Source organism: Amblyomma mixtum, chromosome 7 (genome assembly GCF_055824585.1).
Source record: "Amblyomma mixtum isolate Tamu chromosome 7, ASM5582458v1, whole genome shotgun sequence".
NCBI classification, from domain to species: Eukaryota; Metazoa; Arthropoda; class Arachnida; order Ixodida; family Ixodidae; genus Amblyomma; species Amblyomma mixtum.
In genome coordinates, this window is record NC_143018.1 from 93,660,501 (window position 1) to 93,721,448 (window position 60,948).

The window sequence follows — 60,948 nt, forward strand, 5'->3', positions numbered from 1 at the left end:
ATGCTGAAAACAAAAATCATGTTACGCCCATTGCAAGTTTATCATGGGTGAATGCTTGCAAGCGCTTTATTTTTACTAATCTTTCATAGAGTTCTACGGTTCGCTGTGCGACCACAGGGCGAACTTTGTCTTTACTGCTCTTTGCTCGGACGCCTTCAACGGGACATTTGCTTGGATGCATCATTTAGCGCAAACTGCGCATGCGCTTGCTCAGTGCTTGTTTAGTTCTTGCAATGACAATGGAGGGCGCCGTTCCGACTTAACAGTGTTTTCTTGATCATTAGGCGCATGCGGCTCTCATTAGGAGCACGGGTCTCGCGGCGCTGACCAGGTCAGCCAGCAGCGATTCTGCGCGGATTCTGGCAGACTGCATCCTGCGATGTGCTCGTGTAAACATGCCGCAGTCGTCTTCAGCGAAGGTAGTGGGCTACCGCGATTGCCGCCGAGATGCATTTCGTGTAGGAGGTAGAGGAGGACGTGTTACCATCGGCGCGATTTCAAGGGTAGATCATATATCTGAAGAGCTGGCTACAAAGCTTGGATCGGATATCACGGGTGAGCAAGAGTTCCTTGTCCAGGTGTCTTGAAAATTGAGGTTAACAAAAGAGTAGGTTTGGTTTGGTTTATGGGGTTTAACGTCCCAAAGCGACTCAGGCTATGAGAGACGCCGTAGTGGAGGGCTCCGGAAATTTCGACCACCTGGGGTTCTTTAACGTACACTGACATCGCGCAGTACACGGGCCTCGAATTTATCCTCCAAAGAAATTCAGCCGCCGTGGCCGGGATCGTACCCGCGTCTTTCGGGCCAGCAGCCGAGCACCATAGCCACTGAGCCACCGCGGCGCACAAAAGAGTAGAGTGGCGTTCATTCTTTAAAATACTTTTACGGGGCTCGCGTCGCGCAGGCATTTCAATTTCTATCGCACTCGTTTCGGAAGTCAGGTGGGGTAATTTGTAGGCGCGTTTTCTGGGATGTGTATGCGCTGTCCGAGCTCCAACCGACGGCGTAAAGCATCAGCATAGCTACCGCTGGAGCAGCCGCACAGGGAAGTTATTCCTCCTAAGTGCTTACAGTAAGCGTACTGGCGCTAAAAGAGGGAGACGCCACACACAAGACTCGATTCCTGTCCTGGTGCCACTGGTGACAACCACTGGTGACAACGACGAAGAAGGAGAGGAGTATGAAATTCTACTCCCCCCATCAAAAAACTTGCGATGTGCGTCAAGCAGTCGCCCAGCGTAGCTCTCTGGGTCCTTGGAAGCTGCCTGTTAAGGAAGGAGTAAGGACCCGAAATATCTGGATGCTTTTTATTTTCTTTGAAAGGGTGCAATGAACTTTGCTATGCATAGGTGACGTCGTGGAACCTGCCTGCGGCTCGTGAGTAGCTACAATTCGGAATTTGTTGTTTCAATTTAGGTTTCAACCGAACGATGGCAGTGACATAACAGACGAGACTAGAGAATGTTTAGGTCACGTGAGGCGCAGGAGATCAGCCGTAAAAATGCTACTTTGACAATTTAATTGAATCCAACACTAACGCCAGCCTAGTTCAAGAGCTGTAACGAGAAGCTACAAAGAGCTAATTAGCAGCAAGTTCTGCACTTCTGGTGTTAGCAAACGTTATCTGTACACGTCCGCCACGATACAGCCACAATTCCGCTATTGAAAGCGAACCCTAAATACAAATAAAAATATTTTACGATGTTGTCCGGCCTCAGACATATTTCATGTGAAGACGCGTGTTCACTAGTGCCTTGTGCATCGCTTGAAAGAAAACACACAACCAAAATTCGCTGTACCAGGACAGCTGAGCGGACTGCGCAGCTTCAGGAGATAGCCACACCATGGCATAGAAACCATTCATATCGAGCATCAAAGGGGCAAGCATTTTGAAGAACTGGTGCACATGTTCAATGAGAATGAAAAAGACATGCGCCAAGATTAACTTCTCGCTCTATCACGTGATAGAAGAACCTTACCGCATTGCACTGCCACAGGCAAAAACTATGGCTAGATTACAGGTTATATAGCAAAATAGATAGAAGTGTGAACGGACACTTCAATGTCGCCGCTTGTCAGCGCCTCTGAAAAACTATGCGGCAGGAAGGGAGCGCCGCAGTGGCAGGGAAAACATTTCTTGCGCACGTCCAAGCAAATGCACGCAACCTAAACCAAATATAACGAGGTATTTTGTTGTCGGATTAAAAGAATTTCATGAGAGAACGTTCTGTCTTTGTGATCGCCGTTTTGGTTGACCGAAATCGCCTTGTCTGATTCTTGTAGTGCATCAGTTAAGCGGAATATACAAAGCGGACCACTCTTAGGGGGAACACACGAGTGTCTTGCCGCGCTCTGCGGAGTGGCAGTATGTTCGATACGCCCACACATGGAAGGACCGTGGCGCAGGTGCTGCGCAACGTCTGCCTTGATGCGCGCTCAAGATGGACGCACTGGCGCAAGGTGCGCGACCTCACATCCGGGTATTCACACTAAGAATGGAGCGCCGTGTAAAGGTGTGCAGTTTCCAGTAACCAGCAAAGACCTATAGCCGGTGGCAGCAGTGACGCAGTAACCAGGCGTTATCACCCTTCCCTTTACGAATAAAGCTTAACGACCATACCTTTACAGTGACGAAAAGCTTGCAAAAAAAAAGGCCGAAGGTGCTCTCACAGAATAAAACGGAGGAACACGAAACAAGTCAGCGCAGGTCTCAAATAGAACAAATAACTGCAGTACAATGAATCACACTGCGTCGCAAAGTTTTAAACTTGCCGGCACGACTGCCTTCATAGCCAACAGCCCATCACAGACAGCGCATTTGAGCTTCTTTGCAAAGGTTGTTTGCCAGAAGCAACCTATGACCTACGCAGTTCATCCTGCCACCGCATATCCTAAAAATGAGCTCGGATTAGCCTATTAAATCGGTTCCCCGCAGAAGCAGCAGCGTTCAGAGACACGTGCACAAAGCCGGGTGCCCGACATCTCGACCATCTGAACAGCGTGGAATTTCTCCGACTAGATATACTCGGCTTCCTAAACGGGACAAAAAAAGAAAAAAACAGCATTCTTCCAAAGCGTCACAAATAAAAGGACAAGGCAGCTGCCCGCAGACCACTGTGTCCTTTCTCGGCATTGCTAATTGCAGCTGCAGAAATTCACATGCGCAAACGTAAGCACGGCAAAATTAAATGACTTACTCGTCCGTTGTGGACATGTCTGGCCTAGGTGTAGACCAGCGGAGCGCCGCAGTCCAGCCAGGAGTGCAGTAGGAGACTGTATTCGTTCTTCGAGATAGCCGGACGAGGGAAACAGTGTCACCTTCGTCGGTGCCACGAAACCGTCTGCAAAAAATTCTTCGGCTACGCCGTACGTTTCTTTCAAGCGTAGCGTCGCTGGCTGCAGAAGTGGTAAACAATCAGCGGTCACAGCGCGCGGGATGTCCCGCACGGACTTTGGCGCCGGGTCGGCGCGAACACCGCTCGTCAAAATGCTAACCGCGCCACACCACACACCAGCCACGACACGTGCGCGCACGCACTAAGCTAGATTGCGTTTGCCCGCTGATAAATGCTTTGGGGGGATCAGGCTGGTTTTCGAGCATGCGCAGCACGCAAGCTAGCTGATTGAATCTCTTTCAAGCTACGCGCGAAATGTCCTATGCTGTGTAACAAGGCTAGAGTCATAAGAAAATGCAAACGAGAAGTAAGGAAGGTATTTTTTGGGTTACTGTAAAACGGTAAAACTTTATAACCTAACATGATTGCTATTGAAGTGATGATGATAGAAAACATTCAGTTCCATTTCTTCTTTCAATAGTCAGATTCGTTCACATTGGCAACCGGTGAGGCGCATTTGTGAGTAGTGCATAATAGATAATTTTACCACTGCGCGATCGCTTATAGCTATCGTCTCATACAGCCAGCCGCCATCTGCGCATGCGCGCATCTTACCGCGCTTAATCTGGATGCCGCGATCGGTTTGGTTTATTAGGGTTAACGTCCCAAAGCTACTCGGGCTATGAGGGACGCCGTAGTGAAGGACTTCGGGAGTTTCGACGACCTGTTGTTCTTTAACGTGCGCTGACATCGCACATTACACGGACCTCTTGAATTTCGCCTCCATCGATATTCGGCCGTCGCGGCCGGAATCGAACCTGCGCCTTTCAGGCGAGCAGCCGAGCCCCGTAACCACTGAGCCATCGCCACGGGGTCCGTTTTAGAACTATTATTTCGGAAAAAACCGCGTGGCAAAGGTACTCGTCACTATATTTAGAAAGTAAGATTAAACTGCTTAACATAGATGGCCCTTTTCTAGTGAAAAATTGTAATCATGTTCTGTTTTCGTGCAGTCTGGCACGAAATTTATGTAAAACTTCACCTACTGTAGAGGGGTAAGTGATGGTCTCCTGCTTTGTTAAAAGTACTAAAAAATCATCTACATATCTAAAAACCTTTAAAACTGTCCCTCCCCCCCCCCCCCCCCCCCCGCCTTAAAATTCTCGTCCGGCGGGTTATCTACCTTAGCTAAACAAATGTCGCATAGAATGGGAGCTACACATGACCCTATGCAAATGCCATTTCGCTGCAAAAAAGCCTGGTCGTTAAAAACAATAAAAGTAACATTCAAGTAAAACTGCAATAAGGCTAAAAAATTATCTGCAGACAATCTTGCTAAGTTCTGGAATTACACGTCGCCGTTTTCCTCAATGCATTCCTGAACAGACATTAAAATCTGAACTTTGGGCACGGAATGAAAAATGTCTAGAATATCTATTGAAAAGCCAAAGCCAATGCCATCGTTAGACTTAATAAACTGTTCGACATCGATTGACTTTTTGGTGAGAAAGGGATCGTCCAAGACAAGGCTTTTAAACTTCTGTGACAAGAATTGGCTGACGCTTATCTGCGACGATCCTTGCTCGCTTACAAAGAATAGGTTGTAGCAACCGAAAAGGAAATGAAAATAATATGCCCCTGCCTGCACCACGTACGTACAACAGGCTTTTGCTCACTGACAATGCTCCTAGAGGGAATTTCTGGTTTGTGCGTCTTAGCTGTGAAAAAAGGGTTAGGCTGTTACCCCTGCTATTAGTGATGTCCGCGGCTGGTGCATTGAGGTTTAACCTTTTGCAACATTCCGTTTAGGACCATTGTCAGCGAGCAAGGATCGTGGCAGATAAAAGTCAACCAGTTCGTGTTACAGGAGCTTAAAAGCCTTGTCTTGGACGATCCCTTTCTCACCAAAAAGTCAATCGATGTCACACAGTTTATTAAGTTTAACGATGGCATTGGCCTTGGCTTTTCAATAGATATTGAAGACATTTTTTATTCCGTGCCCAAAGATCAGATTTTACTGTCTGTTAAGGAATGCGTTGAGGAAAATGGCGACGTGTCATTCCAGAACTTACAAGGATTGTCTGTAGATAATTTTTTAGCCTTATTGCAGTTTTACTTGAATGTTAATTTTATTGTTTTCAACGAACAGCATTTTTTGCAGCGAAATGGCATTTGCATAGGGTCATGTGTAGCCCCATTCTTTGCGCCATTTTTTAGCTAAGGTAGATAGGTGGGTGGACGAGAATTTTAAGGCGGGAGGGACAGTTTTAAAGGTTTTTAGATATGTAGATGATTTTTTAGTACTTTTAACAAAGCAGGAGACCACCACCTGCCACTCTAGAGTAGGTGAAGTTTAGATAATTTTAACAAACATGGTCTTGGTTTGACTTTTATCCATGAACTGGCCGAAGTTTCGGTTTTACAGTTTTTAGACCTTAAATTGACGTTCTGTGAAGGACACGTCTGCTAGTGTTATTACCCACGAGCAAAGAAGGGGTTGTTGCCGTATGACTCGGCCCAATCCAAGACTATCAAGAGAGGATTAGCGTCGCTGTGCTCAGAATCTTCTCTCCAAAAATCGTGCCCACATCAGATGTTTCAGAGCCTTAATTATCAGATAAGCCGGCTTGTGGCTGCAGGGTTTCCCTGGTCGGTGCTGACAGGAGTCTCTGAGGCCATCCTTCGGAAGTTCAAACGTTGTCGAAAAGCGGCTGTGCTCTTTAAAAAGCCCCTAGGCCATAGGTTGTGCCCTACCTCCACAAAATCTCATACAACCTAAAAAAAGTTGCTAGCAGGCATGGTGTACCTGTTTTGTTCTAGGCACCCAAGAAGTTGGGAAAGCTCTTCCCGCGCATTTGCAATGCAAAAAAGCGCGAGTGCCTGAAAAAGCATCAGAAGCCGTTCGTAAGGTGTTCCACTGGAGTGGTTTATTCCATTCCCTTGTCTTGTGGAAAGTTTTATCTAGGCAAAAATGTACGCTGTGTCAATGACCGTCTAGGAGTGCACGCCCTAAATTTAGGAAAGAAAGACGATAAATACAAGCATCTTGTTGCACATGTAAGTAAATGTGGAGCACGTGGGGTCCGGTTTGAGGAGACAAAGGTTCTTGGTAAGAGTAAGGACAGGACAGCACGGATAAGCCTAGTAGCCTACCACATACAGAAACTTGGCATCGAGTGCATCAGCGAACCTTCTTTATCTCTGTTCTAGGCTGAGATTGATTTTTTTAATGAAGCTACCTGTTAATTCGGTGGGAAGATAAAGGGAAGTGTGATGCCCTTGCCTACCCGCGCATGCGCTCGCGATTTGATGGCTCTGTCACAACGCTTGTTTTTTGTTATCTTTTCCGCCCTGATCTTCGGCCTAGAAAAGGTGTGGCTTTCGACGAATAAATCCAGTTGACAGTTAGGGCCTGTGTGTGTGTGTTTCGTCTTTCTTGTCCTTGTTTTTGTTTGCGCTATAAACCCTTCTACATCAAATAAAACATGTGAGCATATCGCATAGGAATTGTTTGAAGTTAATGTAGAGTAAATTCATAAATAAGTGGCGGTCTGTATGAGAAAAGGCGATAAACAAGAAACTGAATTCTGTAAAGCCCACTTAAGAAAATAGAAATCATGTGGACGTCAAGAAACTATTACAGAGGTTATTTTATGTCGACTACGCATTGGACACACACACATCTTACACACGAACTTCTTACTGACAAATGAAAACAAACCTCTCTGCGAAATATTTGGTTCTGGACTCACGATAAACGGCATTTTAATTTTATGCGCAAACTTGAATAACAGAGAAAAAGTATCAGACAACTTTCAACAATGCACACATCTTATAGACGCCATGTTGCGTTTAGGTGATCAAGCACTTGCTGATTTTTCATGTATTTTTAAACTTATCAAGGAAGCCTGCGTTTTAAACAAGCTACAACTGTCAAAAGCTTCAGCTTTAACTATAGGCACTCTAACCTTGCGTTTCGCGCTTTATAGCCTTAGTTGCTTTTGCGCCATGAAACTTCATACAACTAACAAATCTGCCAGACAAGGACGTCAGAAAAGGGCAGTGGAGCATGCCACACGAGCCCTCATGACTTTTATGTCGATATCCGCACGACAGGCCCACTCAATAGAAACACGCCCTTTAACGTCCGGTCTACGACTGTTTTCGGGATGATCCCACCATGGATTTCATACGGACGTCAACGTCCAATTTGCAATTGTTCTCGGGATATTGTCAGCAAGGATTCACTGCTGACGTCCCAAAGACGTCCAGTTATATTTGTGGGACGTGCGCCCATTTTTGGCACGTCCTACGGATGTTTGGCGTTCTCTGGTTACATCTTGCAGCAGATACCCCCTTTAAAAGTACTGTTCCGGATCTGATTTAAAATAGGCAAGTGGTACGAAACGCTCTCATAGACCTTGATAGCAAGCTCTAAAGCATCAGTTTCACATTCTGCTTAGTTTAGCGAGTTGCGTCTTCCCGCAAAAAGCAGGCGAGAAGGAGGTCGACCGACTCCTTCACAGATCGCGGCGCAAAGCTCCTTCCTCTCTTTGCATTTAGTGCAGCTACGACGTCCGCCCACCTTGCGCCGTTCCGAAATGGGTTTTCGCAAAACCACCTCATTTAAGGCAGAAGCCTTTAATGCCTCATCGTTGTAAGCAGGAGTTGTCGACAGAAATGTCAAGCTTTTCAATTGGTCGATATTGCAACGTACTTGTTGACGAAGGGGGCTTTAATACCAAGTGCGAAGACAGACAAGGCCACGCAAGCTGGGGAAGAAAAGGCGACAGATTCCACACGGCGCTAGCCGTACTTCGTCGTCGTCAGCTATGCGCCACCTGGCAATGCTAGGTGGCGTTATTCCCCCCTTATGAAAAAGAACAGCGCTGTCGACGTAACAAAAAATAAACAAAAAACGAGCAAATTTCCGCAACTAAAGCGTTCCAAGACATCAACACGTCTGCGTCAACGAGTATAGTACGGCTTAAGGCCCACAACGTGCAGAATGTCAGAGCTGGGCTATCGGCGTCGGGGTTGCGCAACACCGTCCGGAACCACTTCACAGTTAACGGCACTCACACGCCGGATCACTCTGTAAGGGCCAAATTAGCCGCGGAGCAGTGTCTCGCAGAAGCCTTGGCGACGGAGAGGAGCCCATACCCAGACTTGGTCACCGGGTTTGTAGTCAACCTGTCGGTGGCGAAGGTTGTAACGTCGCGCATCGGTGCTCTGCTGTTGCCCGAAGTGCACGCGGGTCAGCTGACGGGCTCCTTCAGCACGTTGGGCAAATTGTTGAGCGTCTGGGTCGAGTTGGTCATCCTCTGGGCACGGGAGCATGGCATCAAGCATGCTCTGGGCTTCACGTCCGTACACAAGGCAGAACGGTGTAAAGCGCGTATTTCCTGCAGGGCGGTGTTATAGGCGAAGGGGACATACGGCTGGACCTCATCCCAAGTTTTGTGTTGGACATCTACGTACATGGACAATATGTCCGAAAGAGTCCTGTTGAATCGTTCGCTCAAGCCATTGCTCTGCGGATGGTAGGCCGTGGTCTTGCGGTGCGTTGTGCAGCTCAGCCGAAAGATGTGGTCGATTAGCTGCGCTGTAAACGCCGTCCCTCTGTCTGTAATGACGTGCGAAGGGGCGCCATGTCGCAAGACGATGTTGTGCATGAAAAACTCCTCGACTTCGGACGCTGTGCCACGAGGGATCGCCTTGGTCTCGGCGTAGCGAGGCAAATAGTCGGTAGGAACTATGATCAACTTATTGCCGCCCTACGACAAAAGGAAAGGGCCGAGGAGGTCTACGCCGATCTGGTCGAACGGAACGCGAGGGGCTGTAACGGGCTTGAGAAAACCCGCCGGCTAAAGTGGTGGCGTTTTCCGGCGCTGGCATTCTCGGCAGCTTTTAACGTAGTGTTTGACATCAGCAGAAAGTCCAGGCCAGTAGTACATGTTGCGCACTCTGGCGAGCGTACGTGAAAATCCCAAGTGGCCAGATGTGGGCTCATCGTGGCAGGCGAAAAGAACGTCAGCTCGGAGATCGGCTGGAATGACCAGAAGGTAAGGTCTATCGTTGCCTCTCGAGTTCTTGTACAAGAGACCTTGCCGCAAACAGAAGGAGCCAAGACGTCGAGAGAAGTGGCGAGGTATAGCCGTATCGACCTTCAAGGGCGTCAATGAGAGGGCGAAGTGCCGAGTCCGCCCTCTGCCGGCTCAGTAGGTCGGAGGCGGTGAGCGTACCAAGGAAGCCGCTGTCGGCAACTGGTGCACGCGACAGTGTGTCGGCGTCTTCGTGTCTGCGGCCGGACTTGTAGACAACAGTAATGTCAAATTCCTGGAGCCGTAAGCTCCAGCGTGCCAGGCGTCTAGATGGGGTTCGCAAATTTGCCAGCCAGCATAGGCAGTTGGGATCAGTTACGACTTTGAATGGGCGGCCGTATAGATAAGGGCGAAACTTCATGGTGGCCCACACGACCGCAAGACATTCTTTTTCAGACGTGGAGTAATTGCTCTCGGCGCGGGAGACAGTACGGCTAGCATAGGCGATAACCCTCTCTAGGCCCTCTTGGTGTTGAACAAGGACAGCGCCAAGACCGATGTTACTGGCGTCGGTGTCGACCTCGGTATCGGAATCTTCGTCGATGTGCGCAAGAACGGGAGGTGTTTGAAGGCGCTGGCGGAGCGTAGAGAAAGCGGTCTGTTGCTCAGTGGTCCAGACAAAGGAGGTGGTATTTCTGGTGAGACGCGTCAACGGCTCGGCAAACGTGGAAAAGTCCGCAACAAAGCGCCGATAGTACGCACATAGTCCCACGAAGCGCTGGACAGGTTTCTTGTCGGTTGGAACGGGAAAGCGGTCCGGCCGCACTCCCTCAGCGCTCACAACGTGACCCCGAAATTTGAGCTCTTCGTAACCGAAATGAAACTTCTGGGGCTTCAGGGTAAGGTCAGCCGAGCGGAGAACGTCGAGGACAGCCCGCCGGCGCTGGAGATGTTGATCAGACGTTTCCGAAAAAACGGCGACGTCGTGCTAGTAAACAAGATAGCTTTGCCACTTGAGGCCTGTGAGGACGGTGTCCATCATCCTTTGAAACGTAGCCGGGGCGGAGCACAAACCGAAAGATAGCGCTTTGAATTCATTGAGGCCATCTGGAGTCACAAAAGCGGTTTTTTCGCGGTGCCGTTCATATACATCAATTTGCCAATAGCCGCTCTTCAAGTCAATAGATGAGAAGTACTTAGCGCGCCGTAATCTATCGAGCGAATCATCAACGCGCGGAAACGGGTAGACGTCCTTTTTGGTCACACTGTTCGGTTTCCGATAATCGACACAAAACCGGACAGTGCCGTGCTTCTTCCTAACGAGGACGACAGGCGAAGACCACGGGCTTTAGGAAGTTTGAACAACGCCATCATCAAGCATTTTCTGAACCTGAGTTTGAATAACTGCCCGTTCTTTAGCAGAAACACGGTAAGGGTGCTCTCGTGTAGGCCGAGCGTCGTCATTGGTGATGATGCGGTGCTGCGTGATGGGTGTTTGACGAACCTTCTAGGAGGAAGCGAAGCACGGCTTGTATTCCTTCAGCAGCTGCTCCAAAGACAGTCGTTGTTCCCGAGGCAGGTGGCAGTTTATGTCGACGTTTCCAAGGGAGGGTTTCGTCAGTGCCGGCTGCCGCGGACGCAAAACAAACAGGAATATCGATAACAGGTTCGGCAGAAGCAATAGCAGTTCCTGCAAAAAGTCGCCGGTATTCATTTGAAAAATTTGTAACCAGGATCACAGACCGGCCACCACGAAGCGTCAGTGGACTGCGAGCGGCACAGATGCCTTGAGTAAGCAGGAGTGAATAGTTAGCCTCGGCGACTGCTTCTGCGTCATGCAAGTCGTTGCAGGTGACTTCAACCAGAACACTGCTCCGTGGCGGCAACGTGACACGAAGGGCGGCACTGCGGTAATGAGATCGTGGGAGCAATTGCACAGAACTACACAGCTGTTGACGAATGTAGATCCGTGAATCTGAACGCCAGCCGTGCAAATGCCCTTTGGGGTAACGAGATGACCACCGGCTGTACGAAGATGCACCACCGAACAAGCCGTTAGCACTTTTTTCAGAAGAGTTGCCAGTGTATTACTCATGACTGAGTAGTCGGCCCCGGTGTCCACTAGAGCACTGACCCTGTGACCGTCGAGAAGAACAGGTAGGTCCAAAGAAACGGGGCTATCTAGGTCGGATCACGGTGCCATCTGCTCACGGTCGGAGCGTAGCGGCGGCGACGGGAGGTCTTAAGCGCAGCGACTCCCAGCGACCTCGCCCCCGAAGGTCGCAGGTCTCAGTTTTCCCGGCGAGGGCTGGGCGAGCTACCCTGTGCTGCTCGCGAGGAGCTGTGCTGGTTCGGGGAAGAGCGCCTCGGAGACGATGAGCGCGGCTTATGCGGCGCGCGGGCTTAAATTGGCTGTTCCGCTGGGAAGTCTTCAATGGCAGGGGGCACGATGGCCAAACCGGGGTCTGGGCGAATCGGCTCGAAAGCCCTGCAGACCGAGGCGCCGATAAGAGCAATGACTATAGAGATGTCGTGGTTCTCCGCAGTGAAAATAGAGTGGCCGGTTAGCTGGTGTGCGCCAGACATTGGCCTTCCGCAAGGGCGCTCGGCGATCGTCGAAATACTGCACTGGTGGCATAGAGGACCGCGGCTCAGGAGGTCTTACCGGAAACGGTGGTGACGAAACCGCAGCCGGGCGCCTCGCATTTTCAGCATAGGTGGGGCGGTGGAAGTCTCCTGGTAGAGGAGGTGTTTCGACAGCCGGAGCTCTGAACGCCTGTTGCACCTCCTCACGAACAAGAGCAGAAATCGAAACTAGCGCTGGCTGCGAAGGGCTGCAAAATTTCAGGACCTCTTCACGCGCTATGGTGCGAATCAGTTCGCGCAGATCGTCAGGGTGGCTCCCGGGGATAGCAAACGATGCGGTGACAGCAGCAGCATGCACAAGCCGGTTGTAGGTCGCAGAACGTTGTTGCAGCACCTTTTCCATATTTGTGGCCTCTGTAAGGAATGCAGGAAAGGTCGACGGTGGGTTGCGCACGAAGCCTGCGAAAAGCTGCTCTTTGACGCCACGCATCAAATGTCGGAGTTTCTTTTCTTCCGGCATGGCCGGGTCAGCTCTTCTGAAGAGGCGCGTCATGTCCTCGACGTACATCCGAACACTTTCGTTCGGCAGCTGGATGCGAGTTTGTAGTGCACGCTCAGCTCGTTCGCGACGATCCACGCTTGTGTAGGCCTCCAGCACCCGACAACGGAACTCATGCCACGAGATTAAAACATCCTCTTGGTTTTCAAACCAGGTGCGAGTACAATCCTCGAGGCTGAAGTAAACGTTCCGGAGTTTGGCTGAGTCGTCCCATTGGTTAAACACAGATATGCGGTCAAAATGAAGGAGCCAGTCCTCCACATCCTCAAAAAGTTAATCCTGGGAATCCGCGGAGTCTGCAAGGTGTAGTGGGATGGCACGGCAGCCGCGGTTTGCGGAGGAAGAGGAGCGGCTGTCTCCATGGCGCCGCTCTCTACTAGTCCTACCTCCGAAGGCAGCCCCTGGATACTCCGTCTGAAGCGATGTACCGGGGTGTCAAGCGGTACAGCGCTGGCGCGACGGCTGCCTGGAGGGGTTTCTTGCATGGGCTCACGGGTACCCAGCACCTCCACCAGACTGTAACGTACTTGTTGACGACGGGGGCTTTAATACCAAGTGCGAAGACAGACAAGGCCACGCCAGCTGGGGCAGCAAAGGCGACAGATTCCACACGGCGCGAGCCCTACTTCGTCGTCATCAGCTATGCGCCACCTGGCAATGCTAGGTGGCAATATGGTCGTGACGTCACAGCGCGAATTTCAAGCGGGGAAAATTTTACTTTGGTTAGTAACCATGCAAGCAATTGCAGGAATGGTATAGTGATGTTCCAAGTGGGAGGGAGTTTAGTTAATTAGTTGATTAACCAATTAGTCTAATTAACCTTTCTAGTCAGCCCAGATATATAAATAAACAGGGTAGGAAATTGGTTGAGTTGGGAACCGAACCAGGGTCTCCAGAGTGCGAGACGAACACGCTAACCACTCCGCCATGCCAGCTCGATGATTTAGATTAAATAAAGGCGCGTGTAGTGAATAAGGTGTCTTCGTTCACTCCCATCTTCTTTCCTTCTCTTACGGCGAGGTACAGGTGTTCACCGAGATATGCGAGACAGATAAATTTTCTTTCCTCAAAAACCAATCTACAGACGAGCAAGGCGTAGAGCCGAACGGGCGATGGCGTTCTGTGGACTCCCTGGCAGCGTATGTATGTATGGTTCTGTGGACTCCCTGATGTATGGTTAAGCATAACGTCTTAACCATACATCAGTGACACAAGCATCAACACCGGGCTTAAGGCTTCCACCTCACCGCACTGTAGGTCAACAAAGTGCCCCCCCCCCCCCCCCCCCCTGAATTTTTAGGAGGGAAATGTACTTTCACTTTCGCACTTTCGATTTGGATTGTCTCGACCCGCTATTCGGGTTTCGAGTCGCGGTTATCGCGGTTGTCGATCGCGGTAGCGGATGTTCTAGGCACTATAGTAGGCACTATATAGTATCTAGATTCAGAGGGGTAAGATCCGCGCATGAGGAGTTGGCGGCTCGCAGTAGCTAGGCGCTGGACAGTATGACTTATGCTATTTTGATATAGCGCGACGGCCACCGCATGCGCAGGTCGACCGGATTACACCAGATGGCGCCAGGTTCTCGTCAACATGGTGGAAATTTCCCTCGTGAGGACCAATGGGCGCCTGCGCAGTTGCGCTCACGATACACAGTAAGCGGTAGCAGCTATGTGCAAGTAACAACCCTGAAGTAGAGATTGCCTATTATGCGTACCACAATAATCAGAAAGTCACTTCACCACTTGGCAATGTGTACGAAGTGTCGTAAAAAGAAGAAAATGAATTGTGCCGGAGTGAACCTTAGAAAGAGTAGAGGGAACTAAATGTTTGATGTCATCATCACTTGAAATCCAGTCATGTTAGGTTGCAAAGTTGTACCATTCTACAGTAACGCCCCAGAATACCTATCTTACCGGTCCTTTGCATTTTGTTATCACTTTAACGCTGTTAAACATCATGCGACATATCGCATTTCGCTAGCGTGGGCGTGGGCACCCTAGGTCACGTGCTGTTAATGCGTGAATACCAGCCTTATCCCCCCAACGTAGTCACCACCGCGCGCATGCAATCTAGCTTAGTGCGTGTTGGCACTCGTCGTTGCTGGCGTGAGGTGTGGCGCGGTTACCATTTTGACGAGCGGTGTTCGCGCCGACCCGGCGCCAAAGCCCATGCCGTACATCCCACGTGCTGTGACCCTGATTCTTCACCATGTCTCTAACCAATGCAGCCACGCTTGAAAGTAGAATTGGACGTTGGTGAAGGATTTTTTGAAAACGGTTTTACTTCAGAGACGAAGGTGACACTGTTTCGCTCGCTCCGCTGCCTCGAAGAACGAATACAGTCTCCTACTGCACTCCTGGCTGGACTGCGGCGCTCCTTCGGTCTGCACCTCGGCAAGACATGTCCACAACATACGAGTAAGTTTTTTATTTTGCCGTGCTTACGTTTGCTGATGTGAATTTATGCAGCGGCCAGCAGCAGTGGCAGGAAAGAACATAGTGATCCGCGGGTAGCTGACGCCTCGTTTTGTCTGTGATGCTTTGGAGGACTGCTGTACTTTTTTTCTTCGCAGGCGCTGCGATTCTCGTTTGTCCTGTTTGGGAAACCGAATATTGGTTTATAGTCGCAGAAATGCAAGGCTGCTGACATTGTCGACATTCCTGACACCCGTCTTTGTACACGCGTCTTTGAACACCGCTACTGCGGATAAGCGATTAAAGGCGATACTCTGAGCTCACTTATATGATATGCGGTGGCAGGATAAACTGCGTGGGCAATGTTTCTTTTGGTCAATAATCTTGCTGAGAAGCTTGAATGTGCCGTCTGTCATCGGCTGTTGTCACTAAAGCCAGACGTAGAAACATGTTTGAAACATTGGGTTGCAGCATGATCCATTGTAGCGCCCTTAATTGTTCTAGTTAACAGCAGCACTGTCTTGTTTCGTGTTGTTGCGTTTTATTCTTTGAGTTCCAACAACCTTTTTTGAAGCTGGCTGTCACCGTACAGGCATGGTCGTTAAGCTTTGTTCCTGAAGGAAAGGGTGGTAATGCCTGGTTACAGGGTCACTGCTGGTACCAGCTACAGGTGTTTGCTGGTTACTGGAAGCAGCACAACAGAAAATGAGGCAAGTTGGCTCTACGAGGCGGTCCAACAACACATGCCGTCGGTGGGATCCGAATCCACAACCTCCGAATTTCGCGTCCGGTGCTCCACCAACTAAGCTGCGGCGCGGCTGTCCAATCTTTGTGGCTTTACAACCGCTAGACCTCGCGCGGGTAATTAAAACACCCCAGAACGATTGAAAGAAAAGCGGTCGAGCCGGGACTTGAAACGCAGTCCCGGGGTCCTCCTCGACGACTGAGGAGCGTTCATAGAAGGCACTCTGTGTCCTGCGGTAAATGAAAGAAAATATACAATAAAATAAAGAACAGTGCCCGTGTATGAGAAGCGAGACGCAAAGAAGACCCAGAGCCGCAGAAGGGATTGGCAGAATTGCATTGTCGTTCGAATTCTGTTTCGTTCGAATGTCGGCAGCGCTACCAAACACAGATAGTTATTTCCCATTCGTATTATTTTCGGTCCTTTGACTACTCGATTGATATTCGATTTCGTTTTAGCACCACTATTCGTAATCGATTTGTTTCTGAAAAAGTGGTATTTGTGCCCCCCTAAATAAAAACTGTTGCAATACATTTTCTTAAGAAACATATAGCTAATATGTGCAAATTAACACATTTTCGTGTCTAAGAAGGGTAAAACTGCATAAATACTCAGGTGCGGACAATAAATCAATAAAGCAATCCGACTGCTCAATCATCTGCAGGCGCAGCACTGCTATCATGGAGATTTTTCTAACTTTTGCTATCGGCTAACTGCTGTTTGTGATTGGTAGGTCAGTAGCATTAATCGCGGTACTTGCGGTGTACTCTTCTAGGAAAGTAAACACTGGAGCTAAATAGCAGTTTGCCGAATGGGCAACATTTCTACGATAGGAGCTGTTCTTTTGAGTGGAAGGTAGTTCGTAACGGGTGAAAAGAGACTTTTACTCTGTTAAAATATGGCTTCCTGGAGACGGTGTCGTCTCTTCGGTGATACCATACTTTCGTAACATTTAACCCAATTAATAATTCTTTGAGGATTTAAGATTTCAGATTCACCACAGCCAACAGTGAATTAGGTTCCTTCAGTTTATTCTGTCTGAGTAACTTCAGTGGGGGAGAAATTCGCACAGTATGTGGGCCTATGTGGCTTATCATTGCGGCATGACTTTTTTCGAAATTGCGTTTTTCGTAAAGAATGCGCCAGTGGCGTCATTTCTACGTCTGGTGCGCCAATGGTTGCCTGGAAAAAAACGCTGCAGTGGTGATGGGCAGCTACGTTTTTATCTCTACACAAGATAGCATAACAAAGAAATGATTATCACACTAACTTGGAGCCGGCAATTATGGTAACATGTTGTCCCCTTCTGTAAGGACCGGCACCTTGAGCTGGTTCTGTTCCGCATACTTTCGGCTGTTTTCTGTTTCGGTATACTTGATAAAAGCCAGGCTTGCAGCTGCGCAGGTAGATGATTCTGCAACTCTGTAAACTTTGTGTCCGTTCCATCAATCTCAAATCACGTAGCAATCGCAGCCTAAGCACACTCACGTAGTTGGAGAGGAAGGTGGCACTGCTTTCCATTATTAATGCGGTTAGTTGTATCTTGTGCAGCAACGTCCCTTCGTCATATATTTTTCGGAGATTTAGGTTGCTCACTAAGACAGGTCTCATCGCAGTTGATTGACTGCTGCTGTTAAGCTTGAGATAAGGCGTCTTTTCGGGATTAATAATCAGGCTTTTTTTTATTGTCTGATGCTGAAAACATAAGCTCATGTATAGGCTGAATAAAGATTTGCTTTTTTTTTGTTTCTAGTGGTGACAAGGACACAGACGAACCTCCCTCCAGAGGAGAGGAGGAATTCTACGCTTTTCTCCGAAGTTTTCCCTGCGTCAGCCTGTCTGATCTGCAGGGTCTCATCGGGCAGTTCAGAGGTGAATGGAAAGAAAGTGTCGGCTTGGATATCTCCCATCCCTGTTCCCACTCCAGCAGCAGCCCGACTGCTGGATTCTTTGCTGCCTGTCACCGCTAAATAATTACCTACACCAAGCAAGTGTTGACGTTGCAGAGTATGTACCGGCCTACTTGAAACTCAGCTCCATCGACACCGGCAAAAAATATCGACACGAAACAGATTATCTTGTCGGCTCCTTCGTGGCACTTTTTCTGGTGAAGACGCATCGATGTGTGCAGTATCTCGAGTTTGACAGCACAGCACTTGTGTTCCACTATTCGGACGCTCTGGCCTCGTCGATAGCTGAAGCACCCGGTCTGAGATACATTAGAGTGAACCCAGATCTAGATTTGCTGGAGTTCAGCTTTCTTTCTGTCATAGCTGCACTGAGGCAGAGAAGGGAGTTAGAACATCTTGATCTATCTGGGTTCGTGCTTGACAGCCGCAACTCAAGTGAATTAGCACAAATACTGCCGAATAGCAGCATTCGCGAGCTCTTCCTGACGGACATGTCTTCTACGGCGGCTAAGAAGGTCCTAAGTGCAATCAACAGTTGTGCTTCTTTAAGGACACTCTGTGTACACTACCGGCTTTCCACGTCAAACAAAGTGTCAAAAGTTCTGGCGAGTGCATTAGCAAAGAACAAGACTCTGACAAGTCTATCGGTGACGGGCGTCACGTCCCACAGAGCGGACAGAATCCTGCGGGCATTGAAAACTTGTGCTCTTAAAAACTTGGTATTGCTTGGTCTGTTCGGTATGCAGGGGTTCCTGTCGAGGAACGCGCTCCGGCATACAGCCGCGCGACTGACGTCCCTGCAGTTGTCACTCCCAGTAATTGGTAGCCCATGTGCTACTTTTCTTGCCAAAGCACTCCGAGCGAGCTTGTGTGTACTTGAGAAGCTTGATCTTTCTTACAGCAGTGTTGGCGACCGGGGTGCAGTACGCCTGGCTCAAGCTCTGCTCGTAAACAGCACACTGAACGAACTTAATCTCGAGGGGTGCTGACTGACTGCGCTAGCTGTAGAACCATTTGTGGCATCCCTGGCGCAGAACTCCACTATAGAGTGTATCCGGCTTGGTGCTCTGCCCGTGGACGAGACCCGGTCGTTTAGCCCCGTGGAGAGAACGGTCGGGAGACTGGTCACCTCGTGGAATACGTGTGGCTCTCGAGAACTCGGCCGTGTGCTGCGCAGCGAGGATTGCACCGTCACCTCACTTGAATTGGCTTGGACAAGAGGTGTGGCGATCAGCTGTGTTTTGGACGTTTTTCAAGCCTTGTGCGGGAACAAGAACATCATTGAACTGCACGTGCGGTATACTGAGGGACTAAATTTCACCTCAGACCTCGTGTCTTTACTGCAGAGCACGCAGTCACTAAGGCGGCTGATAGTCCTGAGCGTATTCAGAGCCGCTGATCTTGTTGAAAGGGTTTTGTACGCACTGTCTGAAAATGAGACTGTCACGGAAGCTAAGTTCCCCGACCTTGCATTGTTCTCGGACGAAGCTGTTAGTGCTCTGGAATCTGTGCTGAGACTGAACAAGCAGGTCATCTCGCTGACCTTTAAGAGGTACTACCTTGACGCGAGCACTCTAAGGCTCTTGGCACAAGCTATGTTGGACAACCACGTGATAACAAAACTGAGCTTTATTGACCCCATGATTCACACTGAAAGTTATGCTCTCATTGCTGACATACTAAATAGGAACCTGAGCCTAATGAACCGCGCTACGCAGTTCCTGAGGTTTGAAGTGTTGGACTATCTTGATGCCTTTCGAAAAATTTGTGATAGCCATGCGTTTGCAGCTAAGTACGCCGCGGCTGAAAACATTCCTGTGCAGGCAGCGAGAGTCGCCATCGCAAAAGCATTGGATTTGTATGGTCGTGGCACAGAAGGTGACCACGTCCCCTAAGCAGTCCACTATTTGCCAAACTACAGGCATATGCACGGTGTGATTCCTAGTTTAGGTTCATCTTTTAGGTCGCTAATATCTTGAGGACTGTTTTTAGCTGTGTTTTATGTGAGACATGTCAAGTAAAGTGATGGATTTTACTGTTTCTGTGATTGTTTGCATGATCCGTGTAAACTCACGGTGAAGCACGACGATAACAGCTTTTGGGTCTATGACGAGGTTCGCGCAAGCGTTCTCCGTACTCAAAAAAGAACACGGATATGTTTTGAACGATGCCGTATTGGTAGGAAGCCCACTAGGGCAGACTGAAAGGTACTGAAGTGCCCACCACAAACCGTGCGAGCAACCAAGCCTCTACACCTCGTCCGACGAGGCCCCAATTCCGTACACCCTCCTCGCGGGCCTCCAGCGCCTCGAGCGAAGTGATGGATGCAAGCCCCAGTAGTTCTGCGCTGCAGGGGCGGCACAACTCCCTGGAGCGTGTCTAGACAAAACCAGAGTAACAGGTCCGAAACAGAAAACTTTTTCATTGAAATCGTAAAAACTTACATATGGCTTTTCTAGTTGAATGGAACTGCCGAGGGGTCTTTATTACCCATAGCGTTATGTCTCTAAGAAACCAGTCGAGGTTCACAAAACAAGAATACCCTGAAGAAATACAAAACCTTCCATCGAGACCTAGAGAAAGCTCACCTTTCAGGTGGCGTCACAATCAATACACAAAGCGACGTTCCAGCACAAGAAATAGAACTAAAAGCTAAATTCGAGGCTGTTTCGGTCACTCGTCAGCCACAAAGCAGCAATACGCTCTATGTACATCCCAGAAAACCTGATAGCATCAATATAAGAACTAGAAAACCTTTTCGAACAACTACCACAACCACACCTTGTACTCAGCCGCTGCGGTGGCTTAGTGGCTGTGGTGCTCGGCTGCTGTTCCTAAAGACGCGGGTTCGATCCCGTCCGCGGCGGCTGAATTTCTTTGGAGGAGAAATTCCAGGCCCGTGTACTGTGCTATGGCAGTGCACGCTAAAGAACCCCAGGTGGTCGAAATTTCCGGAGCCCTCCACTACGGCGTCTCTCATAGCCTTAGTCGCTTTGGGACGTTAAACCCCATAAGACCAAACACCTTGTACTCGGGGACTTCAATGCTTGTTCTCCTTTTTGGGGAAGCGAGTGGATCGGCAGCAGAGGACAAAACGTTGAAGATTTTGTATTCCACCAAAACGTGCTCATTGAAGATAGGAAAGGCCCAAGCTCTAGAAAAAGAGCTGTCGTGATTTATTATTCACAACTGCTTCAGTTTTAATGTTTTTATGGGATATTTTAGACGACCCCTGAGGAAGTGATCATCTGCCTGCAGTTATAAAGTTACCCTCCTCATCAGCGCCTATCATCCTAACCAGAAGACGACGCTAGGAATTCGATTTAGTCGATCGATCGCAGTTTGCAACCCATGCCACATTAGGCAGTGTTCTGTGAGGAGCTCAGCACAGATGAAATAAATGAAAAACTCACACTTGAATATTCTCTGCTGCAACAAAAGCTATCCCTCAAACTTCAGGGTTTGTGCCAAGAACAGAAGGTATAGTGGACTCAGTGATGCACAGCTGGAAACAAGAAACAAAGGAAAGCATGGGGTGTATTTCGGAGGTATCCTATGGCCGAGAACATACTCAGTTTAAAAGAAAATGTTTGGGACAAAGCGCCCCACATTCGTCTAAACGATTGAAAAGCTCACGGCAGGAATGTTTCTGGGATCAATAGTTTGAGGTGTTGAAAGATATTATGGGAGCAGGCCGATAAAAAATGGGCCCGCATGTCCCCGACATTGAAAACTGGCCGCTGTCTGTTTTGCTGGCCGAAGTCGTCGGGTTTAGTGGAGCGGCTCTTCTGTTTCAGGAGCCCTCCAAGGAGCCAGCATAGTATGCCTGCTGGCCAAAGCAACTGAGCAGCTTTTCCTGGTGTCCGAGGCGATACTAAACAACACGAAGCTACATAGTCAGAAGCATGGGAAGCGAATATGCATTGAGATTAGAGTTTGCTAGAGATTCCTTTAATATGTGGGAGAGAGTGATTCAAGCCGCTCCGAGTTCAGTTGAATACAGCAATGACTAATTTCCAATCAGTCGCCGACATCAGTGGCTAGAAGTTTTCCGTGTTATTTGCAATACGAGTGTCAGCTGAACGACTTATTGAGCGAATAAATGGTTCACTGGAAGTCATTGTTGTCTTCATGTCTCTTGCTCTATTTCGTTCAGGGTCAACCATCTGGAGTGACATCCATCTAGCTCATTTGATTTTGTTACTTCACTGAAGCTAGGAGCGTCTGGCTAAGGAGCAAGGCTGATGTTCGCTTTTCGTCGGCTACGGTATGGCGCAAGAGAATAGAAAGAAAAATCGCACTTAGTTTAAGACTCGCTCGTCACGGTTTCCTTATGCCAGTTAAGCCTGCTGGTCAAGGTAAAAAATATTGTTTCATGGGTGACATATATGTAACATCTAGTTAGTTCTCGCATAGCCGAGAAGGTTTTCAAAGTTTACTTAAAATACAAAAAAGGGTTACAAACACAGGAAAGCTATATGCTGTAAGTGCAGATAGTGTGGCATCATTACTAGCCAGGCCTGGCTATAGCGGGGATGCTTCTCACAAATAAAATCATGACGCGATAACTCATGGGGTATGAATTCAGGAATCATACCCGGAACACATGCACAAACAACCTGCATGGTCCGGTCCCAAGGAGCAGCTAACCTGAGAGGCATGCAGGGGCCGCTCACAGAACGTCAAGGTGAAACATGCTTACACCACTGCATGTGTTCTGCAACCTATTAATAAACAGCAAATGAAGAACTACATCAACCGCAATGCAGCAAGCCGCAGCTACTATTCAAATAGACAAGCTTTGTGACTAAAACACTTTCCTCGCGTTTTAGTTCTACAGCTGCTACATATTCATCTCCACTATAAGGAAACTCGCGTTCCCGAAGAGGTTGCCATGTTAAGAACGTCATAAAACTCGTGCCTAATCAGCATGAGGAGCTCACTCTGGATCATGTGATTATTTAACCTCAGATCATAGACTTCTTTGATTCGATAGGCGCTCACTCGACCGCACTCATAAGGACTCGAATCATGATCGGAATGTGAGCCTGGGCTCAAGATTCACATCTGAACGTGAGCTCAAACTGACGATCCGAATCGTGATTTGAACATGAGTCCGCATTCACTGACGTTTGGAATCGTGATCTGAATGTTACTCCGGACTCACGACTCGGATCATATCTGAGCGGGCCTGAGTGAGTGGTCTCATAAGTCCGCCCACCTGAGAAAGCAACAGTTTAAGTGGCTGCTGACTTTACGTGTGTGTCGTAACGAGCCCCACAATCCGCTGTACTCCTTTACTAAATAGCTTAACGGGGGGCTCGATTCAGGCAGTCTTGATGCCATATCAAGTATACAAGGGTTCTTGTACAACTTCCTTCGTCACCTTTCGTGCCCCTCTTAAGGTGGATGCTGGTGTTACTCCACCGCATGCTTATTGACTTCGCATACTGACTTCATTTTCCTGCTCCTTGAACTTTATATCAACTCATTCCTTTCCTACAATGCAGGGTTGCGAACTGGTTTGTTGTTCCGGTTAACTTCCCTGCCTTTCCTTCTCTTCGACCTCCTCCTGCTACGGCCGGCGCTCTAGTCGAGGGTGGCGCTGCTGAACACACTGTCTGAATTGCCAGCCGCGCGGTGCGGGTGCAAGAGTGGGTGCGTTTAGTTATGCACTTGGTGACCGGGACGCGACGGACTGACGCTAGCTGGAACGACGTGACAGCGTCAGTAAATGAGTTCTTTTGTTTAATAATTTAGTAGTTACGTGTATTTAAGTGCAGCTAGGGACAGAACACCGAATGTCAAGAGCGCAAGTTTTTTGGGGCACAACGGAAAGCTTTCTCTCTCAGGTAATCAGGAAGAGTTTTCGGAAACGCAGTGGTGGTGGTGGTGGAACTTTATTTCCAGCGGATATAGAGGAGCGACCCGAAGTCGGCCCCCGCTTAAACGGCGACCGCTATCCCTTGGGCAGCGGCGGCGTCTTCAGCCAGCTGGAGGAGCTTGATCTGTGTCCCCGGGTCGGGGCTGAGCAATAGAGCCTCCCAATGATCAGAGTCGGTAATGAAGCGACTCGCGGGTAGGGACTGCGGGCAGTTCCAGATCATATGATTTAGATCGGCTTTGGCATCACAATTTTTTCATTTGTCTGAGTAGAGTCCATCCGAATAGAAGCTACACAATTGGGGATTTGGATAGGTTTTAGTTTGAAGTTTACGCCAGGCTTTGGCCTGTTGCTTGGAAAGCGTTTTATCTGCTGGGGGAAATCTGAGTCTTGCAAGCCTGTAGTGCTGCAGGATTTCTCTGTAAGAACACAACCTGTCCTTGCCGGAGTATAGGGCGGGTGGACTGCACGACCCAGCTCGGCGGGACAGTTCTCGAGCTAGGTTATGAGCCGCCTCATTACCTGCAAGGGAGGCATGAGCAGGCGTCCAGATTAGGCGAATGCGCCGCGTGGGCTGATAATTTAGCAGAATCCGTGCTGCTTGTGGAGAGATTCTTCCAAACGTGTAGTTACGTATTGCCAATTTTGAGACGATGACAATGGTTTCTGCCGAGGATCCCGCTGTTGCGGAAACGCAGTAGGAAATTTTTGCAGAGAACTTTTAAATCAGGGCATACCCCTTTGCAGCCAAGAGTGCTGTAACGAAAAGTTATATACATCTCACCTGCCAGAGAGTGATGATATTTTAAGCATGAAATGCTTTTAGCCCCCGTTGTCGGCAGTGTGGCGACGTCACGCCGAGACCGAGAGCCATCATCCGGGCACTGAAACGAGAACATCCGGGCACCGTACGAGACTTGACGAGATTTAACGAGACTCTCTAAGCCCTCCTACGCGACCGGCATGCAAGCGCCGGTTGGTCTCCAAAGGAGTCACAAAAAATAACTGCTGCCAGTGCCTTCTCAATGTTTATCAAGATATCAGTCGCTGTGCGTTTGATAATGCACGGAATTATAAGTTCCGATTTCTAATAACGCGTGCAAAAAGCACATAAATGCCACGATACACTTCGTTGTCATACGTGATCTCTTAGGGGCTTCGCGCATCGAAATAAAGCAGCGCAGGCGCACAGGGGAACGGGGGACAAGCGCTGCGTTCAAAAGGCAAGGCATCGCGCCGAACGGGTGGTGGCGTTCCTCCCTTCCATTACGGTGTGGTTCGGGTGTCCACCGAGATGGCAGAGAATTACTGCGCCATTTCCTTTCCTCAAAAAACCTTGCGTTAAAATGGAAAGGCATCGCGCTGAACTGGTGGTGGCGTTCCTCCCTTCCTGTACGGTGCGGTTCGGGTGTCCACCGAGATGACATTAGGCCCGTAAACATTTCATGCTTACTCTACTCTCGGTTACGGGAGAGGCACAGATTTTTGGTTCACAGTTCGACTCTCGACCTGTTTATGATGCAAGTTTCGACTAGCAATTCTGTTCTAGATCATCTTCCGATTCGAACGCGACCAGTAGGGCACTCCTCGGATAATTTTTTAGTATATGGAATAGCGTCCATTTCATTTTCTATACAAAAGGTGTTGCGGCACAGTGATTCACGCCTCGTGGACGAAAGTTTTAGTATGGACCGTTTACAGCGCGCACTTCTTCCGTTTCAGAACAGATGGCGCCACAGGCGCGCTCGGGACCTGGTTCCATTACGGGCCTCGCAAGTCGCCGGTGTGAAAGCAGTGACGTAGCAATAGAAATCATGGCGCCGAACCGGAACCGAACGCGAATTTTCTCCCGGAACTGGAACCGAAGCGAACGAATTTTTTTCGCCAACTTGGATCTGAACCCGAACCGGAATGAGCTGTTCCGAAACGGTTCGGGACTCGGTTAAGCCCCACTTTTTTTTTCAACGCGGCATACTTTTTTTTGCAGGCCAAATGAGATCGTCTTGCGCATAGGCTTACCCATCCGGAGGTGTCCGCGCTGGAAAGTGGAAAAATGGCACCCGGTTTGTGCGATAAAATAAAATTAAAATCTCGTGTCTGGGAAGAAACCTAATTGACGCTTCTGTGTAATTTACTAGCGCCTATTCTAAAGATCGTACGTCAAGCTTACGTGAAATCTTCAGTTATTGCTACTCGTCTTTTACATGTTTGCTTACGGTATAACTCAAATTGTTGGCACTGATCTAACTGAGTGAAGGGCTACTGACACCAAATTTTTGCATGCCCATTTAATTTTTTCGAAGATGCTTTCAACATTGGTGTACATGAAGCACCGTGGTTTCGCTTACGACGAATAAATAATTTATATTTTAATTTCTTCCTGACGCAGCTCGTGCTTCATCAACAAAACGATTTCTGTGACGTGCAGTTGAATTTCGGTTACTCGAGGGACGAAAAAAAAACGGCAATATAACTGCTGATACGTCATATGTTGTGGTTCTAGCTCTTGATGCAGGCTGGTTTACGTACATTAGCGAGTCAAAACAACCTACCACTGTTTATATCACAGTTTTTCTGCGCCTCATTTGACACAAACTTCCACTACACGTCATGGTCATTTTCTTGATGCAATAACTGTCAGGCTTAATGGGTCCAATTGGTGGGGCCATTTGGATTCAGTTGGGTCCAATTGGTCGGGTTTATTAAGCACAACTGGAACCAATTCGTTACAGTTGAAAAATCCAATTGGAATCTGTTGGAATGTGCAATTGGTTCCAATTGTTTGTTTTTTTCATTGGGACCATGCAGAAATAAAATGAATATCGCCACGACTGGGTTTCGAGAAGATCAGTTTCGTTGACCACTGCACGAGAGAACAATGCTATCGCGGCAGCTGATCACGACTCGTGTTGTTGTTGTTGTTGTTGCCTTAGTGGCATGGCACATACCCACGACGGGGGATAGGCCAGGGTTCAGGGAGGAGAGCCAGAAGTAGGTATTGGTTGTAAAACATTTTATTCGCCGGAAAGATCTTGGTAAGAGGTCGCGTTAAGTGGTCGAGAGTGCGCAGCCCTCGACGACTTTGTCAGCCCACTCCACCGCCAAAACTTCCGTTCTGGGGTTAGAGCTAGCCAGCACGGGCTCCCACCGCTCGAGAGAAGGAGCGGTAATTAGATAACCCGGAGGTGGCTCTATTTTGCAGTCCCACAGGATGTGATCATAGGTGGCTCGTTGGCCGCAGTGTTTACAATTTGGATTGTAAAGATCTGGATAAATGTGCGCGAGGAGTGATGGGGTGCGTATCGATCTCGTCTGTAGACAGGAGAAGGTAACTAGGAGCCACGCTAATATTTTAAACTGCGAAACACTCGCGCTATGCATTGGACATCATCGTCTTCATCAACTTCCATGTGCGGTGCGAACATATAAGATCAGCTTAACCTCGATCACAGCTAAACCTGAGCCTGATATCGTCGCCAGACGAGCTGACGACCCAGCTAAGCAAAACCATGAGCGAACCAGGCTAAACACATGCTTCCGCACGTCTTCTCGGTTGAACTACGCTAAAACGCTACCACTTTTTCAAGTATATTTTGCTATCCGTTGTTTTCCTTCGGGGTCATGATTCTCGCATGAAGAACAGGACGGCAACCTACAGGTAGTGTTTTTACATTTGTAGCTTGAATATATGTTGCTATATTAGGTTTGGCCAATGTGACCCTCAAGGTCACCCTGTCATTGGCTACAGCTGGCGCGGCGCTCCTCCGAACCAAGCCGAGCTTACCCGAGTTGCTCCGAGGCTTCACACAAGATTTGGGACAAAGATACCGACCGGCGGTTATGTGGTTCCTCTTTTTCTTAATTCGTTTCCCCCTTGGAGTGGCTTAATGTGCGGGAAAGTGAGCTCTAAGAAATTATGCTCGGGTGCCGCCGCGGTGGCTCAGTTGCTATGGTGCTCGGCTGCTGGCCCGAAAGACGCGGGTTCGATCTCGGCCGCGGCGGCTGAATTTCTTTGGGGGAGAAATTCGAGGCCCGTGTACTGTGCGATGTCAGTGCACGTTAAAGAACCCCAGGTGGTCGAAATTACCGGAGCCCTCCACTACGGCGTCTCTCATAGCCTTAGTCGCTTTGGGACGTTAAACCCCATAAACCAAACCAAACCAAATTATGCTCGGCTTTCGAACGAAGTCATGCTACAAGCTACGTACGTACGCTGTTAAACACTTGGCATGCAGGCAATTCGGCTCTCCTGGTACATGCCATTGTGACTGACAAGTTTCGAAGAACACTGAGCGTTTCTCAAGGCAACATCCGGTGGGACAACACCTGGCGAATCACTGACTGCGGGGCAGGTGTCTATCGAATTTTCGCTCAACACGCGTTTTGCATTTCCCTTGGGAATGGAAATATGCGTAATATTACCATTTGACTGGGACGGCAGGCAAGGGTCACAGACGTATGCAATGGAAGAGCAGCCTGCCGAAAAATTCTGCTGATATGGGCGAACTTGCGCTCACGAACTGGGAAAAAATACCTTGGAAGACGTTTCATCTACCCTTAAGAGTGGTCTAGAATAGCATTAAAGATCCCTCCCTTTGTCCCCTAGGTTATGCCTACGTGGCGATCTACGAGGAATTGGTCATTTTATTCTTTACCTGCCCCCCCCCCCCCCCCCCTTCCGTCGCCAGTTGCTGACACTCCAGTGGGCTGGTTGCCATCGGGCACGCTGGCCAGGTTGCCGACAATGGGTTGCCCAGGTTACAGCCTCTGCGGCGCAGGTTATGATGTCACAAGGTCATGTGACCTTTCTCGACCAATCAGGGTGGCTCATCGGACAGGCTGTGATAACGTCACACGGTCATGTGGCCTCTCCCAGCCACTGAGCGAATTTCGTCTCTGACATCGGCGGTGTTTTGTGTGACAACTTTCATGCTGCCGCCGTGAAAAAAGCGGCGGCGAACATGCTAGAGATTGCACGCAGTGGTCGTCGGGCTCAGAGCTCTTGTCGCTTACCGGCTGTACTCTATTTAAAGATGACGCAGAACTTGTTAGGTAACGTGCCGAAAGACACAGCAAACTTCACCCACATAACCACGAACCTCCTAGAGCTGTCCAGAATAAGTCCAAAGGTTTAAGTTTATATATTACATTTATTTCCATCAAAGATGGGGGAGGCGAGGCAAAAAGCTGCGACAGCAGCTTGACAAGTCCTCGTCCCCTACAAAGCAGCAGCAGTACACGCCGACAACCCGAAACATATTACATCGAAGAATAAAAACAGAAAAAAAAATGTACCGAGGCATAATCTTTGAGACGTCTTATTTACCAACCTCTTTCGTGAAAAAGCTGGGGACGTACCCACGACATTATATCTGCCTTTACCTAGACTCCTCGTAGATATTACTTATGATGTCCTGGGAATGTAAGTGAAATATTCAAGAATTCCACATTTTCAATCATTCGATATTCTTTGTTAGTTTACTGCATTTAAAGTTGGGAATTGCTGCTGACTACACATTGGTGGCAAGACCAGCGCTGCCTGTATTTGTGTGTGTTCGTACTCGTTTCAAGGCAACATTACCCTGTCTAAACAGAAGAAAAAATATTGGAAGTAGTAAAAACAAATCTGAATGCACACCCATCAGGTTTCTGAATCAACTGGACACGGTTGGTTTAAAATGACAGGCACTTTGGTCAGGATTCGCACTGTTATTTGGTTACTGTTCTTACTTTCAATTTATACCTTGCGCTTCTGCCAACGCAAGCTATCTCTGCTTAAGGTGCGAGGCCAAACTGAAAAACTTGTTTTTAAAACCCGCAGCGAGGACAATAATAACCATTTTTTCTGATTAAGCATGATTTATTCAACTAATCCAACTATTTAAAGTAGGTACAAAATTGGTTCAACTCAATTATTTGGAGTTTTTTTTTCTCAAAAATATGTGAAAACTGTTACTCGCGCTAGCAGTGATAACTAACTACTGGAATGCTGAATTGAGAAAAGCTTTGGCATTTGTGTAGCCGAATGTGTGCCCTCGTCTTTCTTCAGAGGAAACTTCTTGAGCCCCACTTATTATCATCACCAGCCTATGTCGACTGCAGGCAAAAAAGTTCCCCAATTAACCCTGTCCTGTGACAGCGGCGGCTACCTTATCCGCGCAATCTTCCGAACCACATCTGCCACTTGACCTGATTCTCTCTGCTGAGCTTGCTTTCTCTCTGAATCGAGGACGTTACCCTAAGAATAATTGGTTATGTTGCCTTCATCTTACATGCGCTGTCCATATGCCTGTTGGGTTATTTCGATTATGATGTTTTTAACTTAGGTTAATAACATCGTAGCTGAAATAACAAAGCCGGCATGGGTCAAGAAAAAAATGCAATTGCGTTTTTTCGTAACGCATGCGTAATTGCTTAATGTATGGGTTGCAGGCACCCATGCTTTGCCTGCTGCATTACAAAGATATAAGGTCTTCATCCCACTGTCCCTTGGGCATATATTCCCGTGAGAGTCCGCTGGCATTGTGAACGCAATGCTCTTTGCATCATAATGCTCTTGCAACATTATGCTCTTTGTATTATGCTAGCATTATCATAGCATGCTATAATAGAAGCCTCTAGTCAAGATATGGCCCATGGAACAGTAGGAAGAGGACGACAATAATTTTTGTAATGCTGAATTTTTCAGTTATTACAACTGCAGCATTTAAGCCAAATTATTGGTCTATGTATAGTCATATTCTTTATATATAGATGTCTAGACTACGTAGAATTGGCGTACTTACACTATGCACAAATATCTCGTAAATGTCGAGGTGGATGTCTGCACTTCGTAGTAAACCTCGGACTGGACTCTAATTTTGATGTTTTAGGTAGGTAGATTTTTGGTAAACGGTACTAAAATGGATGTGTGGTGGCGGTGTCTAATGTTGAGCGGAAATACTTCGCTGATGTCCATGTGACGTTTGATGGTTTACTGTGTGCGCTCAGTGTTTCGATGTTCAAGAGGCAATTAGCAAACAGAAATATGATCAGCGGCTAACGATAATGAAGGAAGTAAGGTGGGCAAAAAAAGGTGTACAAGTACCTGTACACGAAAAGTATCAACACAAGATGGACGAACATAACCGGAAAGATAAAAACGAAGTACCATCAGGTGAGGGACGCGGCTCAGCAAAATACAAGTGTGGGAACACAAGTAAAGGAGACAGAAAGAAAGACGTGGAAGGAAAGAATTCAATAGAAATCAGCGCTAGGTGTATATACAGAACGAAAACAGGGCATAAAGAGGTACGTGGGCGCACACTAAACGAGGCACCAAGACAAAACACACACGACACGCGCGGTTCTCACAACGGGTTTATTGGGAAAAAGCGCGTTTGCTTAAATACGGCGACACAACAACCAAAGTCCAAAAAAGCCAAAAGGTAATCAATTAAACTGCACAAAAGAAAAAATTAAGATCTCTGGGGATATCTCATTTCTTTTTTTTGTTAGCAGTATCATTGGTGTGTTTAAACAATCACCATACGAGGCGTCATGCAATGCTTGAATCACCTCTACGCTGCGTTGACGAGGGTGTCGAAACAACACCTTTGTTTCCGGAAATAAAGGTAGGAAGTTCCTGCATTCCCGGCCATGCTGAGCTACTTCAAACGAACTATTGTTCTTATACTAAGGCGGAAGTTAAGACACGGCCCGGTATGGCCTGTATATACTAGTCCACACAGGAAGGGAGTTTTGTAGACCACATCAGACTGACAGTGCACAAATTTCTTTCTATGTTTGATCTTGCAGGTGTAGAATGCGTGATTAACTTTCTGTATTTGTTTTTGCACAAGGGGGCATAATCTACCTAATCATATCTGGTATCTCTGTTCTAGCATTCTTGTAATTACTGACAGTGTACCTCTGATCCGCATTTTCTGGTTGGCGTGTCAAACTGTACATACAGAAGCGTGGTGTTTGCATAGATTCGCCAGCTGCACCCATACAAAGTAGCAGTTCTTTGAGCGGTCTCGATCGCATGCTTAGCCGGAGATTAGAAGCCACGCACTAATACAATTTCCGCCTCGTGCACAATTTTTTGGCATTAGTTGGCACAGCTGGCTGTAGTGACCGCGTAGTAAACGTCTTCAAAACTTTAAAAGAGTGCGGCTCAGGCCTAAACTTCACTTGGAATTGCCGAAAGCAGATGAGCTGCAGTTTCTAGGCATTAAGATATAGGTTATTTCTGTTCACACCAGCTGGCAGTATTCTCCTAGGTCGAAAAAGGCGATTCTTAACTGCAGTTCTGCAAATTCTAAATTCGTGAAGAGTGGCATTGCTCTTCATGCCTGAGGTCCAGCCTAGAAACATCCTCCATTCATACTATGCTGAATTGCTTTAACGGTCAAATTTCCAGGTTATCGAAAGCAAGCTACCCAGTTAACGTTATCGTCCAGTCTTGCACAAAGCTAATCAAATGGACAAAAAAGGTCATCCTTCTTGCACCAATGGTAACACTCAGAAATATGTCGCTATTCCGTTTACACACCCGTCAATATATGGTATAAAGCACGTGGCGAAAAGATAGATGTCAGTGCAGCTCTTTCCGAGCCCATAAGATTAGGCAGATTACCCCCCCCCCCCTTTCTGCAGAAGCAGATACAAAAGTTAATCATGACTCCCACAATTAAGTTCGTGCAGTGCGAGTATGATGTGGTCTACAAAATTCCCTTCTTGTGTGGACTAGTATATAGAGGCCAGACTAACGTCCGCCATGGTATAAGAACGATAGTTCGTCTGGAGTACCTCAGCATGGCCGGGAATGCAGCAACTGCAGACCTTTATTTCAGAAAACAGAAGTTCTGTTTCGACGCTCGCGTCAGCTCAGCAGAGGGGTGATAGAAGCATTCTATATCGCCTTGCATAGTAGTTGTGTAAGAACGCCATTGATACCGCTAACAAAAAAAATAGGATAGCTCCGGATATCCTAAGCAAGAACGCTTTTATTCTCTCTAATAAACCAGTTCTGAGGTCGGCGCATTTCCAGTGTGTCATTTTCCTTTGTCCCTCGTTTAGTTTGCGCCCACGTATTTTCATCATGAACGGCCTCCAACAAGCCCAACTTTACATCTTATAGAGAAAGAGCATTTATTTTATCACTTGCGGGGCGCGGTCTTGGTTGCTTTTCGAAGCCAGGACAGCGGTTTTGAAAACGTAAGTGTACACGCCCAAATTTGATGAAGTGGATAACAGTGTATGCAGAACTGAAACTGAGACTATATGACACTTATTTTTTATGTACATAGAACTTCATCCTACCATTCCCGAGGGAACAGCGGCAGATAAAGAGCTGGCGCTGCGATTTGCGGAAAAGGACGGATGAATTGAGTTCAAAGTTCAAGTTCAAAGTTCAGTTCAAGTTCAAATTTGGCGTACCCAGCAGTCACACCAACTTACACTTCGCCTCTTTTATCCCCAAGACTGCTAAGGAATGGAGCCACCTTCTCGCTTCCATCGCCTCCATTACAAACGCCGACTTGTTTAAAAATTCTGTAATTGATTTTCCATTGTAGTGTTGCGTTACCTGTTCTGTTTTTGTTGTGTATCACCCACTCCTCTTTGTAATGCTTCGGCCCTGAGAGTAAATAAATAAATGGGTAAGAAAAACGTGGAGGTAGAAGATTGGTTTGTAGGGAATGTAGAGATTTAAGGTCCCTAAGCGGCTCAGGCCATGAGTGAGACTATGAGGCCGTAGTGAAGGGCACCGGAATTTCGGCCACCTGGGGTTCTTCAACGTGCACTGACATCGCACAGTACACGGGCCTCTAGAATTTCGCCTCCGCCGAAATTCCACCGCCGCGGCCGGGATCGAACCCGCCTCCTTCGGTTCAGCAGCCGAGAGCCGTAACCATTGAGCCAACGCGGCGGCGGTTATAAGATTGGTGGAGGAAGTCAAGGCAGGGGTGAAGTGGAAAAAAAAAGATGGTCGAATTAGACATTTTGAAACCAGAATTGAGAGGAGAAATTTAGCAACGAATTGGGGGAGAGAGGTGAGTCGATAGAAGCAGGGACTTTAAAAAACAATAAGAACGTTAGAGGTCACTGCAGAACCACTGCGGCATCAGTTAAGTTCAGGATAACTTTATTGCCGTCGATGTAGAGGCCCCTCGCTCCCTCAGTCAGGCACTAGGGGTCCTCCAAGGGAGAGGGAGGCCCACAGGGGGAAGTCTTTCTTAAAGCGTCCGGTGCCATACGGATTTCTCGTGCTTGCTGCTCTGGAGGAGAGCATCCCAGGTTTCTTTCTCGTTGATTCCATCAATATGCCGGGGGTAATCGGGGAATTTCCAAATGAGATGATCCTGATTAGCTGTTATCCTGCATTTGGTGCAGAACTTTGGAGGTTCCCCTGCCTCCCCGTATAGATAAGGGGGAAAGAATCGGTTGGTTTGTAATCTTCTCCAGCCTCTGCACTCTTTAAGTGTGAGAGACCGACCTGGTGGCGGGAGGTCTAGTCTCATCTCTGTAATCAGCCGTGATTTCCGTGTACGTGATGAGCTGGTCCTTCGGCCCGGGTAAGGGTGATTCCACGGCCGCTCGGGTGTAGATACCTCGGGCGATAATGTTAGCAGTCTCATTGCCTGGAATCCCCTCGTGAGCCGGGACCCATATGATAGCGATCCAATGCCGATTGTCCAAGTATCTTAACCGCTTGTTTCAAAGCGATTGCCTTATTAAAGTTTTTTACGGTTATCTTTCTCTCGCAAAGTATGCATTTGGCTTTGGTGCTGCTGCAGGCGAACGCCAGCCTGCAGGCGGCCTCTTCCGCTCGAGTGTATGCGCAGGTGCTCGGGTCGGTGGTGACGCACTGCTCATCATCATTCCCCGAAAGAGATGTCCGTGGGGATGCTTGGGAACGCGTGGTGCCTCAACTCATCAACATCGGCATTTTGCAGACGCTCTTGCGGAGTGGTTTAGTTAAACTTAGCACTTTTAAAGAGATTACTACGGAGAAGAAACGAAAAATGCAGCGCTCCAGTTTGAGACATCCATGGCAGGCAGGAATAGAGATTAACTCTGAAGCAAAGGGGGAAGTCTGCGAATGCAAGCAGCAGCGACCACTTCATTCAATCCAAGCTGTAGGGGAATGGGTTCAGATTAAAAGTGACGGCTGCCTCGAAAGGTATACGGTTCTGTGGATACTGCAGGACTTTCAGAAAGTGGTCAACATCGGCATTGCAAAGCCAACCGCCATGCGACAGTGCTTGGCGCATTTCAAAGAATTCTTGGAAATAAGCCTTGTTAATGTAGCCTGGGAGCATGTGTAGAAGTGGTGCTAGTGTGACCGCACAACAATTGCGAATGGATAGATGCGCCAGGAAATGTAGCCGGTCACTAAGGAAGGTGCAAATATCCATCTATGTGTGAGCAAATGAATTCAGGCTGGTGGGAAATGCAAAGAGGATTAAGAAAATTTGGGAAGTGTTCTATACTGCCGACGCATAGGTTGTTGTAGGCCCACCATCGCTGTCACTAAGCATGACAAGCAATCGGGCCTGCAGCAGGCATTCACAGGCAAATGAAGGTACCAGATGGACTTGCGTCGATCACATCTCATTCTGAAGGCTTCAAGAATGTCTCATTATACAAACTAATACAGATGACCCAGGGGGCGCTGCTGAACAACTGCGCAACACCAATCAAGTCGAGTTGGCGAGCAGTTCTAAAACGGTGTCATTGAGACCATTTGAGTCATTTTTGTATGTTTCATCTCCCGATCCAAAGGGGATCACAATCGTCAAGAAAACACGTTGTCATTAAATTGGCGCAGTTTTTTAACCAAGGGTGGATCGGCACAAAGCATGTCATGGCCCACGATACGCGTCAAGATCACTGCATTTTGCTCATTACAACGCAAAGCAAGGTCTTAATATTGCGAAACGTTTGTCTAATATCGACTTAACACCGCTACTCAAACAAAAAAAAAAACGAATCACAAGGAATTTCTGAACATTTTTTTCGTCACAACTTGCTCAGAGGACAGTTCTAATCGGGAGCCAGTGTTCATATTAAAGCAAAACAGAACTGCCCGATGACCAGGACAAAAGAAGGCACGAATACACGCACACAAACCGCAGACTTCCAACTGACTTTATTTTGCGAAAGTAGGGTGCTTAGAAAGGCTATCACAAGAAAACAAGGAGACAAGCAGAAGCAACGTGCGCACGGCAATGACAGTGTCAACAAGACCACGTGTGGATAGGACCCATGGAAAGCTCGAATGAGCCCATCTAAGAAATTGATTTCTTCTTGCCTTGAAAGAGATAAAGAAGGCGCGCACTTATCGCCCCTTTTGGAGATGAAATAAGCCTCGATAACTTCTCTTTCGGTTTTTGTTTTAGCCTTAGAAAGGAGCTTGGTTTTTTCGATGTAAGGAGAACAGTTTTTGGTGTCGCAGCACTTACAATGCAAGGGTAGATTGCTGCCAGTGCCTTTGCTGAGGGGTCGCCGGTGTTCCAAAGCGCGCTCATTAAAACAACGGCCAGTCGGGCCTATGTAGGAAAGACAGCTTGATAGAGGTATTTCATAAACAAGTTCAGAAACACATTTTGTGAACTTGATCTGGTGGTTCTTCTTGCAAGTGGTGGGTTCCTTTCTTCTTCCAGTCAGTAGAGGGCACTCTTTTTTCAGTTTGCAGGGCGGCGAAAAAACAACGCGAATCCCATACCTTTCCGCTACCTTCTTGATGTTATGGGAAAGGCAATGAAAATACGGCGTGACAAATGGTGGCTTGGGTTCCGAGCATCTTTTGTCTTTTTCAAGTGAATATTTTAGCCTTTGAAGCAGGCTTTGACAGGTGCTGAGAGGTAGATGACTGGGATAGCCAGCAGAAAGAAGGCGCTCAACTTGACATTGAAAACTGGATGACATGGTGTGGGTACAGGATTTCTGCAGGGCAGAGAAGCAGCCAGACATGATGATGCCACGTTTTACTAGCTTGGAATGAGAGCTTTTATAGGGTAGTAGAATTTTGTTCGACCTTGGGCTGTACGACCTGCAAACGACCGGCAATCCATCCTTGCATTGTAAGAGCTGCGAGACCAAAAACTATTCTCCTTACCTGGAAAAAACCAAGTTCCTTTTTAAGGCCAAAACAAAAACCGAAAGGGAAGTTATCGAGGCTTATATCATCTCCAAAAGCGGCGATATGAGCGTTAGCTCGCCTTCTTTAGAAAAAGAAGGCAAGAGATCAATTTCTTAGATGGGCACATCCGAGATTTTTATGGGTCGTAACCACACGTGGTCTTGTTGACACTGTCATTGCCGTGCGCCCGTTGCTTTTGCTTGTCCCTTGTTTGCCTGTGACAGCTTTTATAAGCACCCTGCTTTCGCAAAATAAATTCAATCTGCGCTTTGTGTGCGTGTATTCGCGCAGTTCTGTTTTGCTCTAACCATGAACCGACTAACCCAACATCATGTCCTAGTTCATATTAAAGTAGCATGAATGTATGTCTTGCTCGCCTCCATAATTTTTCTTTACTATAACATCAAGTGAAACATTCATCTGAAAGAGTGACATGAGTTAGCGAGTTTTTGGAATTTTTAGACTGTGAAGAAGGAGTGAGTTAACTTCGAGTTCATCTCGTGATAACGGGTTCGAACAGCTACTTGGGCTAGTCGGTATAAATTTATTGCTACAAGGCAGCGCGCAGAGCCGACGGACAAGAGAAGACACACAGCAAGGCGCTAACTATCAAATGAATTTTATTCGGAAAAAACATCTCAATATCACTGTTCTGCACGTTAAACAGTTGCACATCACGTGGAAAGGGTCAATCAGCAAACCTGTCAATAGACGTGAATCCTTTATCATGCATAGTCAAGGTGGTAACGCTAACGCATGAGTCTCCTCCTTTCCGTATGTGAGACGCTTCTGCGAGCTCTCGGGTCACTTTATCTCGGTGTCTGAACAGCACTACCGCCCTGTCAAGGAGGGGCGAACATCCTTGGCATCAACTGCAATGCTCGGGTAAGTTTCTGAAAGGCCGACTTGAGAGGGAACGGAAATGCTCCTGTAAGGGCTCATGGAGGCGCATGCCCGTTTTGGCCTATGCATGTTCGTCCAGACGTCAGCTGAATGCTCTGTACTATGCGAATGGCACATGTTACATATCGAAATTGGTGCGTTTGTGTTAGAGCGGCTACGTGGGCTTGTTGGTATAAATTCATTTCAACCACCTGGGGTTTTTTAACGTGCAGTGACATCGCACAGCACACGGGCCTCTAGAATTTCGCCTCCATCGAAATTCAGCCGCCGCGGCCAGGATCGAACCTGCGTCTTTCGGGTCATCAGCCGAGCGCTGTAACCACTGAGCCACTGCGGCGGGGTTACTATTGAGTTTTGTTAAAGGCAAACCAAAGTTGCGATCTGGTCAGTGACTAATAGCCAATTAGGTGTGAGAAGTGTTGCGGGTTAACGAATCGTGCTTCTTGAATGCATTCGTCTTCATTTTGCAGTCTGGGCAACGCTTGTGCTAAATTCCTCATAGACCAGGCAGCCCTTTTAGTCGTGCGTTGCCTTATTGCTATACGAATCTTGCAACAAATAACAGTCAAATTTTCATTTTGCTCACCTGAAAAGCGCACATCTAAAAGCTGTCTTTAACACATTTGTTACTTAAAACGCGAAGCTAAAGTGGCATATCAAACCGTGAAAATCCTGTAGTCTGGTAATTAGGGTGCTGCTTAGGTGGCACAGTATCATTCTGTGCCACGACCTTACAGATACAATGCCCCTGCGATGGCGGCTCTCGCTGCATGCACAGATATGTTTTGAATCTCAGCATACTCAGCTGCAAACGCATGGCTGTCACAAATCTTTCGAAAAGCATCAAGGTAGTCCAGGACTTTATACCTCAAGAATTGGATAGCCCGGTTCTTTAGGCTCAGATTTCTGTTTAGGATGTCAAGAATGAGGGCATAACTGTCACTGCACGTGCTCAGGTCAGTAAAAGTCAGTTCTCTTATTACGTGATTGTCCAACATAGCGTCTGCCAAACCGCTTAGAGTGCTAACTTGAAGGTATAACCTCTGAAAGACCAGTGAGGTGATCTGCTTGTTGAGTCTCAGCAAAGCTTTCAGAGCACTCACAGCTTCGTTCGAGGATAGTTCAAATCCGGGGAACTTAGCTTCCGTGACAGTCTCATTTTCAGACAGTGCGTACAAAACTCTTTTAGCAAGATCAGGGTCTGTGAATACGCCCAAGACTGTCAGCCGCCTCAGTGACTGAGTGCTGTGCAGAACAGAGATAAGGTCCGAGGCGAAATGCTCTGTCCCACACTGGAGAACGCGCAACTCGACGATGTGCCTGTTCCCGGACAAGGCTTGAAAAACGTCCGAGACACAGCCGCTCGCCACACCTCTTGTCCAAGCCAATTCAAGCGAGGTGACGGTGCAATCCTCGCTGCGCAGCACACGGGCGAGTTCTTGAGTGCCGCACGTATTCCACGAGGTGACCAGTCGCCCGACCGCACTCTCCACGGGGCTAAAGGACAGGGTCTCGTCCATGGGCAGAGCACCAAGCCGGACACACTCTATAGTGGAGTTCTGCGCCAGGGATGCCACAAATGGTTCTACAGCTAGCGCTGTCAGTTGACACCTCTCGAGGTTCAGTTGCTTGAGTGTGCTGTTTGCGAGCAGTGCTTTAGCCAGGTGTGCGGCTCCTAAGTCGCCAATACTACTGAAAGAAAGATCAAGCCTCTCAAGCACACAGAAGCTCTCTCGGAGTGCTTCGGCAAGGATAGCAGCACACGGGCTACCAAAATCTCCGAGTGACATCTGCAGAAACTTCAGTCGCGCGGCAGTTCTTCGGAGGTCGCCCGTTGGGAAGGTCCCAGTCATTGCGTTCTGACCGAGCAACACTAAGTTTTGAAGGGCGCAAGTTTTCAACGCCTGTAGGATCCCGTGCGCTACCTTGACTGTGACGCCTGTCACCGACAGACTTGTCAGGGTCTTGTTCTTCGCTAAGGCTCTCCCTAGAATATTTGACACTTTGTCCGATGAGCTCAGGATGCCGTGCAGAGAGAGCGTCTTTAAAGAAGCACAACAGTTGATTGCATTTAGGACCTTCTTAGCCGCCCTCAAAGACATGTGTGGTAATATGATTGTGCTAATGCTGCTGTTCGGCAGTACTTGTGCCAATTCGTTGGAGGTGAGACTGTTAAGCTCAAACCCAGAGAGGTTAAGAAATTCCAACTTACTACTTTTCCTCAGCGCAGCTATCAGAGAGAAAAAGTTGAAATCCTGAGAATCTCGATCTGGGTTCACGCTAATGGATCTCAGACCAGGCGCTGCGGCAACAGACGAGGCGAGAGCATTCGGATAGTGGAACACAAGTGCGTTGGTGTCAAACTCGAGACGCTGCACGCATCGATGCATCTTCACCAGGAAAAGTGCCAAGAAGGAGCCTACCAGGTAATTCTTTTCGTGAACTTGAAAATTTGTATCCGCGTCGATGGAGCTGAGTTTTAAGTACCCCGGTGTGTATTCTGCAACACAAACATTTCCTTGGCGGAGGTAATTATTCAGCGGTGAAAGGTAGTGAATAATCCAGCAGTTCACGCTGTCGCTAGAGTGGGAGCAGGGATGGGAGATATCCAAGCCGACAGTTTCTTTCCATTGCGCCCTGAACCGCCCGATGAGACCCTGCAGGTGAGAGAGGCTGACGCAGGGAAAACTTCGGAGAAAAACGTCGAATTCCGCCTCGCCTTTGCAGGAAGGTTGATCCATGTCCTTGCCGTCCCTAAAAACGAAAAAAAAGCGCATATTAATTCAACCTATAGTTCTACTGAAGTTTTCAGCATAAATCAATAAAAAAAGCCCGAATATTCGTGACGAAAAAATTAGCCAACGATTAACAGCCACAGTTCAATCAACTGCGATGAGATCTGCCTTTGTCAGCAGCCTAAATTCCCGAAGCTTATAAGTGGCAGGCATGGTGGTGCACGAGTTACAAAGCGATGGCAGCATCTCCTGCACCTTTGTCTATCTCCGTAAACGATGCTTCCTTCACAATTTGAGATAGAGCAAATTTATATTAAATGTACGCAGGTGTAGGAGCATTTAACCTGCGCAACTGCAAGCCTCGCATCTACCAGGTACACTGTGACACGAAACAGTTGAAAGTATGTGAAACAGAAGATGGCGGACCCGGCAGAAAGTGAGAACGTTGCGCAGTAAGTGCTGGCCCTAATTTAGTGCGCTCAGAAATTATTTCGTTACGCTCACGTGTGCAGGGTTAACAGACGATATAGCTGCCCACTATCGCTGCAGGATTTGTTGCAGAAAACCATTGCCCCTACAGACTTATAAATGACATTACACGCACCTAGTCTGGGCAATCTAAATGGAACGATTCGAAAAAATAGTCACAATCGGAAGCTCAGCATGCACTAGGACATACGATGCGAGGTTGCTGTTCCCACAAAAGTCACCCTGAAAAAAAAAAAAACTGAAGACACGGAATTAGTTGCTGGATAAAATCTCAGCTCGGAGAGAGAGATTTCTCGAAAGAAGTATTTCTCCAAAAGCTATATATTGTGACGCCCATGAAAAGATGGTACACACACAAAAAAAAGAGCAAACAGCTGACACAAATCCATGAGCAAATGCGCCCTCGAAGTTAACTAATTAATTACTAAGGTATTCCACAATAAATCTTAACCACCCTCCCCGTTTCCCTTTCCAGGCCCCTAAATACCACCTGCAAACAGGTAGCATTCGAGAGATCGCGTCTCTCTGCCTGAAACCCTTCCTTACTGGGATTTATGGCTGTATTCATGGACGACTACGGCGTCGGTGCAGCCTTTGCACCTATGTACGAGTACTTTTACATCAGCTCGCGACAGCTTGGTTCCGTAACGCCTGCATGACTGCTGAAATCTCAACCAGGTGAATTGTAGTCTCGTAATCTATGAAAACTAGATATCATTATCATCATCAACCTGACTGCGCCCGCTGCAGGGCAAAGGCCTTTGCCAGCTGCGGCCACCGTATCCCAGCAAATTTCTTAATCTCATCCGCGCACGTAACTTTCTGCCGCGCCCTGCTACGGTTGCCTTCTCTTGGAATCCACTTCTTAAGGATCAACGGTTATCTTGCCTTCGCATTACATACCCTTACATGCGCACGCCGATGTGCTTCATGCAGCGCGGCATCGAAGAGGGCCTGTTTTTGAAACAGTTGAACAGAATTATAGCGACCCTTATTTTAACCCTGTGCAAATTATTCCAAAAGTATTCAAACACTCTGAATACATTCGACTCGTTCGGAATAATTTTAAACGATGCAATTTTAGATTCTAACAACGAAATTAAAAGGATGATATTCGATCCGCTGCTGGAAAATTGAAAATATTAGACCATAAATACTTTTTTTTTTCATTTCTGCAATGTACCATAGGCGAGGGAATATACTGTAAGGTCATAAGGCCGCAGTGGACGTCTTAGGGTGCGAGGGCCAAGTCTCCCCCAAAAGAGCGATGTGCCAGCCATAAAGGTGTACTGGTCCAAAGGCATCAGCACACAGAGGGTCAATGCTTTAAGTGGCCAGTGCCATGTTCGCAATATATTTCGCACGTAACCATTGTCGACAGGAGAAAAAACACGGGGCAATGACTCTTTCAAGCACCACAATATGAAAATATGCCAGCGCATCGCGCCTGTAGGCTCCAGCTGGAGAGCATATATGCTGAAAACAAAAATCATGTTACGCCCCTTGCAAGTTTATCATGGGTGAATGCTTGCAAGCGCTTTATTTTTACTAATCTTTCATGGAGTTCTACGGTTCGCTGTGCGACCACAGGGCGAACTTTGTCTTTACTGCTCTTTGCTCGGACGCCTTCTACGGGACATTTGCTTGGATGCATCATTTAGCGCAAACTGCGCATGCGCTTGCTCAGTGCTTGTTTAGTTCTTGCAATGACAATGGAGGGCGCCGTTCCGACTTAACAGTGTTTTCTTGATCATTAGGCGCATGCGGCTCTCATTAGGAGCACGGGTCTCGCGGCGCTGACCGGGTCAGCCAGCAGCGATTCTGCGCGGATTCTGGCAGACTGCAGCCTGCGATGTGCTCGTGTAAACATGCCGCAGTCGTCTTCAGCGAAGGTAGTGGGCTACCGCGATTGCCGCCGAGATGCATTTCGTGTAGGAGGTAGAGGAGGACGTGTTACCATCGGCGCGATTTCAAGGGTAGATCATATATCTGAAGAGCTGGCTACAAAGCTTGGATCGGATATCACGGGTGAGCAAGAGTTCCTTGTCCAATTGTCTTGAAAATTGAGGTTAACAAAAGAGTAGGTTTGGTTTGGTTTATGGGGTTTAACGTCCCAAAGCGACTCAGGCTATGAGAGACGCCGTAGTGGAGGGCTCCGGAAATTTCGACCACCTGGGGTTCTTTAACGTACACTGACATCGCACAGTACACGGGCCTCGAATTTATCCTCCAAAGAAATTCAGCCGCCGTGGCCGGGATCGAACCCGCGTCTTTCGGCCCAGCAGCCGAGCACCATAGCCACTGAGCCACCGCGGCGGCACAAAAGAGTAGAGTGGCGTTCATTCTTTAAAATACTTTTACGGGGCTCGCGTCGCGCAGGCATTTCAATCTCTATCGCACTCGTTTCGGAAGTCAGGTGGGGTAATTTGTAGGCGCGTTTTCTGGGATGTGTATGCGCTGTCCGAGCTCCAACCGATGGCGTAAAGCATCAGCATAGCTACCGCTGGAGCAGCCGCACAGGGAAGTTATTCCTCCTAAGTGCTTACAGTAAGCGTACTGGCGCTAAAAGACGGAGACGCCACACACAAGACTCGAGTCCTGTCCTGGTGCCACTGGTGACAACCACTGGCGACAACTATGAAGAAGGAGAGGAGTATGAAATTCTACTGCCCCCATCAAAAAACTTGCGATGTGCGTCAAGCAGTCGCCCAGCGTAGCTCTCTGGGTCCTTGGAAGCTGCCTGTTAAGGAAGGAGTAAGGATCCGAAATATCTGGATGCATTTTTTTTTCTTTGAAAGGGTGCAATGAACTTTGCTATGCATAGGTGACGTCGTGGAACCTGCCTGCGGCTCGTGAGTAGCTACAATTCGGAATTTGTTGTTTCAATTTAGGTTTCAACCGAACGATGGCAGTGACATAACAGACGAGACCAGACAATGTTTAGGTCACGTGAGGCGCAGGAGATCAGCCGTAAAAATGCTACTTTGACAATTTAATTGAATCCAACACTAACGCCAGCCTAGTTCAAGAGCTGTAACGAGAAGCTACAAAGAGCTAATTAGCACGGTGTTCTGCACTTCTGGTGTTAGCAAACGTTATCTGTACACGTCCGCCACGATACAGCCACAATTCCGCTATCGAAAGCGAACCCTAAATACAAATAAAAATATTTTACGATGTTGTCCGGCCTCAGACATATTTCATGTGAAGACGCGTGTTCACTAGTACCTTGTGCATCGCTTGAAAGAAAACACACAAACAAAATTCCCTGCACCAGGACAGCTAGACGGACTGCACAGTCCCAGGAGATAGCCACAGCATGGCATAGAAACCATTCATATCGAGCATCAAAGGGGGCAAGCATTTTGAAGAACTGGTGCACATGTTCAATGAGAATGAAAAAGACATGCGCCAAGATTAACTTCTCGCTCTATCACGTGATAGAAGAACCTTACCGCATTGCACTGCCACAGGCAAAAACTATGGCTAGATTACAGGTTATATAGCAAAATAGATAGAAGTGTGAACGGACACTTCAATTTCGCCGCTTGTCAGCGCCTCTGAAAAACTATGCGGCAGGAAGGGAGCGCCGCAGTGGCAGGGAAAACATTTCTTGCGCACGTCCAAGCAAATGCACGCAACCTAAACCAAATATAACGAGGTATTTTGTTGTGGGATTAAAAGAATTTCATGAGAGAACGTTCTGTCTTTGTGATCGCCGTTTTGGTTGACCGAAATCGCCTTGTCTGATTCTTGTAGTGCATCAGTTAAGAGGAATATAAAAAGCGGACCACTCTTAGGGGGAACACACGAGTGTCTTGCCGCGCTCTGCGGAGTGGCAGTATGTTCGATACGCCCACACATGGAAGGACCGTGGCGCAGGTGCTGCGCAACGTCTGCCTTGATGCGCGCTCAAGATGGACGCACTGGCGCAAGGTGCGCGACCTCACATCCGGGTATTCACACTAAGAATGGAGCGCCGTGTAAAGGTGTGCAGTTTCCAGTAACCAGCAAACACCTATAGCCGGTGGCAGCAGTGACGCAGTAACCAGGCGTTATCACCCTTCCCTTTACGAATAAAGCTTAACGACCATACCTTTACAGTGACGAAAAGCTTGCAAAAAAAAAGGCCGTAGGTGCTCTCACAGAATAAAACGGAGGAACACGAAACAAGTCAGCGCAGGTCTCAAATAGAACAAATAACTGCAGTACAATGAATCACACTGCGTCGCAAAATTTTAAACTTGCCGGCACGACTGCCTTCATAGCCAACAGCCCATCACAGACAGCGCATTTGAGCTTCTTTGCAAAGGTTGTTTGCCAGAAGCAACCTATGACCTACGCAGTTCATCCTGCCACCGCATATCCTAAAAATGAGCTCGGATTAGCCTATGAAATCGGTTCCCCGCAGAAGCAGCAGCGTTCAGAGACACGTGCACAAAGCCGGGTGCCCGATATCTCGACCATCTGAACAGCGTGGAATTTCTCCGACTAGATATACTCGGCTTCCTAAACGGGACAAAAAAAAAGAAAAAAACAGCATTCTTCCAAAGCGTCACAAATAAAAGGACAAGGCAGCTGCCCGCAGACCACTGTGTCCTTTCTCGGCATTGCTAATCGCAGCTGCAGAAATTCACATGCGTAAACGTAAGCACGGCAAAATTAAATGACTTACTCGTCGGTTGTGGACATGTCTGGCCGAGGTGTAAACCAGCGGAGCGCCGCAGTCCAGCCAGGAGTGCAGTAGGAGACTGTATTCGTTCTTCGAGATAGCCGGACGAGGAAAACAGTGTCACCTTCGTCGGTGCCACGAAACCGTTTGCAAAAAATTCTTCGGCTACGCCGTACGTTTCTTTCAAGCGTAGCGTCGCTGGCTGCAGAAGTGGTAAACAATCAGCGGTCACAGCGCGCGGGATGTCCCGCACGGACTTTGGCACCGGGTCGGCGCGAACACCGCTCGTCAAAATGCTAACCGCGCCACACCACACACCAGCCACGACACGTGCGCGCACGCACTAAGCTAGATTGCGTTTGCCCGCTGATAACTGCTTTGGGGGGATCAGGCTGGTTTTCGAGCATGCGCAGCACGCAAGCTAGCTGATTGAAGCTCTTTCAAGCTACGCGCGAAATGTCCTATGCTGTGTAACAAGGCTAAAGTCATAAGAAAATGCAAACGAGAAGTAAGGAAGGTATTTTTTGGGTTACTGTAAAACGGTAAACCTTTATAACCTAACATGATTGCTATTGAAGTGATGATGATAGAAAACATTCAGTTCCATTTCTTTTTTCAATAGTCAGATTCGTTCACATTGGCAACCGGTGAGGCGCATTTGTGAGTAGCGCATAATAGATAATTTTACCACTGCGCGATCGCTAATAGCTACCGTCTCATACAGCCAGCCGCCATCTGCGCATGCGCGCATCTTACCGCGCTAAATCTGGATGCCGCGATCGGTTTGGTTTATTAGGGTTAACGTCCCAAAGATACTCGGGCTATGAGGGACGCCGTAGTGAAGGGCTCCGGGAGTTCCGACGACCTGTTGTTCTTTAACGTGCGCTGACATCGCACATTACACGGACCTCTTGAATTTCGCCTCCATCGATATTCGGCCGCCGCGGCCGGAATCGAACCTGCGCCTTTCAGGCCAGCAGCCGAGCCCCGTAACCACTGAGTCATCGCCACGGGGTCCGTTTTAGAACTGTTATTTCGGAAAAAAGCGCGTGGCAAAGGTACTCGTCACTATATTTAGAAAGTAAGATTAAACTGCTTAACATAGATGGCCCTTTTGTAGTGAAAAATTGTAATCAAGTTCTGTTTTCGTGCAGTCAGGCACGAAATTTATCTAAAACTTCATCTACTGTAGAGGGGTAAGTGATCGTCTCCTGCTTTGTTAAAAGTACTAAAAAATCATCTACATATTTAAAAACCTTTAAAACTGTCCCCCCCCCCCCCCGCCTTAAAATTCTCGTCCGGCGGGTTATCTACCTTAGCTAAACAAATGTCGCAAAGAATGGGGGCTACACATCACCCTATGCAAATGCCATTTCGCTGCAAAAAAGGCTGGTCGTTAAAAACAATAAAAGTAACATTCAAGTAAAACTGGAATAAGGCTAAAAAATTATCTGCAGACAATCCTGGTAAGTTCTGGAATTACACGTCGCCGTTTTCCTCAATGCATTCCTTAACAGACAGTAAAATCTGAACTTTGGGCACGGAATAAAAAATGTCTAGAATATCTATTGAAAAGCCAAAGCCAATGTCATCGTTATACTTAATAAACTGTTCGACATCGATTAACTTTTTGGTGAGAAAGGGATCGTCCAAGACAAGGCTTTTAAGCTTTTGTGACAAGAACTGGCTGACGCTTATCTGCGACGATCCTTGCTCACTGACAAAGAATAGGTTGTAGCAACCGAAAAGGAAATGAAAATAATATGCCCCTGCCTGCACCACGTACGTACAACAGGATTTTGCTCACTGACAATGCTCCTAGAGGGAATTTCTGGTTTGTGCGTCTTAGCTGTGAAAAAAGGGTTAGGCTGTTACCCCTGCTATTAGTGATGTCCGCGGCTGGTGCATTCAGGTTTAACCTTTTGCAACATTCCGTTTAGGACCATCGTCAGCGAGCAAGGATCGTGGCAGATAAAAGCCAACCAGTTCGTGTTACAGGAGCTTAAAAGCCTTGTCTTGGACGATCCCTTTCTCACCAAAAGGTCAATCGATGTCGCACAGTTTATTAAGTTTAACGATGGCATTGGCCTTGGCTTTTCAATAGATATTCAAGACATTTTTTATTCCGTGCCCAAAGATCAGATTTTACTGTCTGTTAAGGAATGCGTTGAGGAAAATGGCGACGTGTCATTCCAGAACTTAGCAGGATTGTCTGTAGATAACTTTTTAGCCTTATTGCAGTTTTACTTGAATGTTACTTTTATTGTTTTTAACGAACAGCCTTTTTTGCAGCGAAATGGGATTTTCGTAGGGTCATGTGTAGCCCCATTCTTTGCGCCATTTTTTAGCTAAAGTAGATAGGTGGCTGGACGAGAATTTTAAGGCGGGAGGGACAGTTTTAAAAGTTTTTACATATGTAGATGATTTTTTAGTACTTTTAACAAAGCAGGAGACCACCACCTGCCACTCTAGAGTAGGTGAAGTTTAGATAATTTTAACAAACACGGTCTTGGTTTGACTTTTATCCATGAAGTGGCCGAAGTTTCGGTTTTACAGTTTTTAGACCTTAAATTGACGTTCTGTGAAGGACACGTCTGCTAGGTTTATTACCCACGAGCAAAGAAGGGGCTGTTGCCGTATGACTCGGCCCAATCCAAGACTATCAAGGAGGATTAGCGTCGCTGTGCTCGGAATCTTCTCTCCAAAAATCGTGCCCACATCAGATGTTTCAGAGCTTTAATTATCAGATAAGCCGGCTTGTGGCTGCAGGGTTTCCCTGCTCGGTGTCGACGGGAGTCTCTGAGGCCATCCTTCAGAAGTTCAAACGTTGTCGAAAAGCGGCTGTGCTCTTCAAAAAGCCCCTAGGCCAGAGGTTGTGCCCTACCTCCACAAAATCTCATACAACCTAAAAAAATTTGCTAGCAGGCATGGTGTACCTGTTTGTTCTAGTCACCCAAGAAGTTGGGAAAGCTCTTCCCGCGCATTTGCAATGCAAAAAAGCGCGAGTGCCTGAAAAAGCATCAGAAGCCGTTCGTAAGGTGTTCCACTGGAGTGGTTTATTCTATTCCCTTGTCTTGTGGAAAGTTTTATCTAGGCAAAAATGTACGCTGTGTCAATGACCGTCTAGGGGTGCACGCCCTAAATTTAGGATAGAAAGACGATAAATACAAGCATCTAGTTGCACATGTAAGTAAATGTGGAGCACGTGTGGCCCGGTTTGAGGAGACAAGGGTTCTTGGTAAGAGTAAAGACAGGACAGCACGGATAAGCCTAGTAGCCTACCACATACAGAAACTTGGCATCGAGTGCATCAGCGAACCTTCTTTATCTCTGTTCTAGGCTGAGATTGATTTTTTTAATGAAGCTACCTGTTAATTCGGTGGGAAGATAAAGGGAAGTGTGATGCCCTTGCCTACCCGCGCATGCGCTCGCGATTTGATGGCTCTGTCACAACGCTTGTTTTTTGTTATCTTTTCCGCCCAGATCTTCGGCCTAGAAAATGTGTGGCTTTCGACGAATAAATCCAGTTGACAGTTAGCGCCTGTGTGTGTGTGTTTCGTCTTTCTTGTCCTTGTTTTTGTTTGCGCTATAAACCCTTCTACATCAAATAAAACATGTGAGCATATCGTATAGGAATTGTTTGAAGTTAATGTAGCGTAAATACATAAATAAGTGGCGGTCTGTATGAGAAAAGGCGATAAACAAGAAACTGAATTCTGTAAAGCCCACTTAAGAAAATAGAAATCATGTGGACGTCAAGAAAGTATTACAGAGGTTATTTTATGTCGACTACGCATTGGACACACACACATCTTACACACGAACTTCTTACTGACAAATGAAAACAAACCTCTCTGCGAAATATTTGGTTTTGGACTCACGATAAACGGCATTTTAATTTTATGCGCAAACTTGAATAACAGAGAAAAAGTATCAGACAACTTTCAACAATGCACACATCTTATAGACGCCATGTTGCGTTTAGGTGATCAAGCACTTGCTGATTTTTCATGTATTTTTAAACTTATCAAGGAAGCCTGCGTTTTAAACAAGCTACAACTGTCAAAAGCTTCAGCTTTAACTAAAGGCACTCTAACCTTGCGTTTCGCGCTTTATAGCCTTAGTTGCTTTTGCGCCATGAAACTTCATACAACTAACAAATCTGCCAGACAAGGACGTCAGAAAAGGGCAGTGGAGCATGCCACACGAGCCCTCATGACTTTTATGTCGATATCCGCACGACAGGCCCACTCAATAGAAACACGCCCTTTAACGTCCGGTCTACGACTGTTTTCGGGATGATCCCACCATGGATTTCATACGGACGTCAACGTCCAATTTGCAATTGTTCTCGGGATATTGTCAGCAAGGATTCACTGCTGACGTCCCAAAGACGTCCAGTTATGGTTGTGGGACGTGCGCCCATTTTTGGCACGTCCTACGGATGTTTGGCGTTCTCTGGTTACATCTTGCAGCAGATACCCCCTTTAAAAGTACTGTTCCGGATCTGATTTAAAATAGGCAAGTGGTACGAAACGCTCTCATAGACCTTGATAGCAAGCTCTAAAGCATCAGTTTCACATTCTGCTTAGTTTAGCGAGTTGCCTCTTCCCGCAAAAAGCAGGCGAGAAGGAGGTCGACCGACTCCTTCACAGATCGCGGCGCAAAGCTCCTTCCTCTCTTTGCATTTAGTGCAGCTACGACGTCCGCCCACCTTGCGCCGTTCCGAAATGGGTTTTCGCAAAACCACCTCTTTTAAGGCAGAAGCCTTTAATGCCTCATCGTTGTAAGCAGGAGTTGTCGACAGAAATGTCAAGCTTTTCAATTGGTCGATATTGCAACGTACTTGTTGACGAAGGGGGCTTTAATACCAAGTGCGAAGACAGACAAGGCCACGCAAGCTGGGGAAGCAAAGGCGACAGATTCCACACGGCGCTAGCCCTACTTCGTCGTCGTCAGCTATGCGCCACCTGGCAATGCTAGGTGGCGTTATTCCCCCCTTATGAAAACGAACAGCGCTGTCGACGTAACAAAAAATAAACAAAAAACGAGCAAATTTCCGCAACTAAAGCGTTCCAAGACATCAACACGTCTGCGTCAACGAGTATAGTACGGCTTAAGGCCCACAACGTGCAGAATGTCAGAGCTGGGCTATCGGCGTCGGGGTTGCGCAACACCGTCCGGAACCACTTCACAGTTAACGGCACTCACACGCCGGATCACTCTGTAAGGGCCAAAATAGCGGCAGAGCAGTGTCTCGCAAAAGCCTTGGCGACGGAGAGGAGCCCATACCCAGACTTGGTCACCAGGTTTGTAGTCAACCTGTCGGTGGCGAAGGTTGTAACGTCGCGCATCGGTGCTCTGCTGTTGCCCGAAGTGCACGCGGGTCAGCTGACGGGCTCCTTCAGCACGTTGGGCAAATTGTTGAGCGTCTGGGTCGAGTTGGTCATCCTCTGGGCACGGGAGCATGGCATCAAGCATGCTCTGGGCTTCACGTCCGTACAGAAGGCAGAACGGTGTAAAGCGCGTATTTCCTGCAGGGCGGTGTTATAGGCGAAGGGGACATACGGCTGGACCTCATCCCAAGTTTTGTGTTGGACATCTACGTACATGGACAATATGTCCGAAAGGGTCCTGTTGAATCGTTCGCTCAAGCCATTGCTCTGCGGATGGTAGGCCGTGGTCTTGCGGTGCGTTGTGCAGCTCAGCCGAAAGATGTGGTCGATTAGCTGCGCTGTAAACGCCGTCCCTCTGTCTGTAATGACGTGCGAAGGGGCGCCATGTCGCAAGACGATGTTGTGCATGAAAAACTCCTCGACTTCGGACGCTGTGCCACGAGGGATCGCCTTGGTCTCGGCGTAGCGAGGCAAATAGTCGGTAGGAACTATGATCAACTTATTGCCGCCCTACGACAAAGGGAAAGGGCCGAGGAGGTCCACGCCGATCTGGTCGAACGGAACGCGAGGGGCTGTAACGGGCTTGAGAAAACCCGCCGGCTAAAGTGGTGGCGTTTTCCGGCGCTGGCATTCTCGGCAGCTTTTAACGTAGTGTTTGACATCAGCAGAAAGTCCAGGCCAGTAGTACATGTTGCGCACTCTGGCGAGCGTACGTGAAAATCCCAAGTGGCCAGATGTGGGCTCATCGTGGCAGGCGAAAAGAACGTCAGCTCGGAGATCGGCTGGAATGACCAGAAGGTAAGGTCTATCGTTGCCTCTCGAGTTCTTGTACAAGAGACCTTGCCGCCAACAGAAGGAGCCAAGACGTCGAGAGAAGTGGCGAGGTATAGCCGTATCGACCTTCAAGGGCGTCAATGAGAGGGCGAAGTGCCGAGTCCGCCCTCTGCCGGGTCAGTAGGTCGGAGGCGGTGAGCGTACCAAGGAAGCCGCTGTCGTCAACTGGTGCACGCGACAGTGTGTCGGCGTCTTCGTGTCTGCGGCCGGACTTGTAGACAACAGTAATGTCAGTAATGTCAAATTCCTGGAGCCGTAAGCTCCAGCGTGCCAGGCGTCTAGATGGGTCTCGCAAATTTGCCAGCCAGCATAGGCAGTTGGGATCAGTTACGACATTGAATGGGCGGCCGTATAGATAAGGGCGAAACTTCATGGTGGCCCACACGACCGCAAGACATTCTTTTTCAGACGTGGAGTAATTGCTCTCGGCGCGGGAGACAGTACGGCTAGCATAGGCGATAACCCTCTCTAGGCCCTCTTGGTGTTGAACAAGGACAGCGCCAAGACCGATGTTACTGGCGTCGGTGTCGACCTCGGTATCGGAATCTTCGTCGATGTGCGCAAGAACGGGAGGTGTTTGAAGGCGCTGGCGGAGCTTAGAGAAAGCGGTCTGTTGCTCAGTGGTCCAGACAAAGGAGGTGGTATTCCTGGTGAGACGCGTCAACGGCTCGGCAAACGTGGAAAAGTCCGCAACAAAGCGCCGATAGTACGCACATAGTCCCACGAAGCGCTGGACAGCTTTCTTGTCGGTTGGAACGGGAAAGCGGTCCGGCCGCACTCCCTCAGCGCTCACAACGTGACCCCGAAATTTGAGCTCTTCGTAACCGAAATGAAACTTCTGGGGCTTCAGGGTAAGGTCAGCCGAGCGGAGAACGTCGAGGACAGCCCGCCGGCGCTGGAGATGTTGATCAGACGTTTCCGAAAAAACGGCGACGTCGTGCTAGTAAACAAGATAGCTTTGCCACTTGAGGCCTGTGAGGACGGTGTCCATCATCCTTTGAAACGTAGCCGGGGCGGAGCACAAACCGAAAGAAAGCGCTTTGAATTCATAGAGGCCATCTGGAGTCACAAAAGCGGTTTTTTCGCGGTGCCGTTCATATACATCAATTTGCCAATAGCCGCTCTTCAAGTCAATAGATGAGAAGTACTTAGCGCGCCGTAATCTATCCAGCGAATCGTCAACGCGCGGAAACGGGTAGACGTCCTTTTTGGTCACACTGTTCGGTTTCCGATAATCGACACAAAACCGGAGAGTGCCGTGCTTCTTCCTAACGAGGACGACAGGCGAAGACCACGGGCTTTAGGAAGTTTGAACAACGCCATCATCAAGCATTTTCTGAACCTGAGTTTGAATAACTGCCCGTTCTTTAGCAGAAACACGGTAAGGGTGCTGTCGTGTAGGCCGAGCGTCGTCATTGGTGATGATGCGGTGTTTCGTGATGGGTGTTTGACGAACCTTCTAGGAGGAAGCGAAGCACGGCTTGTATTCGTTCAGCAGCTGCTCCAAAGACAGTCGTTGTTCCCGAGGCAGGTAGCAGTTTATGTCGACGTTTCCAAGGGAGGGTTTCGTCAGTGCCGGCTGCCGCGGACGCAAAACAAACAGGAATATCGATAACAGGTTCGGCAGAAGCAATAGTAGTTCCTGCAAAAAGTCGCCGGTATTCATTTGAAAAATTTGTAACCAGGATCACAGACCGGCCACCACGAAGCGTCAGTAGACTGCGAGCGGCACAGATGCCTTGAGTAAGCAGGAGTGAATAGTTAGCCTCGGCGACTGCTTCTGCGTCATGCAAGTCGTTGCAGGTGACTTCAACCAGAACACTGCTCCGTGGCGGCAACGTGACACGAAGGGCGGCACTGCGGTAATGAGATCGTGGGAGCAATTGCACAGAACTACACAGCTGTTGACGAATGTAGATCCGTGAATCTGAACGCCAGCCGTGCAAATGCCCTTTGGGGTAACGAGATGACCACCGGCTGTACGAAGATGCACCACAGAACAAGCCGTTAGCACTTTTTTCAGAAGAGTTGCCAGTGTATTACTCATGACTGAGTAGTCGGCCCCGGTGTCCACTAGAGCACTGACCCTGTGACCGTCGAGAAGAACAGGTAGGTCCAAAGAAACGGGGCTATCTAGGTCGGATCACGGTGCCATCTGCTCACGGTCGGAGCGTAGCGGCGGCGACGGGAGGTCTTAAGCGCAGCGACTCCCAGCGACCTCGCCCCCGAAGGTCGCAGGTCTCAGTTTTCCCGGCGAGGGCTGGGCGAGCTACCCTGTGCTGCTCGCGAGGAGCTGTGCTGGTTCGGGGAAGAGCGCCTCGGAGACGATGAGCGCGGCTTATGCGGCGCGCGGGCTTAAATTGGCTGTTCCGCTGGGAAGTCTTCAATGGCAGGGGGCACGATGGCCAAACCGGGGTCTGGGCGAATCGGCTCGAAAGCCCTGCAGACCGAGGCGCCGATAAGAGCAATGACTATAGAGATGTCGTGGTTCTCCGCAGTGAAAATAGAGTGGCCGGTTAGCTGGTGTGCGCCAGACATTGGCCTTCCGCAAGGGCGCTCGGCGATCGTCGAAATACTGCACTGGTGGCATAGAGGACCGCGGCTCAGGAGGTCTTACCGGAAACGGTGGTGACGAAACCGCAGCCGGGCGCCTCGCATTTTCAGCATAGGTGGGGCGGTGGAAGTCTCCTGGTAGAGGAGGTGTTTCGACAGCCGGAGCTCTGAACGCCTGTGGCACCTCCTCGCGAACAAGAGCAGAAATCGAACCTAGCGCTGGCTGCGAAGGGCTGCAAAATTTCAGGACCTCTTCACGCGCTATGGTGCGAATCAGTTCGCGCAGATCGTCAGGGTGGCTCCCGGGGATAGCAAACGATGCGGTGACAGCAGCAGCATGCACAAGCCGGTTGTAGGTCGCAGAACGTTGTTGCAGCACCTTTTCCATATTTGTGGCCTCTGTAAGGAATGCAGCAAAGGTCGACGGTGGGTTGCGCACGAAGCCTGCGAAAAGCTGCTCTTTGACGCCACGCATCAAATGTCGGAGTTTCTTTTCTTCCGGCATGGCCGGGTCAGCTCTTCTAAAGAGGCGCGTCATGTCCTCGACGTACATCCGAACACTTTCGTTCGGCAGCTGGATGCGAGTTTGTAGTGCACGCTCAGCTCGTTCGCGACGATCCACGCTTGTGTAGGCCTCCAGCACCCGACAACGGAACTCATGCCACGAGATTAAAACATCCTCTTGGTTTTCAAACCAGGTGCGAGTACAATCCTCGAGGCTGAAGTAAACGTTCCGGAGTTTGGCTGCGTCGTCCCATTGGTTAAACACAGATACGCGGTCAAAATGAAGGAGCCAGTCCTCCACATCCTCAAAAAGTTAATCCTGGGAATCCGCGGAGTCTGCAAGGTGTAGTGGGATGGCACGGCAGCCGCGGTTTGCGGAGGAAGAGGAGCGGCTGTCTCCATGGCGCCGCTCTCTACTAGTCCTACCTCCGAAGGCAGCCCCTGGATACTCCGTCTGAAGCGATGTACCGGGGTGTCAAGCGGTACAGCGCTGGCGCGACGGCTGCCTGGAGGGGTTTCTTGCATGGGCTCACGGGTACCCAGCACCTCCACCAGACTGTAACGTACTTGTTGACGACGGGGGCTTTAATACCAAGTGCGAAGACAGACAAGGCCACGCCAGCTGGGGCAGCAAAGGCGACAGATTCCACACGGCGCGAGCCCTACTTCGTCGTCATCAGCTATGCGCCACCTGGCAATGCTAGGTGGCAATATGGTCGTGACGTCACAGCGCGAATTTCAAGCGGGGAAAATTTTACTTTGGTTAGTAACCATGCAAGCAATTGCAGGAATGGTATAGTGATGTTCCAAGTGGGAGGGAGTTTAGTTAATTAGTTGATTAACCAATTAGCCTAATTAACCTTTCTAGTCAGCCCAGATATATAAATAAACAGGGTAGGAAATTGGTTGAGTTGGGAACCGAACCAGGGTCTCCAGAGTGCGAGACGAACACGCTAACCACTCCGCCATGTCAGCTCGATGATTTAGATTAAATAAAGGCGCGTGTAGTGAATAAGGTGTCTTCGTTCACTCCCATCTTCTTTCCTTCTCTTACGGCGAGGTACAGGTGTTCACCGAGATATGCGAGACAGATAAATTTTCTTTCCTCAAAAACCAATCTACAGACGAGCAAGGCGTAGAGCCGAACGGGCGATGGCGTTCTGTGGACTCCCTGGCAGCGTATGTATGTATGGTTCTGTGGACTCCCTGATGTATGGTTAAGCATAACGTCTTAACCATACATCAGTGACACAAGCATCAACACCGGGCTTAAGGCTTCCACCTCACCGCACTGTAGGTCAACAAAGTGCCCCCCCCCCCTGAATTTTTAGGAGGGAAATGTACTTTCACTTTCGCACTTTCGATTTGGATTGTCTCGACCCGCTATTCGGGTTTCCAGTCGCGGTTATCGCGGTTGTCGATCGCGGTAGCGGATGTTCTAGGCACTATAGTAGGCACTATCACGGCCGCTCGATCCCTCCTTGGGAGCGGCCTGCCGAAAGCGCCTCCCGGCCTGTGATGGCGGAAGTACCAGCTTGCTCCGCTGCGGCGGCCGTGGCGCTGGCTATCGGTGAAGGAGTAGAAGCGCTGGCGGCGCGGTGTACGCATTTCTAACGGAATCGTTGCCTGCAGTTTGGTGGTGTATGCACTGCCCCTCGCGGTATGCACTGGGCCTCGGAGCCGTGTGAGTTAGGGCTCCGAAATTTAATAAAAATTACATTTCGATCTACTGGTTCTTTATCCTGTAGTATTCATAATGGTATAAAGTAGGGAACGGGGTTGCCGGGTATAATTTCACACCTTTGGAAACGCAAATAAAATGATCACGGTCGCGTACGCGGATGTTTGTCGATATCCGCGTGGTCGGTGAATTTCGCAGCACACAAAGCTATGCAGAACACGCAACTGAGATTGCCATAACGACTAATGACATTGTTTTGTCCACGCATGCTCAACTCATGCCCTTTGTTCACGGCAAAGACGCACTTATTACTTTTTAGAAGAAACTGCGCCCTCAGATAACTACAATTTTTTTTTTACTCAGTATTGTTGATGTATATAAAAGACGGCGAGCAGTAACGATTTTTCGTACATTTCCGCTTATGCAGGACATAAATACATGTTGTAACGTGACGGCGAGCCGAAGACTGCACTACACGGCGAGTGGCCATGGCATGATTTAATGGTGCTGGGCCTTGCGTGAGCGCTCCTGTACTCACCACTGCTCGCTCTGTAGTCTTGTAGTTTGCGACAATATTGTGAATTATGTCAAGGAGGAGGGGCTAAAGGCGAACCATGTGTCTCCTCACGAGACTTTCAGCACATCTGACAACAGCACAAGGATACTTCGTGCACCTTTGATACAGTAATAAATATACGCAGCATACAAAAATGAAAGCTAGAAACACTTTAATAAGACCACTCGTCCAACATGTGCTCTCTATAGACGCAAGACTTTTCGGGACAGAGGCTTCCGGGAAAGTTTCAGGATACTTTCCAACGAGCTATTCACGTCTCCTGCCCAGTTGGCTAGGAGTGGCCTCAACAGCTTCTTAACAAAGATCTCACAAAGTTCTTCACAGTGTTGTGGGTATATGCAGTCTTTGCACCACATCACAGGGCAGTCCTTCAAGCGAGGAAGCACGGCATTGGAAAGAAGTTCGGAAATACGTGCACAACGACGAAGCTTTGCTGACATAAGGGCCCTCTCGACGAACGTGCAGATGAGCTTGCACAGCCACACAACTTCAGGGCGCGCATAACTCAGACCTCCTTGGTCAATGCCGGACACGAACTTGTATGCTCCGTCACGTGAAGGCTTTCCTTTAAGCAGCAGCTTACACTCAGGGCATGTGACCTGAAAAAGTAATCACGTGCGTAATTTACCGCCGCTTGGTTTCAAAATAAATATGCTTACCTTTCTTTGACAAACAAAGACAAGGTAGCCAGCCAAGTACGTGAGTGGCGCGAACTCAATTTCCGAAGGTACTTCGTCGTACTTCATGACGTGCTGAATTTTCCAAAGCACAGCCAGGGCACCTTCTGGAACTGCTGGATTTTTCACTTCGCAGGTGACGTTCGCACATCTCAGTGCCGCTTGGCACTCTGAGCTGGAAGGTGCATTTCCATGCCTGGCAGCCTCCAAGATGCCTACCTGCAAAATAACGTTTTCACCCGTTCGTGAAAAAAGTATTCAGTTTGATTACAATATCTGACTTGCCTTAAGCAACTTTTCCGCCATGAAGACAGCTGTTCTGGCGTCTACTCGGTCGTTGCCACCGTTGAACTGGCGGAAACAGCTGAACAGGGACTCAACTGGGCACTGTTAAAGGGCCGGGTGAGCACGTACTTGAAGCTAAAAAAAAACGACAATTAAATGAGAACATCAAAGGCTAGTACTACGCCCGTTTTTTTTTTCTTGAGCCATGGACTAAACGGCTACAATTAAATAAGCAAGTTTAGTGAAATTTATACTTGCCCGAGATCCGTCAGCAGATACTCGGCCACAGCGACTGTTGATCTCGTCGTCATGACAGTGGCTTCATAAGTCTCCTTAGTGAGGAACTTCGCACGAGACTCCCCACTTCGGACTTTGATGTTTTCAAGGAAGCTGATAAACTCGACCTCAAGCCAGGTTAGCCGATCGTCATCTGCTTCGACGAATGGTGTTTGCCTTGACTTCCAAGTGGAGATGTCGTGAAGGTCGTACCACATACTTATTGCCTTCATAAATGCGATGGTCGATCCGCAGTCGCGGAATTCTGATGCTTTTTCGTGTGAGTGAGGATGCTCCTGAAGGTACTCGAAGGTGTTGATTACGACAGGTGAAAATATTAATGTTGCGCGGCATACCTTCATTTTTTCTAGATTGTTTGGCTGCACGTGAGCTCGGCTTAATAATCGCACCGGCTTGACCAACAACTGTTCCTGAATCTCATATAAAGTGTGGAGGAAAAAACCACCTCTAATGGGCTCTACACCATCAAACATCTCTTTTTCCAGCACGTTGGTTTTCAAGTTCTTGATGAGATGATTGGGATCAAAAGAGAGGAACAGAGGGTCACCTTCGCGTACTGGATGACGAACAACAGGTTGGAGTGTATTGTCCTCGGACATGTCGCGGAACATTGCGGTGTTGGTCTGGTGGTTGTCGGTGACAACACGAACAATGCGGATTCCTGCCTCTTCAACCGCCTTGATGACACTTAGCGTCATAGTGAGGAGCTGGTCATGCTTGAGGTTTCTTGTAAAAAAGTAACCGACCGGAATAACACTGGGTGTGGACAGCCCTCTTACAACAAAACAAAGGAGTCTAGTGGCCACTTCACTAGCACCTTTTCTAGCCTCGCACACAGTGTCAACCAGCCCAAATATTTTGTCTACCTGACGATCATAAATTACTTTCTGCTGGATCGACATTTCGTCAATGATGAGGCTGCAGTATGTTTCTTTTTCCGATTTCATACCTTCCCTCTCTACCAGCAGTCGTTCATTGATGAGGCTCGTGACTCCGGTCTCTCCCGTAGACGACCCAACAAACTTCTGCAGCGTGCTTCGGCACGGCAGTTTCAGAAGCTTTCTTCCGCGCACCAAGTCGTATCCTTTGGAGGACGTTGCTTTCCATAATATACACTCTCTCAATGTTGGCTCATCCCAAGCTGGTCTTGCTTTGTCAAAGTTCATGACCTGTTCCAAGACAAATTTAGCAGTCTTGTCACCGTCTGCTGCAGCCTTGGACATGTTCACTGCGGCCTGCACAGCTCGGTCATCTTCATAACGTTTCAATCGTTGGCGCACTTCGTCATAACTTTCTTGCAGCTTTTGCAGTCGCTCATTAAGTCTTCGGGTTTGCATTTCAAAGCGATGAGCTTTTCTTTTAGTCTCGTCGAAAAATCCTGTCAAATTGAATGACGTCTGACATTCTCCGTCTTTACACTCCTTTATCCGACATACCTCTACACCAATGCAATCGTCCGAAGAATGGCTTTCTGCTACAGCTGACTGGACTCTGAAACTTTCGCTTCCGCAGTGTTCAGTGCTGAAATCTGAGTGTGCAGATTTCTCTTCCGCATTCATTCCTCTCGATTTACCTTCTAAAGTGCCGGTCGTCTGAGATATGAGAACGTCAGGTTGCGCACGACAAAGCGTTCTCCGCTTCTTTGAAGTCACCGGCTGTTTGTATGTGGGATAGAAGGGAAAATTCGTCGGAACCGCCGTCGGCCTAAGCAACTTGCGCTTCGTTCCTTGTCGATAATCCTCCTGATTGAAATGCAGTGAGCATACAACAGCTCTGGAGGTCGGTTGCCACTGGCAAACCTTGTCACCACCTTGCCGCGAGATGTTGCGTAACCACTCCTCCCGAAGGTTTGCATTGGACGGTAGTTCATGGTAACAAAGTTCCGGGTTTCTTGCAGCATTTGATAGGCAGCGCGGCACAAAACAATTTTTAGGCATTATCGAAAACCCCTTAGAGGATCTGGCAAAAAACGTAGCTTACGCAATCATCGTAGGAGCACGTGCAACAGAGCTTACCGAGGAGCATTCTTTCGCTCGACGAAAGCGTACGACAAGGCACCGCGTTTACGGTTATTCGCCAGTGTTGTGCGCAGCTACACTCAGAAAAAGAGTTCACAATGCTTGTTTTCGACGCACGCACCTGAGCGCAGTGAAGTTCGAACAGGAACACCACGTAAACTCAAGAGAAAACACACAAAGCCTCAGCTTCCGAGCCTCCGACCGCGCCGGCCTGCCGGGAGCGTTTCACCGATGCTTGGCGCCCCTAGCGGCCGAAATGGCAATTAGCCGCATCACACACTCCCCTTTGTCTGCTCCGCGACTCGGCAGGCCGCTCCCAAGGAGGGAGATCGAGCGGCCGTGGCACTATATAGTATCTAGATTCAGAGGGGTAAGATCCGCGCATGAGGAGTTGGCGGCTCGCAGTAGCTTGGCGCTGGACAGTATGACTTATGCTATTTTGATATAGCGCGACGGCCACCGCATGCGCAGGTCGACCGGATTACACCAGATGGCGCCAGGTTCTCGTCAACATGGTGGAAATTTCCCTCGTGAGGACCATTGGGCGCCTGCGCAGTTGCGCTCACGATACACAGTAAGCGGTAGCAGCTATGTGCAAGTAACAACCCTGAAGTAGAGATTGCCTATTATGCGTACCACAATAATCAGAAAGTCACTTCACCACTTGGCAATGTGTACGAAGTGTGTGATTAACCCCAAAGCGGATGACATGATAAC

The 60,948-nt window shown here is 48.4% G+C and overlaps 1 pseudogene; it reads right to left on the reverse strand.

Annotated features, from left to right (window-relative positions):
* Positions 1-18,403: 18,403 nt before the first annotated feature.
* Positions 18,404-59,275, reverse strand: LOC149336876 (uncharacterized; annotated as a pseudogene).
* Positions 59,276-60,948: the final 1,673 nt, after the last annotated feature.